This window comes from Macrosteles quadrilineatus, unplaced genomic scaffold (genome assembly GCF_028750875.1).
Source record: "Macrosteles quadrilineatus isolate MER2022 unplaced genomic scaffold, UCM_ALF_1.0 Scaffold_9__3_contigs__length_116548681, whole genome shotgun sequence".
NCBI classification, from domain to species: Eukaryota; Metazoa; Arthropoda; class Insecta; order Hemiptera; family Cicadellidae; genus Macrosteles; species Macrosteles quadrilineatus.
Genome location: NW_026542602.1, coordinates 28,621,254 through 28,684,636, shown reverse-complemented (window position 1 = coordinate 28,684,636; position 63,383 = coordinate 28,621,254). Strand labels below are relative to the sequence as shown.

Sequence of the window (63,383 nt, the reverse complement as noted above, 5' to 3'; positions counted from 1 at the left end):
TTATTTCAGGATTAGTTTTGCCAACAGTGTCATTTGGAGGCTTGATTGACTATAATGAATGTTTACTAATCGAAAAATAGTTTTGTTCATAAAATAAAATTATAAATGCCTCAAATTCAATTTTATAATGTTTTAATTATAAAATAAACTGGCATAACCTAACCAAACTTGCTGATGAAAATCGAATGAAGGTTGAATCGAAAAAAATAGTTCTGTTCATTAAATAAAACTATAAATGGCTTAGATTTAATTTTATAATGTTTTAATTATAAAATTAAACTGTCATGTTACCTAACAAAATCAACTAAACTTGCTGATAAAGAAAAAATTTTGACAAACAGTTACCCAGACAGCACACTTTCTCCTCAGGACATCCCACGGATATTGCGACAGGATATGCAAGATATCCCATAGTGGTCCTATGGTCAACTTGGGATATCACAGGATATCCACAGGAATGCGTAATGTCCCCGCCCGGGGATGTCCTACGGATAAGCTCACACGCATATCCGTGGGACATCCGAGGTCATCCCAGGGTAGTCCTCAGGACATTCTCAGGACATATGGGACTACTATGGGATGTCCCTGGGATAAAGTGTGGTCTGGGCCTGAACATAAAAAACACAAAATAATATAGATTTAGTATGAAAAGCTTAATTATAAGTTTAGTAAATTGATTAAATAGTTAATAAACACCAATTTTGAAGAAAAAAACGAGAAAAAAGTTTTTGGCCCAGACGGGTTTCGAACCTGTTACCTTCGCCTTGTGAGCCTCTTACCTTACCTCCTGAGCTATCTGCGCTTGATGATTATGGGTGTTTTCAAGTGGTTAAAGAGTAGCCGACAGTTGCAATGGTCGCAATACTTAAAATATTTTTGATACTACAGTATAGGTATTTATTTTTATAAATAAATTCTTTTCTCTTCTCTATACTGTATATGATTCTGTTAATCTGTTTAGGCCTCAAGTAGTTGAATTGTTTTTCTGGTAGTTGGAGAGGATACTGGTATTTGAATATAGATTATTTAATCACCATTAGATTAGCACAGTAATAATTGATTGTTATATGATTAAAATTAGTTTTTTGTTGTTTTATTAATTTAAAGTTAGAATTAAATTCACATTTCACACAACTATGATAGAACTCTAGTTTTCCTTAACTCAGTGGTAGTAATATGTCAGTAAAGTAAAGTCAACCCTTGCTAGCCATAGTATTAACAAGACATATTTTCAATCTGGGAAACCTTAAACTTTTAAAATAAATTATAAAACCTCAACATCTTAATGCGTGGGAATCTTATTTTTAGAAAAAAAAACAGACCAAAATTATTTGTTAAATAATGAAGACGGCCCAATTATAAATTCGGAATTACTGAAAATAATTACATTAAGAACAACACTGTAACATATCCAAAATTCAAAAGATTAATTTTTCTAATATTATTTTTTATTTTTCCAATATCCTTTAAATCATCTGTTTTAACTTTGTTTAAAATTAATTTATTAAGTAAATATTTACTTTCTGTACTAGTGTAAACACAGCCTGAAGATGGAAACCAAGTTTCTGAAAGCACTAGTGAAAAAAAAAACAAATTATTATATATTGGCCTTGTTGAACATTTAAATTTAGATATACTGTACATTTCATCAGTGGTAGTATTTTTTTCTTCAGTTTGTTACCGGGACATTACGGGACATTACAGGATATCCAGTGGATTTTTTACATGTCCCGGGATGTCATGGGACATTCTGGGATATCCTATGGCATTCGTACATATCCCGGGACTTTACAGGATATCCTGAGGTTAACTTACAAATCCCGGGACATTACGGTATATTGTAGGATATCCTGTGGATTTCGTACTCGTCCCGGGATTTTGCGGGATATCCTGAGGATAGCGCACATATCCCGAGACATTCTCAGGACATATGGGACTACTATGGGATGTCCCTGGGATAAAGTGTGCTGTCTGGGTAGTGCTACCAGTAACAGCGGGATTCGAACACTTCACCTTCAGATTATCAGCCAATCACGCTATCCACTTTATCACCGAGGCCGATGTCGTCCCATCGTATCGTTTACTTACTTGATACTTGATGATGTCCCACTAGCATCGCTCCTGCGACGTGGTCGTCAAATGGGTAGAAAAACAATAATAGGCCTAATTGAACAAATCTTGTACTTTAAAATAGGCCGCTTCACATAAATATTCTTTTAACATCTTCTTAAATTTATTGAAATTTTGCTCTTGGATAATGTTCCTTGGTAGTGAGTTGTAGATCTTGACACTACTAAAATATGGGCTCTTGCTGGCCAAAGTTGAGTTAACTTGGGGTACATGTACTTGATTAGCTCTTCTCGTGTTGTACTGATGGACCAGATTGTTTGTGAAAAAGATGTCCGGATTATTTCTCACCAAGATGGCAGATTCTAAAATAAATAGTGATGGGAGGGTTAAAATTCCAAGGTCCTTGAATAGGGGCCTACTGTGAGCAAGACGTTGAGCACCACACACTCTCCTAATAATTCGTTTCTGGAGGAGAAAGATCCTATTGGCCATGGTACTACCTCCCCAAAATACTATTCCATAAGATATTATACTGTGAAAACATCCATAATAAACTTTTAACAAAATGTCAGTCTGGACCAATTTCTGGAGCCTAGTAATTAAATTGATTACAGATCTTAATCTTGAAGCTATTGAATTAATATGTACATCCCACTTTAGATTTTCAGTTATGTGGAGGCCAAGATATTTTACTTTTTCACGGGAAGTGAGTGCAACCCCATCTAGCACTAGTTGAGGAGCTGGTTCAGGTTTTTTCCTATTGTAAAATTCTATAAGGTTTGTCTTATCAGAGTTCAAGATCAAGCAGTTTTCGTTACACCAATTTTGCATTTCAATTAGACTACATTGAGTATCTTCAATAAGACTGACACGATCAGAGTTACAGATTAGGTAACATACATCGTCAGCAAAAAGCCACACATTTCCAGATGTAATGGAGCCAGTTTCGGTAATGGTGTTCCCGCAGCCAATCAGAAGTCTCCAAATGACACTGTTGGTAAAACTAATCCTAACTGTTGGCAAAACCATAGATCAAACATAGTCCCTTAGGGACTCTGTTTTATCTATGGCAAAACTAATAAGATAAAATAAAAATACAGCGTTCTGCTCCGTAGGGTTCTAAATTTAAAACAAGAATTTCACAGTAAAGATAAAACATCTGATTACAGATTATGGTGGATTCCTTCCACCATGATTACAGATAATAAGGTTTTGGTTATGTGTTAACAGGCCATATAAAATAGATTTAACATATTTACACATCTTACCTATATATTTACAAAAATTGGTTTTTCTTTTCCGAGTTCGTTTGGCTCTTCTACCCGACCGATTGAGGTCTCAAATTGAAGGCATGCATGCGAAGATTTCACATCAAGCATCGGCGTATATTTACTTACTGTATTACTCGACCAAAAAACATAATTTGATTAATTTTCGAATTCTTACTTCAATTTAAGATGTATTTCACCAGTTGGTTATAATTATACAATCCTACATATTTTGGTACCTTCAGTGAATACCAGATTTCATTTAAGCTGTTAGTTATTCAAATCGGGCGAGATTCAAGCAAACGCAAGGTGAATAACCAACATGAAAAGTATTTTTCATAAGTGTTTCTGTGATTTAAAATCAATAACTCCAGTATTGTTCATGTTTTTTATATGTTTTAGACTCAAAATAATCATTAAGTTATAGGCTTTAATTTGTATTGATCGTTTGAATCAGTTAAGCTCAAGATACTGTATTGGTCAATCAAAAATCATAAATTTGATTGTTTCTCGGATATTATATTTATTTTATTTATTTACTAGCAGAGTACCCGTCCTTCGTACGGGGTTTGTATATAAGTATAAAATGATTATTGCAGTTATACTCAAGCTTTTCGTTTGCAATGGGGGAGAACACAGTTTGATATTTTTTTTTCTTTTGCTTCTAGCAACATTGCGGAACAGCATGGTCCACTAGTAAGAACAAATAGTTTCAGCGACTAAAAACTTCAGTAATAAGAGGCAAACTCCTGAACACTTCCCGGTAGTTGTAACGGGGTAGAGGATTTTTACCCCCTGGAATTTTACCCTCTGGGTGAACGTGAAGTCACAAACCAGGGGGTAAAATTCTGGCCGCGAACTTTTGAGTTTCGCGACATCAGTTCGATGGATTAAACGCGGATTTAAACGTGTATTTTCACGGTTGTGAATTTAATCAGAACACATCGAATTATAAAAACCTAGAGTGTACGGGCCGGAATTTTACCCCCAGACTTTTACCCCCTTCATGAGGTCAGCTAAAAATGTACGGCCCGGATTTTTACCCCCGGAAGTTTACCGCCCGGATTTAACCCCCCGGATTTATACCCCCGGAATTTTACCCCCTGGCCAGGATATACAAATGAGTGAGAATGGTTAATTATCTTCTTTCAGTTTTAATTTAATAGTAAACATTTTATTATTAAGTAGCCTATCTTAATTTATTTGTAACATCAACTAATCGAACAGGTTTTTGATTTTAATTTTGAGATTCGAGTATCAGGATTCGATCTTTGAAGCCAACTGTTGATTAATATGACGTATAAACATCAGAATGGTAATTGATTCGAAGATTTCTTTAACGATTTATTATACAACCGTGGTAAAACAATGTTTTTCGTTTGTATTGTAAATAACAAAATATGCATTACCTATTGTTTCTTTACGAAGAAATGTTCACCCAATTATCATTTAAATAAGATACTCAGTTTATTTCACATAATTATTAACCAACAGTTGGCCCCAAATGCAAATCCCGAACATCCAAATTAAACAGCGAATTCTGTTAACTTAGAAGGGATTGTAAAATAAATAAATAAATATGGGCTACTTAATAATAAAATGTTTACAATTAAATAAAACAGAAATAGGAAAATCAATCATTCTTAATAACATCTATTTTCGGCTAGGGGGTAAAATTCCGGGGGGTAAAAATCCTGGGGTAAAATTCCCAGGGGTAAAAATCCAGGGGTAAAATTCCGGGGGCAAAAATCCGGCCCGTACATCTTCAGTTGTCTAAACGCTAGTTATATGGACAAGGGGTACAATTCCGGATTTTATTGCTAATCTAATTAATCACGCTCCTTCTATTTTCATTAGACTTCCAAATCAGCTGGGGCTAATTTTTTTTAACTTTTGAGCGCTCAGGTTACTACGTCATAGTGACGTCAGCTTTGCCCAGGGGATAACATTACGGCGACCCGTTGTAACCGCGGCCTGTAGTTAAAGGTGGCCGTGGCTTTTCCCGTCATATTCTGACGTCACTCAGATTGAAAACAAAAGATCACCTGATTGTAACTGTCAAATTAGTATGTATTTGTTTTGATTTGGCTGTTATTGTTTTTATAATGTTTTCAAAATAGTTGAATGTGAACCCCATTGCCTCAAAGGTTTTTTAAAAACTTCTTTTAAAGCACCTTCGTTTTGTGATTGATAAGTTGAACTTAATTCCTTATAACCAGTTTGGATTTCGGTAAAACATTGCCATTGAACAGGTTCATCGGTTGGGGGATATTATTATCAAAGAGGATATCGAGACCAAGAAGTTTTGTTCTGCTGTATTCATTGACGTGAGTCAAGCGTTTGACAAAGTCTGGCATACTGGTTTACTCTACAAACTAAAACTTAATCTTCCCCACACATTTTTCAATCTCATAATGTCTTACCTTTTCGATCGACACTTCAGAGTAAAATTTGGTGATACTGTTACCCCACTTCAAGAAATTCAAGCAGGAGTTCCCCAAAGAAGTGTATTGGGCCCCGTTCTCTACACATTGTTCATGGCGGACCTCCCTGAAAATCCGAATGTCGAAATTGCAACCTTCGCTGATGATACTGCTAGCCTCTCATGAAAACCCTGTGATAGCTTCACAAATGTTGCAGACTGGACCCGATGATATCTCAATTGGCTAAAAAATTGGGCGATCAAAGTAAATGAGAGTAAATCTGTCCATACAACCTTTACAACAAAATTAGACACGTGTCCTCCAGTTACCCCAAACAACGTTCAAATCCCACAGTGCAATGAGGTTAAATACTTGGGCTTGACCCTTGATAGAAGACTCACTTGGAAAAGCCACATATGGAACAAGAGAATTTCGTTAAATTTAAAATTTAGAAATCTTTTTTGGCTATTAAAACAAAACTCTAAATTAACAACAGAAAATAAATTACTTTTATATAAAACTATTCTAAAACGAGTATGGACGTATGGTATCCAACTGTGGGGGACATCCAGTGAATCAAATCTGAACGTCATCCAAAGATTCCAATCCAAGGTTCTAAGGCACATTCTCCAGGCACCATGGTTCGTTAATAGCGAAGTGCTTCATAGGGACATTCGAACCCCAACGGTCAAAGAAGAAATTTCAAGGTTAAGAAGTGCCAAATACTTAGAGTACCATACTAACTACCTTGCTTTAAATTTGTTGTACAACAGCAACTGTGTATATAGATTGAAAAGATACGGAAAGTAATTAAAGATACGTCTTATAACACTTAAACATATATTTACGCTTATACTGTTACCATTGACTACTCACAAGACGGTAAATATACAAAAGATGGTAAGTGGTGATCGATTTCGATTGGACACTCCAATCATCATCAGACCCAATAGGCGAAAATCATTGCCGGGAGGGCGCGGTGGCGGGGCAGGATTAAATTGTAGTCTTGAGGGGGGGGGGGTCTGGGTCCTCCATGGACGGCCTCGTGAAAAGAAGAAGAAGAACAGAAGGAGACCCCCCAGTCGGAGTCGAGTAAGTTTACTATCTGTCACTTCTTACAAGAAGTTTTCTCGTTTTCTCTGTAGCTTTTCTGTAGTCTGTTTTTGTTTTGACTTTTGGAGAGGCGACTGGCGAGTGGCGACTACAGCAGACAGGCGAGGGGACAGTGGATGGAATGGAAGTGAGTGGACACTCGGACAGTGACAGTGGTAAACTTCTTATCTACTGATTGTAAGTTTTGTCTTTCATCATATCGTAATGTAATGATACTGTTGAGGCTAGTAGTTGGACTAGTCCCTCAAATACACCAAAAGATTGAGCTTACATTTACGAAGTAAACTTATAAAATAATGTTAACTTAGGCCTAGGCCTATTGTTACTTTTTCAAACGTCAAATATTATTTTTTGTGAAAAACCACCAATACGGTAGCTTATTGCTGTGTAATAATGGCACACTAAGTTAGGCCTATTACAATAATTAATTTATGTCTATGGCTAACACCCTGATCAAATTTAACTCATGTATAATTAATTGAGCTTTTTGACAGTTCAAGTTATAGGCTAGGCCAAAGTTATTGGTAGGTGTGGGTTGGGGAGTGGGCGTTTTTGACAGGAGGATTAATTGGCTGCACTTTTGATTACGTTCTACCCTCATTCCAATGAATAATATCGATTAAGATATAGATATAGATTAATATCTTAATCTAATATCTTAATAATCTTAAGATTAATATCTTATAGATTAATATCGATATAGATTAACTTATTCGATATATCGGTTATTTCATTGGTTGTAACCTAACAATCCAAACTTGATATCTCGAATGAAATAATCGATATATCGATTGATATATTCATTAGAATGAGTGTAGCGCGTAAACTAAAGTGCAGCCAATTAAGTTTCTCCCTAATCCCCGTATTTCACCTAGTTTTGGGGTAAGACATTCCAAACATCGTACTTCAGCCTACCCTGTTTTTGGGGGGGGGGGAATTCAATGGAAACTTCGCCATCCCCCTTTTGTACGAATACAAGCGGGACCACATGGCTCATATGCAGTTTTAGTATGTCCTCTGTTATCAAATCCTCAGTTTCATCAAAACATGCTATGGTCAAACTAAAATAAATACTTATAACTTAGACCTTTTGTCTTTTTTTTCTATCCGGCCTAAGGGTATGGTACTCGCCAAGTAAATTTCTAGTTTGATAAATTTCATGAACCCAAACAGACCACTAGAGAGTTGCAAGAGTGCAACTTCATCTGCATCCTTAGCTATTGCTAGCAAGAGGAAAGCTTCTTTTCCTCACGGGTGTCGCCGCCATAGGGGACATAGGGGACACGTCCCCCCCAATATTTGAAAAGTCAGTTTTGTCTCATCTCAAATTTAGCTGTAGACATGCTAGGGCAAAGGCGAGTGCCAAGTGCGCGAGCGAGGACGGGATTTCCTTATGTTCCATACTCATAGTTATATAGTTGTGAAACTGTCTACTAGCCACTGACTTTACATAGGCATCAATCAGCAATCAGCGGTAGCACCAGTAGCCTATTACCATTAACTATAGGCCTATAAAAAAACACTAGTGTTAAAGTTTATATTGGCAATGCCATTACTGAATTCAATACTATAGGCTACATATTGTGACAGATCTATGAAATGGAGAAAAACGTAAGGTTAAAAAACGTGTCTACTTGCTTGCATAGCATATTGAAATGGAAGGTTTTATGACAATTGGGCAAAGTTCTAAGGCTTTTAGGAGATATGGCTTCGTAGTCTACAGTACCGGTAGGCCTATGTTTTGAAATTCATGAATGCAAGTTCAACATAGGCCTAGTTTGATTTTTTAAATGTCTACTTACTCATGACAAAGACAAGAGGTTTTGCACACAGTTCTAGTCGTTAAAAATGGCTTTAGAAAGTCACCCAACAGCTTTTAGGAGGATATGGCCGTAGTCTATACAGTGTGTTTTGAAATTCATTAAATGCGATCGTCATAGTTTAATTTTTAAGGTGTCTATTTGCTCATGACAAACAACAGGTGAAATGGGAGTTTATGGACAGTTGGGCATGGTTTTAGGTGTTAAAAATAGCTTTAGAAAGTCGCCAAACGGCTTTGAAAATTCCGAATGTTCCCGGGGGAGGACCCCCCTGCCTTGAGGGGGTGCTCCACACCCCCCAAGCCCCCCGGAGGACCCCCCGTTTGTCTCCCCTAAAGTGTTGACGCTGACGACGCCAATGCTTTTCCTTGTGCCCTCAGATTCACAACTTGAACTCTTAAAACACAATAATATAAACACAGTGTTAAGGAAGCTACGTTTAAAATATAGCTAGCTAAAACTAATGTAGCCTACTACATTTCCAAACAAAGTAGCTTAGCTAAAGCTACAGTTCCGAAAAAGTAGCCAGCTACAACCACGGCTACAATGAAATGTACCGTAGCTATAGCTACAGTTTTAGCTATTTTCTAAAGACGTTAGGTACGGTACTTTTAGCCCACACATATGAGGTAAATGTAAAATTAATTGCAACAACATTTTTATTGAACAAACACTCAAACAACATTACCTGGAAAACAACTTATTCCTAGATTGTATTTAATTTGTTGGCATCATAAACCTAACATTACAGCAACACAACCAAAATATAGTTGGTTGTTCCATCATTTTTAGTACACTTATTTTTAAATATTGCATTATTTTTAAGCATCTTTTATATAAATTTCATTAAATTCAAAGGATATACAACTAAACTATACTAGTGGCTTGTAGGGACATAAGTCCCTAAAAATCACAAATGTAAAACAAATTATTGTAATATTTAAACAAACTCAGAATCAAATTTATTCATGTGTCAGGATGGATATCCCAGTACAACATATCTTTTTTGTAAAAAATAGTTTGTTGTTTGTCTTTGTTTGCTTTTGTTGATGTTATTTTCAATAAATAATTTGAATCACTTCAGAGGTTTAACCTTTGACTATTAATACTCTATTAATACTTCTGTATCCAATAGTCAATGGTTTAACTCTGCTAAAGACAGCAAACATGTTTGAGAATAAATATTGGCTTATTATGGTAGGTTTGATCTTTTGGTTAATGATGATAAAAAGGCTTCCTAGGTAGAAATATTTGAAATTGTCTTCGTAAAATATGAAGGGCAAATAAAGGTGTTGAGATAAGCTAATTTCTTGGTCAAAACCGATAAATTAGCACCCCAACCCAGTTATTATTTTTAATTTCATGCTCCTATTGTAAAGGTTTAACAAAATTAGTGTAAAGTATAGGCCTAGGCATCCCATTGGCAAAACCTAACGCTAAATTTGTTTCTGATGAACATAAAAAACTACCATTAACCTAGTGTAAGATTATGTGGTGGCCATTCCTTATGAAGGTGTGATTGACTTCACATATTCTATCAAAATATGGCCTAATCAACGCTGATTCCTAACTATTTTGCAACTGGTTAGGGTTCCATTGCCCAGTTATCGAAACCAATCACGAAATAACTTTTTCATCAGCATCTTCGACATGTATATTTTTGGTAAGTTTTAAGAAACGGAAACTACTTAGAGGTTTTACTGTTATATATGGATAGTCCCTTTACTACCGTGCATGCTAGGCTATTATTATAACATTTTTTCCTTGGAGCAACAGTCAGTACCTCATTAAAATGTCCTCTAAAACATATGTTTTCCGCCCATTGGAACTTTTAGAATGAACTAACTTACAAGAACAACTTAATGAACAAAAATATTGCCTGTACGAACGTAGTTCATCTTTATTTCCAGGTTGTTTTCTAAGAGTTGGCCGTTGAGGTTATTCCATTTCATACAAAATATTGATAAAACACTACAATAATCTCAAATTAAAAATGTTAGTTAATATAAAAAAATTGGTACTTTCCTGTTAAAGGGAACATTCATTATTATCGATGATTTCTTTTCGATATATCGATATTTTTGTTTTCCATCTGATATATTGATAGTAACAAATTGAAACATATCAGCTGACAAGTACGATATAGGATACAGTAAATAAATATTGTTCAGTATCAACAAACAATTTAAAAAAATATTATATTGAAATGAAACTGTTCTAAACTAACCTAACCAACCAAACTTGCTGTAACATTTCAAAATTTCGTTTGATAGCCTACATCTTACATCTTACATACCGGTACATCTTACATAGTCCTCTTCATCGCAGTCGTAGAGACTGGAGAATCGTCATTTACTACTTTCTCACTTCTTCTTATAGTAGCCCTGTGTAATAGCTGAATTTTCTTGACTTTTGTCTATTGCATTTGTTGTAAATGTTGAAGGACAATAAAACGTTTCTGATTTCTGATTTATGTAGTAGTTGTGGTCTTCATAGAACTCTTTGATGGTGTAGTATGGTCTTTGAAGGAGGTAGTTTTTTAGTGCAGCAGTGAATTTTTTTGTGTTATTTATTGTTTTGAGATGTTGTGGAAGTAGGCTGTAGAGTTTTGCTCCCATTGCAGTGGGAGTTTTGTTGGTTTTATTTAGTCTGTTTTGTTGGGTGTTATAGTTTGATTTTGATCTGGTGTTGTGGTTGTGGCATGTTTGTCTGGTTTCAGGCGGATTTTGTTTTATGAAATTGATGGTGTCAAATATGTATTGGGAGGTTAGGGTTAGGATTTGGTGTTTTATGAAAAGGGGCTTGCAGTGTTCAAGGTAGTGGGATTGGTCTATGATTCTGGCTGCTTTCTTTTGAATAATTTGTATTTCTTTTAATAGGCTTTCGCTGGCACTTCCCCATGCAATTAAGCCGAATTTCAGGTGTGAAGCGAAGATTCCATGGTAAGCCATCTTGGTGGTTTCTTCGTTAGTGATTTCCCTGAGTCTTCTAAGGGCATAGATAGCTGATGAGAGTCTTCGCTGGAGCCTTTCCAAGTGGGGGTGCCAGTTTAGTTGCTGGTCAAGAATGATGCCGAGGAATTTGGTTGTGGGGTTGGCATTTGTTGTGTCTTCTTGGGTTGAAGGATTGTTTGTTGGTGTGAATTTCAGGCAGACAGTTTTAGATTCGTTGATTCGGAGATTTAGGCTATTGCAGATTTTTTTGCTGTGTCTATTGTTTTTTCTGTTAGGTTGGGTGTTGGTGTGCCCGGGACTATGATGGTCGTGTCATCGGCAAACATTATACATGTATTAATTGTCTGCTGGTAGGAGGGTGGGGAAGGTGTCTATGTAGATCAGAAAGAGTAGGGGTCCTAGTACTTAGCCTTGGGGTATGCCTTGAGTGATGGTTTGCAGTTTTGATCTGGATTTGGTAATGAAGTTCCCACTTTGGTGTTCAATTTCAATGAGTTGTTGTCTGTTGTGGAGGTAGCTTTTTATCCAGTCTAGAGCTTTGTTGTTGATGTTTAGGGTTGATATTTTATGGAGAAGTAGGTTATGGTCTAGGCTGTCAAACGCTTTTTGGAGATCTAGAAATATGCCGTTTGCTGTTTTTTTATCCTCCCAGATATTGGTTATGGTGTTGCAGAGTTGAGCCAAAGCGGTATTTATGGATTTCTTTTCTTTGAAGCCGTGCTGGTTGTCGTTTAATAGGTGGTTGTTTTCCAAAAAAGTTATTATTTGGGAGTTGATTATTTTTTCCAGATATTTGGATAGGGCCGGTAATATTGAAATTGGTCTATAGTTTTCGGTTAGGGTGGCATCTCCTTTCTTGAATTTGGGGTAGACTAGAGCTTGTTGCATGGCTTGTGGAACTGTGGCTTGTATTATGGAAGTATTGATAATATTTGTCAAGGGAGGGATCAGTTCATTCTTGCAGTACTTTAGGATTTTGTTTGGGATTTCGTCCAGTCCGCACAAGGATTTTGGAGGAAGGATTTTGAAAAGCTTATCGAGTTCATATTGGGTGATTGTTTGAAGGCAGATAGGTGTGGTTTCTGTGTCACGTCCGGTTGAGTGGGATCAGATGCTTTGTTGAGGTTTGGGTTTTGTAGTGCGTGGTTACCGATGTTGATAAAATAGTTGTTGAAGGTGTTGCAGATCGATGTTGGGTTGGTTATTTGGTGTCCATCTGAGTTGAGGGTGATATTGTTCACTTTGTTGTCTGTATTTTTCCTTTCTTTATTTATGATGTTCCATACCGTCTTATTTCTGTTGGGGGCATTGTTTATTATGCTCATTGTATGTTCAGACTTCTTCTTTTTTACATCTAGGTCGTATGCTCTTTTGAAGTTACTGTAGATTTTTTTGTCTTCCTATCTGCCACTGAGCAGATATTTGTCATGGGCGGTGTCAAGTAGTTTTTTAAGTTTGGCTGTGGATTATAGTTTCATCCCAGAAAGTATAATTTGGTTTTTTCCTTAAATTTATGTTAATCTTCGGCATAGTATTATTTATTTCATATGTTAGGATATTTACAAGGGCATTATATTTATCGTCGACTGATTGAGCTGTGTAGATTTCACTCCAGTCACATTGGTTGAGATTTATTTTGAGCTGGTCTAGTTTGGTTTTTGTAATAGGCCTGACTTGTTTCTTAATGGGTTGGTTTCTTAGGTTGTGGCGGTTTGTTATGGTGCAACTGATTCCCAGATGGTCTGAGAAGGATATTTTGTGGGTTTTTAGGACAGTGTTGTGGAGTCCTAGATTTGTAAGGTAGATGTCAATACTGCTGACCGAGGTGGGGGTTATTCTAGTAAATAACTTCTTGATCAGCATTGTACGTGTTATTAAATTTACGGAAAGTAAATAAAAGAAACGTCTTATAACACTTAAAACATATATTTACGCTTATACTGTTACTCACAAGACGGTAAATATACAAAAACGATGGTAAGTGGTGATCAATTTCGATTGGACACTCCAATCATCATCAGACCCAATAGGCGAATGACAAGAATCTTGAATGGCGTCCCTACTTTTCGTTTTTGTATATTTACCGTCTTGTGAGTAACAGTATAAGCGTAAATATATGTTTTAAGTGTTATAAGACGTTTCTTTTATTTACTTTCCGTTATTCTAGTGGCCAAGATGTTTCCGATCTCTAGGTTGTGTTGGTCTGCAAAAGCTATTAGTTTCAGCGTGTCTGGTTCGTGCGGGCGTAGGATATTTACATTTATGTCTCCCAAAAATATAATATCTTTATTTCTTTTGGAGTACATTTCCAGGAAGGGATCTAGGTGTTTGGTAAGTTCTTTGATGGGTTTAGAGGGGGATCTATAGGCTCCAATCACTGTTAGTTGTTGTTCAGGCAGGTGTATGGCAACCAGTTCTGAGGCAAGTTCCTCGCAGTGTGGCTTGGTGTCGATTTCTGAGTAGGAGTTGTTATTTGATTTTTTTGAGAAGATGGCTATCCCTCCCCATTTATGTAGGTAATATCCTTGAGAAACTCGTAGTCAGGGAGTAGTCAGGTAGATTAATTTGGTTGATGTGTTCTTCTGTTAGGCCGTGTTCGGATATAATGATAATGTCTGGGTCTATTAAGCTGATTTCTGATTGTAATTTACTTAGTTTACCGTGGAGCCCTCGTTGAATGTTGAGGTGAAAGATTTTTATTTTTTTGGAGTGATTTTTTTTGTGGATGTTGTTTCTTGGGGTTTTTGGTGTGGTGGGTTTGGTGTGGTACATTTTAGGTTTAGCTTGGGGCAGGAGGGGGGGGGGGAGTTTGTATGTTTTTTGAGGACAGGGCCGGTTTTAGGTTGCTGGTATTTATTGTGGTTGATTGGGAGTTGATGGGTATTTGTTGGTCGGTGGAGTCTTCCTGGGTTTCTTCAGTTGGCTGAGGGACGTTGTTCTGGTGTTGACTGGGTGTGTAAGGGCATGGGTGTTCACTGGTTGGTTTGTGGCTGGGATGGGTGGTAGGATCGGCTTCCATGCTAGGCTGAGGTGGGTTGGTGAAGAGAAGTTTGGCTTTTTCGATGATAATGTTAGAAAGAATAGTGGCACCTTTACGGTTGGGGTGAATGTTGTCGGGTCCATAGCAGTCTTCTTGGCAGGCTAGGCTGGTGTCAATGAAATTCAATTTGAGCTCATTACACATATAGTTTAGTGCTGCATTTGTTTCCTCTATGTGTTTGTCTCTTATGTCCCTTCGATACATTATGCCATTTGCAAACCATTTAGTGTGTGGTGATTTCTTTTTGGCGGCCTCTATTGTCAGCCATAACGGCCTCATAACATGGTTGGGCGTTTTTGAGTGTGCCATATTATTGGATCCAATATTTATAACTATTTGGTCAGGCAGTTTATCTTCTTCGCTTAGGTACTGACTCAGGTCTCTTATGATGGCTCCAGATCGGACTTTGGTTAAGACATCAATCTTGTGGTTCTATTTTATAATGCTTGCTGCAGCTCTTAGTGTTGAGTCTCCGATCAGTAGTGTACTTTTTTTGGGCTTCTGGCTGTTTAGGTTTCTAGCATCTGGGTTGGGCGCATTTAGTTTAAGGCCTATAGTTATACTTGTTTGCGGTTGGGTTGAGTTTATTTTGTTTTTGCTGGCTGGTCTCCTGATTCGGGTTTGGGTGTCGGGCGCTCTCGGAGGGTTTGTCAGTAATCGGGTTTGTAGATGTTTGGTTATTTTCAGGGCTTGAGGGAAGTTTAGAGGTATCTTTTACTAGGTCGTGGATGGTTTCCTCAAGTCTCGATATGACTTCCATTTTGCGGACTATTATGTCAGATAGTTTTAGGTTTTCTTCATTTTTTGTCTCTAATTGGGTTTTTAGGGTGTCTATGTCTTCTAACAGAAGTTCCACAATCTTGTTTGTTTGGTCAGTTTTTTTATATGTTTGGCTTTGGGAGACTTCCAGTTGTGGCAGTAGGCCTATTGGGTCTGGGCTTGGGTTATTGTCAGGTGAATCTTTTTTTGTGGGTTTAGTCCTACTTGAGCAGGTCTTACACATCCAGTCAAAGAAATGATTGTTTAGGGAAAGCGCCCTATATTGCTTGTCTGTCGGTGACATTTACACACTTTATATGGTACCATATTTGGCAATCACATTAAATTGCTTTGTCGTTTTCTCGTACTTCTATGTTACATATAGCACAGGGGTAGATAGGGCCCTGATTGTTGGTTTGGGATGACCTTGTCATGGTTATTAATTCGTTGTTTCAGAGGTTTGTCAGGTTAGGTTAGGTTTGGAGGAGGATGGATGGATGCTATGGTAGGTGATGGGTGAGCGTGGTGGATGCAAGGTAAGGTGCGATTTAATACTTGTGGTTGGTAGGTAATGATATGTAGGCTAGTATGTGTGGGGTGGGGTGAATGACATAGGATGTAAGATTTGGCAGGCAGATGAGAGGGTATGGGTTTACAAGATATGAAGTAGGATGATGTACAAGATGAGCAAGATGATACTGAATACAAAATAAGTTGTAATTGGTTGTAGTTGGAATAGGGAGGCCTATTCCCCATATGCCTTTTCTGTTATCAAATGGAATTTTGAAACGGTAACTTAGCCTATACAGCAGGTTTGGTTAGTTATGTTAGGTTAGTTTAGAATAGTTTCATGTCCTAATCCAATATATAGGCTATTATTTTTGCCTAAATAAGGTTAGTTATTAATTTGTAATTTAAATGCGTTTGAAGATATTAAAACAGAAGGAATACCAATCGTGAAGTAAAACAAAAATATCGATATATCGAAAATAAATCATCGATAATAATGAATGTTCCCTTTAACAGGAAAGTACCAAAAAATGTGTAGCATAAATCTTTAACATATGTTTTGAAATCAAAACAAAGCAGAAGATTTCCATTTTATCTTGAATAGTTTTTTACTTAGTCAATGTGGTTATTTCATGTTAAACATTCCTTCAACACAGCAATAACCTTCCAATTAGAAGAAAAAATTTCCCATGGTTTTATATAGTATACAGTACATTGCAGAATTGACTGGCAAATGAATAATCCAGAAATTTCATATTGCTTACTGGCTTGATGATAAATCACGATCAGCTGTATTGAAGTAAACAGAAATCAGCAGTAAATGACTTCTAATGCTATTCTTATGGAGAACATTTTACGTTATATCTAATTTTGTATTAACATTTGGGGAATTTCACAATTTTTCCCGCCGTCACGGGGTCGAGACCTTTAATTTGAGCCCTCTCCCGTCGTTCTACGACTTCCCAGTTGCCCACAATTTTGACGCAAAGAATCGGCTTACGTAATTAATATATAGATAGATTTTAAAAGCTCATTCATTTATAGATGTCTTAATATCAACTACAGTAGAACCTCGATAACAAGTGTCTCTAGGGGATTATTAAATAATACTTGTTATCGAGGTCGACTTCTTGTTGAGGTTTACAATAACATGTTCTGATTATGGGTAAGATAAAATTCAAGGGGATTAGAAAATGACACTTGTTATAAAGGTTGACTTGTTATCAAGGTTCCACTGTAGACCTATTAAAAACAATAAAACTGTAAAACGATTATTTAAAAATATTCTTTTGTGCGACAGAGCCTAGCCTACTGAAATTGGAGTTTATTGCCTTTCTTTATTTTTAATGATAAAAACTACATTGCTATAACGTTTAGGGTAACCATTTGATAAGTTACTTGTTCTATGAATAACACTATTCAATTTCAAGGAATTGTCATGCCCTTTGCCATTATGCACAGGGCAAATTGTACTTCAACAAACGTTGGTGCACAAAACAGTATTCAGCAACTTATTCTGAAATCGGCTTTTCAATTTAAACTTGTTGAAAATTGTAAAGTGAAAATACAATTTAGGCTTAGGCCTACTTGGCTTGGTAACAAGTTGGCTAGTAGGCTTGTTCTTACAAGGACTAAATAGATATATTCCTATTAATTGAACTTGGTATTCGTATATTAATCCAATAGGAATAGTCCTTGACAAGAGCTGTTAGCAGGAGCAAACTATGCTATTTTTTCAATGTAAGCTTCATGTTATATGTAGATTTTTTTTCGTTACAATTATCATGTACCTAGTCTAGACATATCTTAAATTTCATCAGGTAATGTCCTCTTCGTTAATTTAGTAAACTTTTGAAAAATCTTGGTAATCCAACCAAGGAAGGGCTTGTGATGATGAACCACAATCAACAGCTGAAGCAAGGCCGCACTAGATATAGGTACGGATACATAGGCCTATGGTATAGATATATGGTATATCTAGTGCGGCCTTGGCTGAAGCAAAGGTTGATAGACCAGCTTTCTCATTATTTTAAGGGTTAGTGTTTGGTTTCCATTAAAACCTAAGTTGAAAATATCAATAAAAAATAAAGAAACTAAATTGATCACTAATTTCTCTGTCAATCACTTGCAAGCATTCAATAGCTTCTCTTGTCACCGGTAACGTTTAAACGCCGTCTGCATCTAGCGATTTTATTTTATCAGACAGTAAAGGTGATCATAGAGTAGCAAATGAAGGAAATGAGAGCCAAAAATATGGATAACACTCAGATCCACCCTCTATGTCCACGCAACGTTGCAATAGGTAATGAAACGGCTGCGACCATATGAAGCTAAGAAGGTAGTTAGGCCTAATTTTCTTGAAAATTTCAGTTTGAAAGAGGTTGTTTAACATAAGGTTGTGATAAAAATCACTACCTCAATCAATGTTAATGTAGCGAGAAAAGTAGCTAAAATTCCGCTACAATTACTTAAAAAATGTAGCTAGCCACAGCTAAAGCTAAAAACCCTGAAAAGTAGCGTAGCTAGAGCTAACGCCACACAAAAAAAGTAGCGTGCTACTGTAGTGTCGCTACTTGTAGCGCTCTATTTTCCAACACTGTATAAACATTCACTAAACTAAGCTGAAAATTAACTGAGGAGACATCCCGCTTTCCGCTGCCTGCCCCTTCAGTGTGGGCTACCCCTTTTCCACCACGTAGTGCTGCTGCTGGTTATCGTCAGTCACTCCCCCTCTTTCCGCTCCCGCCGCTGTCCCGCTCCGGTGTGTACGAGTCTGTAATCCCTTCTCTTATTACAAAAGTTTTGGTTCCTTTGACTGTAGGTACCGTAGGCCTATAATAATGGACCTCAAATTATTCTCCAACAGACTCAAGCTCAGTTATGGTGATCTCCATCGAAGTTTATGTTGACTTATTTTAAGGCCATCAATACCTTATTGTCAAGCTTATAGCGTGTGGCATTCTGGTTTTATTTGCCTTTACTGTATCTGGAAGTGAAACCTAGTAATTTTTATCCACTCCAAAATATAATTTGTCTTCATGCTATAACAGTCAATTAAAAGGAAAAAAATTGTCCAGGTCAACATAAGTAAACAACTTAAACAATGTCACTATTAAACTCTTGCTTATTGGGCAACTGTACATTTTTTTTACATAAGTCTATTAGAAATGCGAGACCTTACTCTAATATGATTTTTCATTCATTTTAGAGGTAGCCTAAACTTTGTAAACATTGTATCAATAATTTGTTTTGTCGATGCTGTATAACTTTTGTTTCAGATACAATACCTTAGTTTCCTTTAGATAGTTCAGTGAATCTTCACTAGAAATGATGGAAGCTAAAACTGAGGATATTGAAAATGGATATGAAAATAATGGAGAAGAAGTTGTCTTCAAAAACTTGGATTTCACTGAAAAATCAATCCGTCGAGGATTTATCAGGTAGGCTAAATTCTCAGTTAGATATCTCTTTAACAGGTTTTGTTATTAAGATTCCGCTCTACTACCAAAGCACAAATCGAGTAGGCCTATGTTTGAAACTTCCTTAATTTATCACTGGGATAATTATGAAATCACAATTCCATCTAACATTTTATCATGATACTAGCCGCTATATAGCTGTGCCTTGCAACAGGGCCAGTATGCAAAAGAGAAAAGTTGGTTTTTTGAAAATGCCTTAAAAATTATTTAACACCAATCATTTAATTTAGAAACGAAATTGAACTGTATTACTTAACTTGATAATAGTACGTAACTTGAACGAAAAGCACATTCCAATAGTTCCAAACCTGTCAATGGATGCTTTTCGTTTAGCCTACAGTACAAACTACTCTTAATGTTATTTGATTTTTTCTTAAAATCTATCACTGATTTTGGATTCGTACAGTAGCCCAAATAAGTGTTCACAGTCTGAGTTAGCAAAAATATACTATTTAAAAATATAAAAATGTACTATTTAAAAATGTAAAAATGTACTATTATAAATTTAAGTAATACAGTTCAATTTTGTTTCTAAATTAAATGATTGGTGTGAAACAATTTTTAAGGCATTTTCAAATAACCAACTTGTCTCTTTGGCATACTGACCCTGTTGTAAGGCACGGCTATAGCGGCTAGTATCATGATAAAATGTTAGATGGAATTGTGATTGCATAATTACCCCTGTAATAAATTAAGGAAGTTTTAAACATACAGTTGATAAATCTTTTATGGTCCTAACCAACTAATCAGCTAAAATCTACCCAAAATATTAGCTATTTTAAAAATTCCCCCAAAACATCTGGCAATGTTGCAAGTTGCAACGGTTGTTGGTTGTTGGTGGGTCCAACCAAGGCCCCACTAGAAAAACAGGCCATGCTGCAGGTTCCATGACATCACACTAGTGGATAGATTCACTGCCACATCTCATATGTTTTAGGTAAATAAGCTGACTGTTTGTCAGATTTTAGTACAACTACTAGCTGTGTACCCGTTCTACGCATGGGGATCTTATAGTAATCAGTTGAAACCTTCTTATTGGATAATAAGAACAGATAATAAGAACAGCAGTTGGTTTGCATATTTTCAGATATGCTGGCCAAACTATTTATTATACATAACTTCATTTTATGTCGTTTGTTGTTGTTCCGGATCGGTATGACAATCAATAAAAGGCTAAATTACCTGTGTCCGCTGGTCGATCCTAATGTATCCTATTAAAGGAGATGCATTTCGGCGAAATTAAATCGCCATCATCAGTCCTAAAGGTCTTGAGCTTCCCCATTAGGTGCGTCTTGGAGTTTTTGAAACACATACACGAACTGTACACTTATACACATGACGAATAAAACATAAATACACGGTAGGCCTACTTTTATTTTTACTATGGACAAGTAGACGCGCGTCGGTCGTGTGCCGAGTCTCGACTGAAAAAGCTCATTTAAAAAATGTAAGTTTCCCAGCAATATACAACACTGATTCAAGGTCTATTTCCCGGTTATCAAAACTCAAAAACAATTTTATACACAAAGAATATCTATTTTCATTTACTGTTACCCTACATATTATTGCACTTGCGATTAATTAAATCCGTTATGTAAGGAAAAACGTTTTTAATCTTAATTGGTTTGGATTTGCTTTCAGAACGTGATCGGAAATGGTTGCGGTATTTGTAAACAACATTCAATGTAAACATATGAGTGACAGTTACAAGAAATAATCTTGATTTGAACAGCTGTTCGTTATTTCATAGAAGAATATGTGCTAAACATTGGGAGAAAACTTTACAAAAAATCACACAAAATTGGGTTTTTAAACATCCGTTATTTTATTTACAAAGTGGTGACGCCATATTTTAATGGCTAAAGACAATTTCGCCAATCCAGTGAATACATTAAAATGATTTGGAACTTGATAGGTACTCTCGTTTTTCAGGAGTAGGCCGCGTAAAATGGCTCTTGGGTCGTAACAGACATGAAGACAGACAGAAATTTAGATGAGACTTGTTTCGGTTTCTCTAATGTATAAAACGTAAAAATAACCTAAAAGTTTATGATTCTGAGCAATGTACAGACAAAACTCTAATTTTATTTATATAGATAAACCACTATGGCATAGTGGTGTGCTGCCCACGCTGCAGCATGGCCTGTTTTTCTCCTGGGTCCTCGGTCAAGCCCCCTTGCGGCCACCCCTGGCTTGTAAAAATTTATTGTAGTATAATATCAACCTATTTTTGATCAATTATGTAAAATCGGTGTGTTTGCAACTAGCTACAGATGGTAAATTTTTGATAGTGAAAATAAAAGAAGTAATACCACAATCATGATTTACAGGAAAGTGTATGGGATCCTAATGGTGCAGCTTATGATATCCCTTGGTTTTGTTTCAATCTTCATGTACGTTGAACCAGTGAAGCAGTTTGTTCATGAAAATGGAGCACCTTTGTAAGTTGATATTTTATGAATAGAATGTAGTTACAGGCTTAACTTTGTTTCAATAATTCACCCGAATTTAAGTTGCAGAGTACAACAGTTTAGCGAACAGAGGTTTTAGTATTTTTATTTGCCTCTTATACATTTACTGTGTTGTATGTGAGTAAAGTGTACTCTACTGTTATGCATTTTAGGTGTCAATATTATATTTAATTACAAGATGTTTTTCTATCCTAGATATTGTAAATGTATTGCAACTTCAGTCTTATGTATATGCATTTTAAGATGGTTTTTAGTAACATAAATATTCATTGTAAGTAGGCCTGGTAAACATTTGGATCTATTTATTTTAAGAAACCATTTTTAACTATAAAATGAACTATTTTTACTGACTTTGTTTGGGTTTTCTTGCTTGGTCACTGTGACTAAATGGCATATAGCGTACAAGAATGAAAACGAATATAAGATTACTAGCTGAACCCGGCAGACGTTGTCTTGCCTTTGACTATTTATAATCCCGCGGGCTTTGCCCCGTTTAACTTCTTAATTTTCAAGATGATCTCGTTCGCATGGCTCAATCACGTCCTGGTTGAAGTTTTTTCGGTACGCTCACTCACCTTTAGGTTGGAGCTCGTTCGCCGCGCTCACTTGCCTTCAGGTTAGCTCGTTCGCTACGCTCACTTGCCTTCAGGTTAGCTCGTTCACTACGCTAACTCGCCTCCAGGTTGAAGTTCGTTCGTTACGCTCACTCACCTTTTGGTTGCAAATTAGCTGTTGTCATAAATGTAAAAAAAATAATAGTTATAAAGGTTACTTACAGTCTTCGTAATCCTGTTAATTGAGCACTACGGCCGTTTCGGAGATAACTCCATCGTCGGGTGCGTAGTCATTATACACTAATCTGAGCTATTTACATATTTACTTTTTTTACGTGGTTTCTTCATTTTCATTGCGTCAAAGTTTAATAAATAGTACATACAACACAAAACACGAACACGACACGAAAACATTAAGGCACGTGCACGGCTAAAAACTGACGACCGACTGATCGAACTTTATCACTGCAATGGTCTCAAAAATTGGATTGGCTGCTGAATTAGTCTGGGAATTAATTATTAAGTTCGGTTCTTTAGCTGTACTGGTGTAAATGTGGAAATTTTCAATACAATTAAGTTTGTGACCTTTGCTACCAATGTGGAGTATTTCTAAACTATTAATTTCAGAGTAGTCGTGGCAATACTGTTGGATGTGTTCTGCATAATTTGAGACAGGATTTGGTTTCTTGATAGCACTTATATGTTCTTTATATCTGGTCTTAAAACATCTACCAGTCTGTCCGATATAGTAGGAATCACAATCAAAATAATAGTGCTGCACCCTGTTGGTAATCCTTGTAACTTTAATGCTATTGAACATCATAGAACAGAACCAACTTGTTTAATTGAAACAGCTGTTAAGATTCATTAATTCCATTTCTCATAAGGTTAACATGGGAATCTCCAGAGCAACTGGGGCGGAGCCGATTGGACGGATCACGAAATTGATGGTGTATAAACCTATTCCATGACATTCTACATGTATGTACCAAGTTTCGTGGCAATCGGTTCAGCGGTGTCTGAGTTTATCACTGCCAAACAAACAAACAAACAAACAAACAAATATATATACAAACATCCTCTTTTATACTTATAGATATGATCTAGATGCATTTCAAATTGTTTCATAAAATCTAAAACTAACCCTTTAACAAGCTGGCACAATTTGACCAGGGTTGTCACTTATTAGTCAGGCGAAAATCGGGGGGGCCCCTCCCCCAGGGTAAGCACATACATAAACGTTGGCAAAAGGGGTCCGAACTCGGGACTGCCTAGACCAAATCGGGATGGGTGGCAACCCTGGTCTCGACACACATAAAGTATATTCTTGAGTGTAGCAGATTACATGAAAATATAATAATAATATCTGTGGTTCTTACCGTCAACACAATCAGGGGTAATATTCCACTACGGCCGTTTCGGAGATGACTCCATCGTCAGGAGCGTAGTGGTACACTAAACTATAGTCTTGTCACATTTAACACGAACTTTCTTCATTTGCATTGCGTCAGGGGTTGAATAAATAATACACATATAAGCACAGGACGGACACACGAAAACACAAAAACATTTAGAGCGTGTGCACGACTTGAAAACTAACGACCGACTCGATGGAGTCATCTCCGAAACGGCCGTAGTGGAATATTACCCCTGATTGCGTTCTTTGGTAAGAACCAGAGATATTATTATTACACATAAATTGTCAAAACTTTGAACCACATGCCAAATTTACAAATATTTATATACATTAGCCACCTATCAGTGACTGACTGGGGATCAAACTTTTATGTGGATTAACATGATAATAGAAAGAATAGACCACTTTTGATGCCTTCACATTAAATTTATGTACCATACAATGATTTGGAGTTCCTAACTAGATATGTCTAGCTTGGTTTTACAAAGGTTTATCTTGAATTTATATAGCCAAGCCACGTGACTTTAATGGTCCTAATGCAATTGTAATACAATTGTTTCGTCCTTTAAAAGTTTATGATTACTAATGTAATTATGTTTTACCCTTCTCTGTTACATTGTCTAGTATTTTAAAACCGACCAACAAAGTGATTGTGTTTCAGTGTTTTGGCCGGAGCTATTATCGCCATCGTCACTATTATCATATTGTTATGCTCCACCAACGCTCGGCGACGTGCTCCTGCCAACATCATCTTCCTTGGAGTTTTCACATTGTCCTTTAGTTTTCTTCTTGGAGTTGTGTGTGCTGCTTCCCAGAAAGAGGAGGTTGGTTTCATGGTTTCCAAACCAACTGATTTGGCTATACATATTATAAGGCCACTTAGAAGAAGTAAATAGACTAGCCTATTAGTCTTAGCTCTGTTACTGTTTCATAACATTTTTACTGGTAGGCTAATCCTTGTGATTCATTCCTCACAGTGCAAAACTTCCTAAAACAGGTCTGTTTATAGGCTACTGCGATCGGCAGAAAATCATTATTCTTGAAACCTCATCTAACAGGTTAATCTTGAAAATATAGCTATTATTTTGATGAAACCAACAGTCTTAAAATATTTTGTTAACAAAATGCTGAATTTTACTTGCATAGAGTCTCAATCATATGAACTTTAGTTGCCCGACCCTACCATAAACCACCAACCATGATGATGTGGGATTGAGTACCATGAAATGGCATGCTGTGTCCGTGTGGTATGACTGTACAGAGTACACCATATTGGGAGAGCCCTCAGTACTTGGAGACCATCCCATTCCCTACCTACAAAAGACACTTGACACTCTTTCAGCACCTACTCTTTCTTATTTAGTGTGCTGCATAACTCACCGTTCATCAACTACTCATTCCTGCATTCTTCTCTTCTACCCCTTACATCTTAGTATGAATTACAGATGGCTGTTATTTAACGTAATAGGATACGAAATATTACCATTACTGAAATGTCACCTTGCTAATAAATTACTCAGCTGCACTACTATTTTTTTAACGTATTCTGTTCTGATCTTTTTAAACGATCAAATTATATAACTATTATTCCAATATATGTTCTTATTAACAGCGAGCATTATGAAATAATAGTATCTTGGTAATATATTATTTATATTAGATTTATATTGGATTTTTATAGATTTTTATGTTATTTGCCCTTTATGCTTCAACTAACCTACCTTTAGATCATCAAAATCCTAATGTACAATTATGAAACTACGATTCGCATTCATTCAAAACTGTGCAAATCGGGATCACATATAATGAGGACTATCTATAAAAAGGTTTAGTTAATTAGTTAGTTATCAAATGTTTTAAGTTATGTTCTTCTCGGCAGGTGTACTGGGCACTGGGTATTTGCACTATTGTGACTATCAGCCTCACGATCTTCGCTTGGCAGACCAAGATTGACTTCACCATGTGCCACGGAACTATGTTTGTCCTGTTGATGATTCTGGTCACTGTCGGCATTGGTTCGCTGTTCGTTCCATATGATCGCACGACTCAACTCATCATCGCCGGGTTCGGAGCGTTTGTCTACTCTCTGTTGTTGATCCACGACACTCAACTTATTGTGGGAGGTAAACACAAGCTTGTTATTTCCCCCGAGGAGTACGTGTTTGCTGCTCTCAGTCTCTACTTGGATATCATCTCTCTGTTCCTCAGAATCTTGCGTATTATGCGGTTGGCGTAGATGTCGCAACTTATCTATCAATTCAACTATATTTATTCTTTGTGTGCGTTTCAGCAAGTTCCTGGAGGATCAGTTTTTGCTTTGATGTATCATTGTGTAATGCAACAGTTTATTATATTGTGTAGCTATAATTTCTAGAGTAAGTATTGTGTGAATGACTATCTTTCAGTCAAAATAATCGGATCTCAACTTTAAAAATTGTACAGGTACAATATTTTTCAACCCAGCAGGTCTGCTGCAATTCGTTAAGATATTAAAAAAGTTTTCTCGCAATATAATCAATTGTATGTTTTTCAAGACTTTTTGAAAATCTACTTTTTTATAAATTAGGCTCTAGTTCTAAAATTATTTTAATAATAAATACCCTGGTCAAATTTATTAAGAAATGTTACAGTATAACTGTATTTGGCAGATTTAAAGTAAAATACATCTAGTCCATTCTTAAGCTAATTTCTTGTAGATTGTAGATGCAGGAGGAGTTTCTCAGTAATAAGATAGCTAGCACTGTTAAGTACTACTGCAGGAAATGAATAATGGACTAAAATAATCACTGCAGGAAATGAATCATAACCCTACTATATTGCCTCTTGAGAATGAATCATTTAAAAACAAACATTTGTCATGTTGTAACAGTCATTAGATTGGCATTTAACTAATCTTTCTTCATTAGAAAAGTATTTAGTGTTTAGGTATCTTATCTTTATTTTTAAAGTGGTTATTCATGACAAAGGCTAGAGCTTTACTTTTTAGGCCTTTTGCATTTATATTGTAACTACTGCTCAATTTTCTAATTTTCAACATGATTTCTTTTTAAAATCAAGTGTTACTAAATGGCCAAGTTGACCTAATAAACTATTCCTTGAAACAATTAAAACTGTATGTATAGTTTTATTACTGACTGATAGAATTTATAAGATATTATAGATTAAGAAAACCTTTATATTTTGTATACATACTAATACTCTAGAGACTTAATTTTTCAAAACACTTTGTGCTTTGTGTTGTGATATAAAATAGTGTTTGAAATTGTGATGACTCCTTATCATCTCAACATATTATTAGTCCAGTCTGTTGCTGTATGAAAAAGGTCTGCAATTCACAAATTCTTAAAATAGAAAAATATATTTCTATAAAACATACTTTGTGCATTGTTTGATATAAATATATTTTTCGAGCTACGGTATACTTTTTTGTGAGAATTTGTGTTGTTCATGTTCTTTTACTTCAAACTAAGTGGATATATTTTCAGGTTAGATTTGCCCTACTAATTTGATAAGCTGATGGTTCATGTAATTTAAAATAATAAATATTTTATATAGGGTTATTATTTGAGCTTTTAATCCTCATCTCCTGTTTTTCATACTGAGTGAACTTGGGCTACCTGGTGGCTGGATATGGAGCTTTGACAGGGAACAATTCTAACTAGATCTGATTCTAGCTATCTGATTTTCCTACGAATTTAATTGTGTTGATCAAATTCATTGGTGCAGAAATTATAGGCCATAGCGTTTTCCCGGAATTTACTAAGATAGGCTGCATGTATAGAGTTTTGCATTCAAAGTGTGCCTCAAAGATAAATCCGTGATCATCTGTCCTTCATGCTGATAGCCAATGACATAAAGGAAGTACCAGAATTATCAATGAAGATGTAGGCAATAAGCTTCTCTAAAGTTTTTTTAGTTGGTGTTCTTCTTGGCTGGCATTTCACATAAAAGGTGAAAAATAAGCAAAAGCATTACTATAAAAAATATGTATTAGAGACTCCTCAAGAGTTAACAAATTTGTTTACACAATACACATCAAAACATCTCCACATTAAACTTAACTAACACAACTATGGTACAATGTACCCTGAATGGCACTGGTCATGTCAGAAAACAAAACTAATTACTACATAAAGATAAAATCACATTCTTATTAACATTGAACCACTGAGAAACTAAATGTGTGTTAATTGTCTTCACTGGAAATAAAAGTTTGACTAAAAAACATTTTAACCTAACAAGTAAATTATATATATTTTTTTGTAGTATGGTCCCTAGTAATTGTCCCAGTCTTAAAATCCCAAAATACCTAAGTATTGGTTACACAACTGAGTGCAATTACAAATTAAACTAATCTAATCTTCTTTGGTATATTTCCAGCATCTGAAAAGATAAATATTCATTAAATAATTGAATTGCAAACAGCAAAATTTGGTAAACACAGCACATTATAACTGTCTCAAATTCTTAGTTAATAATATATTACAATATATATTCTTTATATATTCTTACATATATATATATATATTCGTTACAAATAAAAACAGGCAATAATCAAGAAGAAAAAGAGGATAACTAATGGATTGGGAATAAGTTTTCAACATTATTCAACACTTTCAGTTTATCTTTCGTATCAGTTAGTTCTGTTATCGCTAGACAATCTTGTAATGTGTGTAACCAGTGTGTCCATTCTTATTTGCAGTTGGAGATTCAGGACAACCTCAAAATTTTCTGGTTCAACACTTTCACTATCTTTCAAAGTTTTTAGATACCGGTACATAAAAGATGCAAAGACATATGAAGGTGCTATTAAAACATTAAATTAAATTTATTTGAAAAAGAAAAATGAAATATTTTCACGATATTTGCTAATGACAAGAAGACAACAGCAAGGAGAGAGCATCGATCACTATGTAACTGAACTCAAACTTTTAAGCCAAGATTGCGTGTTTGATGCAGGGAACGCAGCTCAGTACAGGGAACACTATGTACGACGCCTTTATTTATAAATGGCTTATCTTCATCATGTACGACAGTGATTATTTTAAAACAAAACATTAGACTTAACTGACGCATTATCTAACGATTATCTAACTTACCTTAACTTGAGTCAATAGTAATCTTTTTTGTGTTTGGTTTAAAGTCCAGACTAGGTTTTACTAATTCCACCTCGTTAAAGTATGGCATCTGGAGAGCTTCCATGGCAGAAATCCTTTTTAGTGGATCATAGATGACCATTTTCTGAAAAAGATTAAAATAGATCTAATGTAGAACATTTAAAAGTGAAGAGTGTACAGTTGGCACTTAGTCTGACTATAGATAAAGAATAAATATAGACTGTTAAAGGAAGGTTCTGCAATGTGCAGGCGTCGTCGGCTCCTTGCTGTATGCTACCAGCAGACACTGCAGCCGTGTCATTCCTCATCTCCACACTCTTAGCGGTGGACGCCAGAAAATATGCTAACCGCAGCACTGCTGTCAGTCTATATTTATTATATTTGTCTATGGTCAATACTTGGTAAACCGATGCAATACTAAATGAGTCATTGGTCTGTCCCTATAGAACTGATATTCAGTTTGTCTTGTCACTAGAGTCTTCCATATTCTCGGTTATAGTTTCCAGTCTGATTCCACAGTCTAAACAAAGAGCTCACTTCTTATGTTGAAAAAAATATAATCAAGGAGGTCCTGGAAACTAGACATATACAGTCAGCTGTGATGAAGCCACGTCTACGGCAAATAAACTAATTCAAGATTTCTACGATCAGGAGCATGACTGCAATAGCACACCGTGATGTACAGTGTGAGGAAGGAAAAAACACAAAATAGATCACAGACTTTCCCTACAGTTATGCTTAATTAAATTTAGAATACATCAGGATTTACAGCAGACTTTGAGTTAATAAACTAGATCAAACTGTGTTTTGTCTTCAACAAATATTTCTCTGATAAAAAAAAATTAACAAAACTGATAATGAAGTACAATGGTCCTGAACACTTCCACCAACTGCCGGCAGATACCAGATATTGTTGTTTCCTTAACTTCTTTCCTTTTAGAGGAAGATGATCATTTCATAAAGAAATCATGTGTCACCATTACCTCAAACAGATCGTGGGCCTCGGGCTCCAAGCCAGGTGCAATGTCTGAGAAGTCCTGACGCTCCCAACGCGGGAACACCGGCTTGTAGTCCGGCAGCTTGGTCACTCCCGGCCATATCTGCTCATCTGGCGTGCCAAGAGTGCGGAATATCCTGAACAGCTGATCAATCTCGGAGTCCCCAGGGAATAGTGCCTTCCTTGATGCCTGCAACATTATTTTATTTACAATTTCTGTACATACTTACATCATTTACACAGTTTAGTTTTTCATTCCATGTAAATAACCTTCCCCAATTCTACTCTACTATTGGAGGATTTCATAATCATCATTGATTTAGTAGCTCTAGGGTCCTAGAAGCTGATAAGCATTCTCCATATTCGTCTCTAAATAAAGCCACTCCTCTAAGTTTAGCATTAATGACTTGTGAGGTAAAATAAGAAATAGGCTAACACACAAAGTCAGTAGAGTAGCAAAATATTGTATTTAACCAAACACAATTAATATTACTAGAGGAACCATGCTGCTCCGCAGCGTTAGAATAAAAATAATATCCGATAAATAATAAAATTTATAATATTTGATTAAGTAATCCAGTATCTTGAGCTTAACTGATTCAAACGATCAATAGCTCAAATTAAAGCCTATAATTACCGATTATTTTGAGTTTAAACATATAAAAAACATCAAACAATACTGGAGGGATTGATTTTAAATCATAGAAAAACCTTTTTAAAAATAATGTTTACAGTAGAATCCCTCTTATCCGGACTCCTCAGGACCAAGGCCAGTCCGGATAACGGTTTTTCTGGTTAAACCGACATCACTAAAAACTCGTTAAAACGGACCGTTTACTGTGATATTCAACTTAAATTTAGGAGAGCATTGTATTTAGACCGTTTATCACTGGTCTCAAATCTTTCCCACGAGAACAGTCGTTTCAGCACCACCCACTTCCTGCCGATCTAGTCCGGTTATACCAATGTGCTGATAAAAATTTTCCGGTTAAAGAGATGTCATTTTCACCGAGTGTAGTCTGGTTAAACCGATGTCCGGTTAAAAGGGGTCCGGATAAGAGGGAGTCTACTGTATTTTGGTTGTTCACCTTGCGTTTGCTTAAAACTCGTCCGATTTGAATAACTAATAACTTTGATGAAAGCCTGTATTTCACTGAAGGTTCTTAGACCAAAATATATAGGATTATATAATTATAACTGGTGAAATACATCTTAAATTGAAGTAAGAATAAAAAAATTATTCAAATTATGTTTTTTGGTCGAGTAATACATTAAGTAAATATATGCCGAAATTTGATGGCAAATATGTGCGTGCATACCTTCAATTTGAGACCTCAATCATGAAAATCGGTCAGGTAGAAGAGCCAAACGAACTATTTAATTAAGATGCATGACATAAAATAACCGGGTATTTATAACCGGATGAATGCCTATTTTGCATAAATGCCCGATAATTTAGGATGGTGAATTTGGATGGGATAATTTTAACTAAACTTATTTAAATGGTACAATTATTGAAACTAAAATGTATTTAGAGGTAATGATTATTAGATATACAAATCGTATGTGTGTGCTGGATTTAATCGTGTCTGTAACCTAAGAATATTCTTTCCGTTATTCTTACACTCTTTAATAATCTAACTGTAAAATGTTGAAAAAAATATTCTGCAGTTAGCTCGTAATATTATTTATGTTAACAGCTATAGTTTTTAATTTACATTTTTTGTTGTTGCGATTTTTAAAATCAGTTTCATTACAATGCGTTTATATTTAGGAAAACATTGTTTTTTTTTCTTTGGGCATAGTTTTGAACTGGAAATTTGATTTGCTCTGCTTTCATTACCAAACAAATAGCTACCATCCAAGCTTTACTAACATCCAATAAATCACCAGTTTCTCAATGAAAAGTGCCATCAGCCAAAAATATTAGTGCAACTAACATTTTTTCCAATTTAGAATACTGTAATGGATATTGCTGTCGGAAAATCCGTGCCTTGGAGTTGACGGCATCTTCGGAACATTTGAATCTATCTTTAAATTCATCAAGTCATAAAAGGGTTTTAGTCATGATAACGAGCTGGTCCTATGCGAGGTAGTGGAGTGATGGTACATAATTGTTAACATAATACAGTATAGATATTTCATAGTCATATTCAATACACACGGCGACCAGTGAGTACAACACAAGACGGTGATACCACCGAGAACCGTACTAAACGACTGACGGTTTCCTTGATGTTTCCCACGGCAAAAAACTATTTCTGATAATTATGTTAGATAACTATGGTTTAACTGTGGCTGATTAGTTATATTTATATTCTACGCATAATTTTGTCGTTAAAATTGTAATAACATGGGGCTTATCAGTAAAATATCTTTGTTAAGATACTACTTTGTTACGTGCATAATTTATCTGTCGTTTTAAGTTGTTTGATGATTTTTTTCATGTTTTATGAGCCTTTTTACCATTTTTCATATTTTTTTAATATGGTGTTGTGGGTAACGAAATTGTTCGGAATTTAAAGAGGAACCATATTAAAACATTACTTTTTAACAAATAATAAAAATAAAGGAGCTAATTAGATAAAACCGGCATCATGTCACCTTAAACCTGCCTCCTACCAGGTCTGAGTTGGAGACCAAACACCATTGTTCTTTTGGGCCCGAACCATCTCATTTAGGCTCGGACTTGACTCGTGAACCCACCGGGACTATCTGTAATTGGACTCGTGAACCCAACTTTTAAAACCGGGTTTTATCCCTGCACTAATTGTGTGCCGCCTATCAGTTTGGTCCGCGGCTTATATAGTCTCGAGCTCGTGAACCCGATTTTTTAAGTCACGGCCCAAATACCGGTTATTTCCGGATTCTGGGCTCGGACTACGATAGTCCCGAGCTCGTGAACCGCCCCTAAGCATTTCTTGAGACATGGCACTTCAGATATAGTGTTTACTGTTTAATCAACTTTAACCTCGAAAACGACCTTTCAGCTGATGCAGCAGTTACAGGCAATGTTAAAAACAAAATGTATGCTGTACGTACATAGTCCTACCATCTGGGAAGCTGCAAGCAACAGAATAGTATTTAATTAATAAAAGTTCACAAATTTCTTTGTTAACATTTCTGCTTTTAAAGTCCTTCGAAAAGTGAGTGTTTAATCATAAATGTTAAATTTGTTACCTTAGGTCATTATCACTGAATAGCCCTAACAAAATTAAACAATGACAACATATTAATAACATTAATGTTATTACTTGTTTAATACAATTATCAAATGATTAATAATTAATTTCATTAAGAATGAACTCCAATTTTTCGGCTCCACTCGTCTCGCAGGCCTCTCTGCTCGCCGTTTCCCGCTCACCCGTTCGTGGGCCCCCTCGGCTTCCGGGCCCCCCCGCATTGCGGGCCCTTCTGTTACACCACTGTTGCTGTTTCTTATCTTATCTAGTCTTCTAACTCTTTTTTTCCTCAATATCTCTCTCTTTAAGTTTTGCTACCCTTCCTGGGAAGGTTTCCAAACCAATTAAAAAGATAGTGGGGAAAGTAGTACATATGTAAACAACTTTTTATTAATATCTTGAAACCATTCCTGTATAAATCGTTCCAGTAATGTTTATATTGAGAAGAATAAAAGATAAGGCTACGAGTCTGCAGGAGCTTTAGAGCATAGATCAATGTTGTATAGTCTGCGCTTTGTAATTTGAACAAGGCTGTTAATTTTGATTCAGTCATAAACATCATGAGTAAAATATTTTTAACTACAAAAATATAGAAAATTCAGTCTTACCATCTCAGCAAAAATGCACCCAAGACTCCAAATGTCGACTGTCGTGGTGTAGAGTTTAGCGCCGAGTAGTATCTCGGGGGCTCGGTACCACAAAGTGATCACTTCATGAGTGTACGTTCTGATGGGGAGAGCAACTGCACGTGCCAGGCCAAAGTCTGCCAGCTTGATTTTGCCTGTGAAAATTGGAGACATGTTTGGGACGGAAAAATTAATAGGTTGGTGACTCTAAGTTTATATGCTTCTGAATTAGATTTTAAACTAATTCACTAATTAAACTAATTCAGCTCAGTTTGCCAACTGCACTTAGTAGCTTAACAGAACTTAGAAAAGTTGTTGTTCAGTTAATTTGTTTTTTAAATTGTTTGAATATGGTCAACATTTTTTTAGTCCTAACTGTACTGTACTCTAATAGTAGGTGCATTTTAAAACAAATCTTAGCTTACCTTTTAAGTCCAGCAGTAGGTTTTGCGGCTTAAGATCTCTATGAGCAACTCGACGGGTGTGACAAAAATGAAGCCCACTTAAAAGTTGATACATGTAACTCTAAACATAAACGATGAAAGAGAATGGTAGAGTAGAGTAATGCCAAAAGAAACACACAAGAGAACAGTAAAGAAAAATAGAAGAGTCTCACAGTAATGCACATATTCAGAAAGTAATCCACAACATCACAATTAGGTAGGTATAGTAATTGTATCAAAAACTAGTATTTTGGTTGAACAAGTTTAAAACAGTGTTTCTTAGGAAATTAATAAACATCGATGAAGTTGTTGTAGTACCTACTACAAATGAATGGTAATTTGTTGTTACACTCTTGATAATCTAAATTTCTTGTTAATAACAGGAGTTGCCTTCGTTATCTATGATTGATCAACATAAGACAATGATATTAATCTAGAAGCTTTGTGGAAGCTTGTAATTTAGGGACTTACTTTGATTAGTGCAGGACTTAAATCAAACATAACTTGTTCTAAGTATCTCTTGAGATCCATGAAGAGGAATTCAAATACAAGGAACAGCTTCTTTTCTTGAGCGATGACGTCGTGCAGTTCTACAATGTTGGAGTGGCGCAGCTCTTTCAACAATGAAACCTCTCTTATAGCTGTTGAAGGTATTCCCTCTCCATCACTGGGTGAAACAGCATTTATTTACAGGTATGAAAAAAGCTTGTTGTTAAGGTTAACAAGAGTACAACAGTAGACTCCCTCTTACTGGAGCAAGGCCAGTCTGGATAATGGTTTTTCCGGTTAAACCAACGTCCGCAAAAGCTTGTTAAAACAGACTGTTTAAACGCATACTGTATACAGTATTTGACTTAAATGTAGGAGAGCATTGTATTTAGACAAGTGATCACTGGTCTCAAATCTTTCCCAAGAGAACACTCGTTTCAGTACCGCCCACTTCCTACCGATCTAGTCCGATTAAACCAATGAGCTGATAAAAATTGTCCGTTTAAAAAGATGTAATTTCTGCCGTGTGTGGTCCGGTTAAACAGATGTCCGGTTAAAAGGTGTCCGGATAAGAGGTAGTCTACTGTACTCACCTGACCTTTTTTTATCGTGTAGTTAGTTGTCAGCTAATGTGTTTTAATTCGATAATATCACGTCAACACTTTCCCATCATGAAAGTGAGTGTATTGCTAGTCTATGGTCAGTGTCTCAGACTTTGGTGCGAGAGAGACGGGTTAAATTCCTGGCACATCCACAAAACTTTGATGGGTTTGGACCTCTTTCCCTTGAGAGCATTAGAATTGACTTCATTATAAAATAGCCACTGGCACAAACTTAAGACACAAAAAAAATATGGGCTAGGGAAGGCTTCAGCCCCCCCCCCCCCCCCAAAGATACCCCAAGTGAACCACATTTTTCTCAGAATATGTAGCCTAGTCAAAACGTAAAAGTACAAATTCTAAAAGCTTTTTAAGAAAAAGTGGTATAAAGGCAACATAAATGTAGGCCTAAGTAAAAAATCAACCATTTTGTACCTTGATTTTTTGCGGGAGGACCCCTAGATCATACTAGGCTATTTTTTGTGTTTCTGTGGGTTATCCTATTCCTTTCAGGCTACCCATAGGTAAAAAAGAAAAAAAAATAATTTTAATTAGTAGGAATCAGCTTTAGGCTAATTAATTCAAATTAGTTTAATGCCTTGGAGGACCTTTAAAAGTTTTTTTATGTATAGGCCTAAGTAGGTTGTACGGTTATGATTTTAATAGCCTAAGTTAGTTTACTCTTTCAACGCCTAAAATGTACGTCTATGTCATAGTAGGCCCACCAATGTACAAATATAATTTGAAATAGGCTATGTAACTTCCTATTGCTGATTTAGTGGGAATGAATAACATAAAAATTGTGGGCAACAAGGCTACCAAAGTTGAGGGAATCCGTCTCCCTACTCCACTTGGTGGGAGGTTTGGTTGGCAAGTTCAAGCAACGTCTCTCCCCACTCCGACTACTTAGGTGCGGCGGCTGTGACGTCAACATTTTGCAAGAAGTTGTTGGGAGGACAAGAGCCGTCGGCTGTACTAAGCATGTTAAATGTTCCCCCAAATAGCTGTGTGAGGCAGGAAAAAATCACTCTTGAAATTGTCATTTGAACTGATGTATGAAATGTTTCAAGTTCTTTCACTACACAATGCAAGTTAAAGACTTAATGTAGGCCTAAACTTAACTAAGTTTAAGCTGTTTTGTATTGTAAGTTACAGTACGTTGGGCAAGTGAAATACCTTACAAAAAGCTATACTTAGCCTAAGTTACACAGTAACAAAAGAGGCTAGTGTGGATACGTGGACAGAAGGCAGAACGACTGTCAGACTCAATTTGATTAGTAAATTGTTGCTGTAACCTAGCTCACCCAACTAACTTAACACTTAGGCTAGGCATCTTATGAAAATTAACGGAAAGTTTAGGTACAGTCCTAATCACACCATTTCTTTATATTTTTTGGGTCGCTGAACACGAATATGAGGTTTGCTGACAGATATTATGCCCGAAACATTGTTTTTTTTATGAAAAAAGTCTAAATTCGGGTATTTAACTTTATATAAATCTTTTTTTATTCAAAGATTTATATCTCGGATTGTTAATACGTCACTAAGTTATTTGTGGTCTCAAATTACTCATTTAATGATTGGCTTTAATTTGATTAATCATTTAATAAAATCTGACAACTTTAAAATTTGTCTTTAGTTAAATACATATATCCCCAATTATAAATAACTTCCAAAAGTCTTTATGATCTTAAATAATTCGTCAAAGTATTGAGTTTTATTTTAGCTAAAGATTACTTATTGATTGTTATTTATAATTGGGTATATATGTCTTAAACTAAAGACAAATTTATAAATAAAAATAATTTAATGTTAAATGAAAGTCCACGACTCATTTTAGATTTGTAAGATTATATAGTGATTTATATAGCGATTAATAAAATTAAAGCCAAACATTTACTAGGTAATTCAAAATCAACTCAAGATATAAATCTTTTAATAAAAAAAGTTAAATTTAATATTGTTTTGAGGATTGTAGCTCGTCTCTAACTCGTTCAATTTGAATGATCAATAGGTCAAATGAAAGCCCTTACATCACAGAATATTTAAAGGCTAGACTGAACTGCAAGCGTTGATGAGAACTGCAGATGTAAGAAAAATTATCTTAAAAAATCAACGGAAGTACGAAACGTCCATAAGAAATGTATGGGGAAGAGTTTTTGTTTGAATATATCTTCAAAACGTAAAAAGATATTTAAAAACGGATTTCGGCATTGACATCAGCGTGAAAATCTCGTTTGTAATGATGTGTCACAACGTTATCATTACTTTTACATATTTTTATTTATATCCAATATGGCGGATCCAAGATGGCGGCCAAAAATGAGTTTGCTATTGAAATGAAGTACTAACCACCCAATAAACATCGGTGGCCGTCCCAATTCAATATCTCAAAGAATTTTAAACAAAGAATGCATGTGGTATCTTTTTTTCAAACTTGACCAATGTTGGGAAAATCCGCCATTTTTTATCGTGATTTTAGGTGGTTTCCTGTGGACCGATTTTTGGCGACTTTTAGTATGTCACTCTGCAGACCCAACACTACAAAAGAAAACCATAAAACGTTTTCTTGCAATTTTTTTAAGGTCATATCCTATATTTCTCTGACTAAATGTAAAACGGCACGTTTTAGCGTTTATTTACATTTTTGGTATTTTTACCTATTTTTAGTGTGCTCTAGTGACGTAACGGTTTGTCGTAGAAACAAGTGTTATGTATGAAACTTGTAGTAAATTTTATGCTCTTTAATTTTACAAACCCGGGTATTTTCAGAAAACCCATTTCAAGATTTAGCCCAAAAACCTAAATAAATACCTGAATTTTGACTTTTTTCATCAAAAAAACAATGTTCCGGGCATAATATCTGTCAGCAAACCTCATATTCGTGTTCAGCGACCCAAAAAACATTAAGAACAATGGTGATCAGGACTGTACCTAAACTTTCCGCTAACTGCCACTTATATTCCTAATATGCTTAGCCTAACTGTGTTTGTTGTTTTATTAGCAAGGAAAAAGCGCTCACAATTAAGTTTATGAAAAGTTTGTAAAACTAGGTAGGCCTACTTCTGTTAACATGCACATGCTACGGTAGTCTTTTACTCACGCAACAAGCTGTTAACTGGTTTTGATCTAGTTAAAAACTTAACTTTCTGATCCTAGCTTATCGGTTAGACTTAAGGGGAGTCGCTACTGAAACTAGTGATTTTTAATAAAATCCTTTTAAAAATTATCATATATACTTTTTTAAGTTCATTTAGTCTTAGAAAAAGATTTACTGCCGTTAAAGTAAAAAAAAAAAAAAATTTTTACATACTTTTTTGAGTTTTTTAAGTTTTTTTGGCGGGAAAAAATGGGGTTTTTTAAATCTCTTATAACTATTTAACTACTGAACCAATTTTATTGTTCGATATCTTATTTTAAAGAGCAAGGAAAGCACATACTTTCTGTGCATACTCATGTTATTTTCTCAATTAGTTTATAAGTTATGGCTTCAAAAATAAGTTTTTAAAAAATTTATAGGTTATAAATTTTTATAAATTTTTTTTCATGTACTTTTATTTACCCAATTACAATATCCATGCACAGAAAGTTGATTTATAGTATAAACAATGTGTGGTAAAAATTTCATTCATATAGCTGCAATAGTTAAAAAGTTATAAGAACTTATATATAAAAAAAAAAAAATTTTAAAGTCGCGGAAAACAGCGGTTGAAGTTTATACGTTGGTTTATACTAGGCCTAGTTGATGCCCCAAAAGAGGTGTGCGCGCTTCACTTCAAATATTTTTTTCACAGTGAAAAAAATATATATTATACCAAATGTTATGTTTTTCTGAAACCTTACAATCCATAGAACAAGATAAAAAAATAAAAAAAAAAATCAAGTTTTTTACAAAATTGGTAGTTTTTCAGTAGCGACTCCCCTTAAGTAGGCCACTACAGTAGGCCTAGACCTAACTAAGTTAAGTCTAGGAAACCAATATGTAAACTATGATTGATATAAAACTTGGGCTATCAGAAGTTTTACAGTTAACTTAATGCGTGATATTAACTTAGGCTAACTTAAGTATTTAAAGAATGGTTTTAGTAAAAACCACCATAGGCCTATATTGAGAAACATTGCCATTCATAGCTAAAGTGGTTGGGTTTCTTGCCATTTTGACACAGTGGCGGATCCAGACTGCCCCCCCCCCTCGGGCATACATATACATATATTTTTTACTACATGTAATACAGTAGGCCTAGTGTATACGAATTGCGTAAAATAATTTGTCACACTAACTTTGGACAAAGAAATGGTATAAAACTGCCATTTTGGATACTTAGTTTACACAAATTTTTTGGGGGGTACACCCGAACCCCCCAGACCCCCTGGTTCGCTTCCCCCTTGTGGCTGTTCTAGATCCGCCACTGTTTTGACAATGAATGTCTCTCTTTGATGAGCCAAGTAGCTACAATTCCAAAAGCTTAGGCCTACGGTCTAACTCGACTATAAAATTTGATTTTACTTTGTCATGCCGTGTTAAAATCAACCTAAGACTACAAAAATTAAGTAGGTACCACTCTGCCCAGGTAGGTTATAAGAAAATGAAGCCTTGCTTACAACAAACTGTTGCCATTGATAACAAGGTTAGCTTTGTTATCTTGACCTCTGGGCCAGTAATAAAGTTGACTGAAAATTAAGGTTGGCAAGTAATCATTAACATACGTACCTATCTATTCGTATTTTCTTTACAGCAAACTGTCTTCCTTGTTTATCCTTGGCTTTGTAAACAACCCCATAAGTCCCTTCTCCTATTTTTTCACACTGTATGTACTCTCCAATTTGTTTCTCGCTGACGCTCATTTTAAAAGTACTTTAGGCGACACAAAACTAATGATTTATACACGAAAAACTTTATAAAACTATTTTTGTTTTCATTTCACTTTTAATTTTTCTGCATTACTCTAGCCTATTAGTAGTAGTAGTAGTGTTACCTTACCTTACCTTCACGTAAAGTCAACAAAACAAATAACAAATCAACAACTCAACCTCAACTCAACACATAGCGGACCAAGCAAAGACTTCCAAAATGCATGTAGTTTCCCGCTCAAAGTTTTTATATTAAAAAAAGGCAAAGGCTTCAAAGATCTCATCCTTAACCATAGATTACAAAGCTTAAGCTACTTTCTCACACAAATTCAGCATTCCTTGAGATTGATTTTAGTCAATTTTAGCGAATTTCCCTGTGTAGGCAAGTAGCTATTACCATAGATTAAACATACTCCCTTAAGCTATGGTAATTATCTATGCTATTACCGTAGGTAGCACGGTAATAGCATCTTAAATTGCCATCTCATTCAACTACATTTTTCAAGAGACACTTTCATTACAATGACAATGGCATTAAACTTTTTAATCTCCTCCCTCCCTCTCTTCAGCTGGAGTCGGACTTGAACAGCTAAAAAAAATACTCTTGGCCAAGGGTTACTACAGTGTTCGAGATTGTGTCACTGATGGGTTTAGATAGTTAGTTTTTTGTTGTTGTAAGAAGTAATTGGTATTGTTGTATTGAAGCAACATTGTCTATTGTTTATTTTAATTTTAGTTCTATTAAGTGACATGACCAATGCAAATTTTGTATTTGTTATTTTGGTTTAATAAATGAGTTATGAGTTAAGACCTAGACGATATAATATACTGTAATTTTTTCATTATGATGTTTAATTTTGAATGCCTTTGCTTGGTCCGCTGTGTGTTAAGCCCCCCACACACTACCAGACCAGACCGTCTGGCTGCAACCAGACCGTCTTGGACGGCTCTACACACTCCCAGACCAGACGGTCTAACATTCGTAATTGAGAGACCGTGGTGAGAACTCCAACAAATGGATGAAGATTGTCACGATGGTCGGCCGTCTGACAGACAGCGCTACACACTCACAGACCAGACAAAAATGTGGTGGGGGAACCTCAGACCGTCTGTGGTCTGAGGGTTCAACCATCAGACACGCAGACAGTCTGGTCCGAGAAAATCGGTCTGCAGACAGCCCCACACACGATAAGACAAGTGCCAGACGCCAGACCAGACGGTCTGGTCTGTAGGTCTGGTCTGGTAGTGTGTGGGGGGCTTTAGTGTTATTTTGTTGACTTGACGTGAATTTAACTTACTATACTACTCTACTACTACCATTGACTATGTTAAATAGTGAATGCTACTACAATGATATCTATATAGCAAAGGTAGCCTACTAGGACTAGGTAGAGAGAATTGAATAATGCAAATTGTTTGTTCAAAAGATTTTATCTAATTTTCACTTTGTGTTGTATACTACTTCACTAACATTTTTACTATAACAAAATAATTAAGGGCGTGAGACCCTCTCAAAGGTCGGGTTTGCCCCATAAGAAATACATGGAACAAATTTAAAAACAAAAAAACAGCTGTTTATAAAAAAGAAACTCATTAGCTTTTTGGGAGTAAATATTAATGTTTGTAATATTCAGTAGGTTTAAACCAAGTTGTTATACAATTAATCAGTTTTTTTAGAAAAAAAAATGCCTCAAGTTCAAAGAAGAAATATTGAAAAAGGGGAGGAGGAGAGTGAGGAGGAGACAATTAATAATAAGATATCTTTATGCTATGAGGAGAGTAGAAAAAGAAAGGCCTGGTCAGGGTCTAACAGAAGATACCCATTCACTTGGTGAGATTAATAATAACTAGTGTACGTGTTGCTCGAAATCGAGCAATTGCTAAGTATTACAGAGGAGTTGCTTGAAAAAAATTGACGGTAATATTATCGACGAGTTTAAAATTGTCAACTTAAACTACTCAATATCTTACCATTTTTCAAAAGCTGATCTCGTTTTTAGTGTTTTAAAAAAATGTTTCCCACTAACAGCCACATTAAATTTAAACATTGTTTGTTTACAATTAACATGTTCTTCTCACTTTTAATTTCTGACAACAGCTGGAGTTTTATAATAATGTTTGTTTCCCATGTTAATCTTATGGAAAAATACAGAACTTTAAAGGGCCCCAGGGCCTCACTCTCTAATTATTTACCTAAAAAGAGTTTAAGAGTTAAAAAAAGTTTCCTGCACACCTTTACGTTACGCTCTTTCCAATGACACCAAAAACATGTCAATCGGTTCAGTAGTTTCGGAGGAGTAATTGCCACAAAAAACCTGCTTGCGTATTAAATAAGTAATATAGATATTTGCCAGTTCTGTTATGCAACTTACTTTAGAAGTGAAAAAATATACGAAGCACATAGTATTGTTACGGTGGTAAACTTGCCAAATGTTAGATCAAATGAATGCATGCAAGAAGTTGTTACTTCTGAAACTGACAGATCGACATATTTCAAAATCAAAATATTTAGTAGGAACTATAATGTCTTGGCTATGATAAGTTCAAGCAATAAGATTATACCAAATCTTAGCCAGACCTTATGTTGTTATTGTAAACGTTTGTATTGTATTACTCGCTCTACTTCAATAATACAATAATATATAGTTATAATTGATTGTTATGTGATTAATTAATCTTTCCCCTTAAACTATAACAAATTTGCTCAAAAAGTTAAAGAATTTGTTTTAATATTAATAAAATATAAAAAAATTTGCATTACTGTATTACAATTATTATGTTAAGCAGGTGTTCCCCACTGTATCTAGTATCACATCATCTGACTACATTATTTATTATAGATCAACTACATTATTTATTATAGATCCAATTTCTCCAATATTGTCTTATATTCTGCTGCCATCACATTTATGTTCTTTTAAATAAATAAATAAATTTGTTAAAATGTGTTTTAGAATGTTTTATACTTAAACCCAACGATTCTTTCCTTTGTAGGGCCAACAAATACAAGTTTCTGTTGGGCCAACGTTGGCAAATCGTTAAAATTTCTGCCAAGCATTTCCCAACCGTGCCGACTATTTCCCGACGTTGGGCCAACGATGTGTGCTACTTGGATAGTCGCGGGCCGTACGGCTCTAAACGCGCGGCTCTTCAGTCGCCACATAGGAATTGGACCTTAACAAGCTAAAATAAACTGTATCAGCAAACTGACACATACTTTCTCCCACAAGCTTGAAACAACCTTTATCATGGGTAAGCGGTGGGAATAAATATGATATTCTATAAGGATAAATCAGAAAAGTTGCAATATCTTTTGAACCGTAATTGTTACAGCAATCACAATTGCACAGTTGCACTACTTTTGTTTAAACTATTAAGGACCATAACACAATAATTTTAATCAAAACGGCTTTTATCCTAAAATCTGATATTTTGTTATTTTATGGGAAATAACATATGTTACAATAACTTTTGAAACGTACTTTTAGCGAATTTCCCATAGCCTATAGGGAATAAGCTATTTTTACGGAAATGGGATCTGTACCAGTTTGTTCAACATTTTAAGGACCATAACATCTATATATCTAATTCCTTAAGACCAAAATTTTACTATGAAATTGTGAGCAAACAGGAGGCCGTAGAAAGCTGGGAGAGGTCTAATTTTAAAGGTCTGGGCATGAAATTTAGGGGGAAATTATTCATTTTTCTTAATAGTTGTTTTACGGTTTTGCAAATAATTATCTGTAGTGGCTTCGCCAATGATCACAAAAGTTACCATCCTTTATTGCACAGATTAAAAACCATACAGCGATTAAACTACAATTAATACCCCCGCTGCAGCAAACCTACAGACTAAGCAAATTTCCATTTGCCTGATTGGATTTACACTAAAATATATCCTTTAAAATATCACATTTATTCCCTATTTAAAAAGCATTAGTTTAATAAGTACTTAGGTTTGCTGCAACAGGGAAGGTAAAAAAGTGTTTTTGTAAAATTTTAATAGTTTAGTGAAAGTTAACAGTTTAGAGTTAACTTACCTATTCTTCCATGTTTTTTCAACCTTCGCTTATTTTGTGAAACTTGTGCTCAGGTCTAAAAGAGTTACTTTACACCCTAGTGATGAAATATTATATACTATTTCCCTTTCCTGTAGCAGGAAATCTTAGTAACCTTACTAGCAGTACTTATTAAATATAATGTTACCGTATTTTAAAAGGGAATAAATATAACTAGTTAATGGAAATATTTTAGTAAAAAACAAACAGGACAAATTGAAATTCGCATAGTCGGTTTTAAGTATAGTTAATAATATGCAAAATAAAACATTCAAACAGTTATGGTTTTATTAAAATTATGCATATTTAGCGTGGATGGAATTAAGTTAACTCTAAATGTGTGTAGAATTAAGTTTTTGCAGGGAAGGAACAATCAGAGCACTCTTACAATGGGTACATGGTTTTAATAGTTTTTATTGTTGGGTATGGTACTTGTTAACACACTCACTCCCGCTTGTCTGGAGACTCTACATACAGAGGAGTGTGACGGCCGGTACTGAACCTGTTGAGACAGCAGAACTATTGCTGGCCCCTCCACCAATCATAAAACCTGTACCAATACTACTGTGACAAAACCTGTAATTGAAGATGCTGAATAGAATAGTTTATGTTCAAAAAGATAATACCCCTTATAAACCCTCTGATTGTTCCTTTCTTAAACTATTTGTATGACAACTACTATAAAACTTACTAAAAAATCATTTATTTAAATATTAAGTAATTTTCAACATGATGGTTGAATGTTGAAACAAAACAAATGTACACAAAATACTTTTCACACACTCAAGTTTCATTGGAATGGAAAGTCAGAGACTTCAGTCTGTTTGCTAATGCACACTGTTTATTCTCTCATCTCTCCTTCCTCATCGTCCTCCTCAGCACCTCGAATGTATAATACATTGTTGCATCGGATCAGTATTTCTCCCAGCTCGCCTGTCTGTTTGCCATCCACCCACTCTTCTGTGCTGGCCATTTGGAGATTCATATAGCTGTCTACCGACACCAAGAACCCTCGGTATTCCTGGCCCCACTTCAACTTCACAATTACAGATTTCCCTGTTAGGCTGTTGAGGAACGGCTTTGGGTTTATGGGCATAGTAGTCGCCATCTTGATGTTTTGTAAGACACAGTGTTCAAATACTGAAACAAAAGTATTTGTAAGTTTGATTACCAGCAGTACTGGTACATATATCCAAATTGATTTTGATGAAGAAGCTCCTTTATTAAATATAGGTTTGTTCAGTTTAATAGACCTAAATTCAATAAATACCCTAGCCTTTATCCAGTGCTTGATTTAAAAAAATGACAGTAACCTACAGGCAATTATGACCCCCCCCCCTCAAAAATTGTTTACCTGTGTTGAGTATTAGGAAAAAAGAAACATTTCAATTAAGTCAAACTTGTAACTTGTTTATGAACGTAATAAAAAGCATTAGGTTTTAAACAAAATACAGTATTACTAGGTTAATTCAAGTATTTCTCAGAATATGTTCCAGAACTTCAACATATTTTTGTCACATTCCTTTTCTCTCGATCTCTCTTTACTGTCGACAGCTAGCGCTGAGCCGTGTCCAGAAACCAGTCAGGAGTCCGCTTACTTTTCTGGGTCAAACCAGAGGAGATCCATTAAGTTTAAATACAATAGGCCAGCGACTGTTAGTTTCTGTTGAACACAACATGTCCATGATCAAAATCATATTTATTTGGCTCACGGACAAAAAAAAAATAGTAATTGTTTTTATGTTTTCTAATGCCAATATTTTTATCTTTCCAAAAGAGAGGTAGCCTACCGCCGCACATCAAGCACTGCCTATAACTAATTTTTTTAGAATGACACAGAGTAAAATTTATTGTTTACACATTTGATTTGGATGGCAGTATGTAACACGGTATTACACTGTCAGTATAATACTTTCCTCAGCAGGGGATATAGTAGTTTTGTCTTAGAGAAGTCTTTCAAATTCATTAAATGCCCAATTTTGTTGGATGGTTCTAAAATCTTTTGAGTATGCTTCTTGAGTTATATATATATTAGAGTGGAGTTTTGTTAGCCTATTGAAATAAATAAGTGTGAGAAGTAAAATAAGGACTGTGGTAAGGTTAGGCAACACATAATCCTACAAGTCACAGACATTTCTACAGCCTAAAGGCCTGTTTTGCCAGAAGCGGCTGGTAAATCTGACGTTTAGCAATGATCGCTCTACTAAGCGTCTATCGCTCGGGGCTATTTTGCCAGAAGCGTCCGGTACTTGCGATTATTTGTTCAGCGAGTGGTTTTCTTAGGTGGCGAGAGTAGTGCTGTATATGATATGAGCTGTAAGAAGCAAATAGTGAAGTATTTCTTAGCTGAGAAATTCGACGATGAAGAGATTTTAGAAATGTACGAAGCCAAGGAAGAAGTACATTCTATGTTTTTAAAGAGACCTGAAGAGCAATATTATATTATTAATAGAAAATCACTTCCTTTATCTAGAAAAGTGGGGTATGCTAAAATGGCTTCAATAAATTTATCATCTTCTTCACTTAAATCCCCACTTTGATTGTAACATGTCACTAAACTTAGAAACTGGGTCAAAAACACTAGGCCTAGGCCTACTTAAAAAAAATAGAACAGTCAACAACAAAACACATGTTCTTCTTCTAATGACGCTAGTGGCTCAGTTACATACGCTGGCGGCTGTAGTGATAGACACTTCTGGCAAAATAGACTAACCTGAAACAATGCTAAGCAGTGGGCAGCGATTGACACGGAGTGATCATCGCTGAGCGTTAAGACGTACCAGCCGCTTTTGGCAAAACAGGCCTTAACTATGACTAACCTTAAAATAACAGTACAGAACGTGTTGTCGAAGATAAAAGTCCAAGCAATCAATTTGTAACAAGACAGGATGGGATGATTTATTGATACAGTAACATCTTGTAAAATTTGGCGTGTTGTTCCTATCGTCCAGTGTGGGAGCGGAAATGCCCAAACTGCTAAAAAAACTTTGGTTAAGCCAAACTGCTCTCAAAACAAGGTTGCTTAAAACAAAGAGTAATTTTGACGAGCGAGGGCGGAAAATCCAATTCACTGTGAAAAAATACTACTGTGTTAAAAAATATTATTTATCATTTGGCATTATGCCTTGGACATTGAATTTTGTAAAATAATACACCTACCGGTACCGTATGTAAATTAGATCAACTAAATCGTTTTGAGAACCAAGCTTCATTTTCATATTTTGAATCAATAATGTATACTTCACTTTGAAATTGCTGGATTCGGAAAAGCTCAAAGGTCTAGGAGTTCTTTGCAAACTTGACTCGACTCGAATAGTAAATTCATTATTGGCACACCCTTAAATATTGATTATTACAGTATTTTTGTAAACACTTATTATCTCTAGTACATCCAACGACTGTTCTAACTCCTAAAACCCACAAACAGGGCCTGATTAAGGGTCTAGTCGCCAGTAGGCTGACGTTTTTCGCACCCCCTCCTCCCTTCCATTTCCCCTCCTCTCCGCTACCACTTTCAAAACTTCAAAGAACGAATAATAATACTGAATTCAAAATTAAAAATGGCCAAAGGCATTATACTAGTATTCAGTTTATTTAAAAACAAAAGAAAACTGACTTGTAGTTTTCTCAAAAGTTCATGGGTACTTTTGGCACCCAGCACACTCATTTGTGTAGGTAATTTTTTAAGTCCAGACCACCTAACCAACACGATTGTGTAGGTTAGATGTTTATTTGTTTTTTTGAAGTTTCTGGATCTTTCTGTTGCTCAGACCTGTACGCATCGATTGTGTAGGTTATGGAGATCAGCTGGGAATTTTTGTTTAGCAGTCTGCCTTCATGTCTTATGGTAACACTGGTTGTTTTGTTGCAATGTCACGGTAAGATAGGAGAAAGAGGCAACTGTTACGGTTAATGACTGTTTTACTGTTTTATTTATGTTTTTAAACGTATATAGCCTAATACTAATTATTGCTGAAACTGAAATGGTTAATATGGTATTATGAAGGTTTTGTATTCAAACAAACCTAATCAATAATTTTAGTATTTGAAATCTAGGTTAAAAACCCACATTTATTCAAAATTTGCTCAGGACTTTAAGCGGTCGAGATGACTAAGATTCCCGGGTCTGAAAGGGTTATTTATATATGGATATAATGATTATGAAAATCTGCCGAACGCACCCTTTCCCACCTCCTTCCCTATCTGCGCGAATCCTTTTTTGGAATAAAACATGTTTTACGCCCCCGGTCCCAACTTTAAGTCTTAGCTGTCTGGCGCCCCCCTAAAACACTTGGCTGACTGGCGCTCTAGGCTCCAGCCTAATTAGCCTAATGGGTAATCAGGCCCTGCCCACAAACAGCTTCATCATGTTTAATAACTGGTAGGTACTGGTATCTGAACCATTTTATTGCTTGTGGATTCGTAAACTTTGGTCACTTGAGGTTGTTTCTGAAAGATTTGGTTGAGATTCACAGATTAAGTGGGCATAAGTTAAAGACTGTAATAAAAAGCATTAAATAAAATAACTTAATTTACATACAGGCCTACTGTACTGATTTTGTTGACACTATTGTGAAGAGACATAAAAAAATGTGGGAAATTGTGTCGGAGAAGGTGATCAAGAGAACCATAATAATTTATATATCACTAGCTGTCCATAAAAGTATTGGGTGATGAATTTAGGATCTTTTTTGAAATTATCTGTGTTAGTATTTTCTTTTTATTTGACTGTTTTATTAGATTTTTAGGTGTCTATTAAAAATTAGTAATTTAAATATTTAAATCACTCAATACTTTCCTGGCCTTTACAAAGTTAATAAGGTTTTAAGAGTGGAACATAATATTCTTTCAAATTCACCTCTGACCCATAATTTGTTTTCCAAACCCCCAAGACTAAAAAATATACAAAAAAAAGCTCCAAACTTAAAAGACATTCTTTCAAAACCCTTAACTACCTCCCACTTCCCAACCATCAGCAAAACCTTCGGGCTGTAATCAATGCAACAAACCACGATGAGCCACTTGCAAATTAATCATCCCATCAAAAACTTTCACAAGCAGCCAAACCAAAATATCTTACAACATAAATAGTAACATCACTTGTGACTCTACTAATGTAGGTAATTGACCAAATTTCCTGCAAAAATTGTCCTAAAGACTACATTTTGGCAAAACCACAAATGCTCTTAGAGTTCGTATGAATGGCCACAGATATGATGTACCGTAAACCATCCTGATAAACAAAAACCTGTGGCTATTCATGCGAGAGAGCATTCTCAAAATTTTCAACAATGTTCATTAAAAAGAATAAGAAAATTGGCAAAAGACGCATCAGACTTAAAATTAAGACAGCTTGAGCTGCTCATCAATTAATACTTAAATCTAAAACACCTTCCGGTCTAAATATGATATAGTATATAAAACATATTTTCTTTCTTTCTTTCTATCAACATTTTCTTTTTTACTTCTTTATAAATTATATGTATTTTGGATTTTTACTAAAACCATCTAATTCAGAGTGTAAACACTTCTATTTGTTATTGTTTGTTTGTTCCTGAAGAAGGCTAAATGCCGAAATATAGAACTTTTTTTAAAAAGTGTGTGATAAGTTTATTTTGGAAAATGATTTAGCCGTTTGGCAATACTAATCAGTTCTTATAAATAAATTTTAAGCCGTTTGAGTTTGGTTGGGTTATGTTAGATTAGCTTATTAGTGTTAATTTGTTGTTTATTCATTTCATTAAAACTGCCACTACACTATTATCATAATTGGACCTAATGGTTACATGGTCAAAACCTAAGCTAAGCCACTCGGGGAAGTAAAATGCGAAGAACAAAATGAATTCATTCTTCATTTTTCATAATCCAATCCAGTCCAGATTAAATGTGTCCGACCTAGAGGTGTTTATTAATCTTAATTACATTTAAATCAAATATTTCATTTAGCCTTCTTAAATTAACGTATTTACCTTTCTAATTGTGGGTTGTGAGGGTAATATTTACTTCAAACATAATTACCAAAAAGTGCAGCAAAAGAGTGTAACCAACAAGAATAGATCAACCACTATCCAAGCAGTGGGCCTTAGTTTAAAAAAATTAAAATTTTTCCACATAAATAGTACAGGCCTTACTTACTAAGTGCCAAATTCTAATTTAGCCTACTTCTAGAGGTAAGAAGCCTAGATCCTCCTAAGGCTAAAGCCAGGCGCACACAAGGGACTTTAAGTCTAGCAACAGTTGCGCAGGAGTGCGCACACAGGCAACTGTTTGAGACGGACATTACAGTAAGTTATGGATTTCAATGATACAACAATAGCATATACTCTGTTATTGAAAATTTGTGTGCAAAAAAAGAAGAGAATTAGATTGTTCTAATCTTTTGTAACTTCTAAGGATATCTCCTCACACAACTTCTTCTGAAAATTAACAACAGAATAAGCCTAGTCTGTCAATGCCTTTAAATGTAAAGGCGGCCTATTTTCAACTTCATCAATTGAGTACCTACGGTAATTGTTCAATGTCCTCAACATGCACACTCATACTAAAAAAGTACTTTTTTTAACAAACTTTACACAACAATTAATTAAGAGAGCAAACACAAGTGACAGTTCCCACGAATAGCCGACTGAGACTGAGGGACACTATAAACTTAGCTGTATGTGTAGGCCTAAGCATCTAGACTTATATCAATGGATACCAAGCCTGGAACCACAGTCCCACGACATTGTGAGTCGCGGAGCTGTCTCTGGAAAATTGGGTCCCCTCAACATTTGGGTCCAGGAACAACAGTTGCAATAGTTGCGCGGCTGTCCCTCGACTGTTTCCTTGGTGTGCGCACTCCAATTTAAAACAATGTTAAACATTTTGGTCTTCTAACTGCTGCTAGACAAGTCGCCTGTGTGCGCCTAGCACATAAAAGTCTTTTTAAAAGAAAATTTCAATGCCCGCTAACTTAAACCTAGGCCTACCAAAGAAAACACATAAGTTAGGCCTAATGAAATAGCAGATTGAGACAAATTAAACGGCATACAATTTTATGTCAACATAACAAAGGTAGGCTCTGGCTAGAATATTGAAAATTAATAAGTCAAGTTTTGAGGACCTAACGAATCAAAGAGAACCTCTCCTAAGATGTTAAAGAGAAGACTTTTCGAATGGCTTCTTCAGCATCCATTTTATAATATGAGTGAGTTCAAGGCTTCAAGAATTTTGAATTGTAAAGCAAGATCATCATTTCTTACATATTTGTTTAAATCCAACCTTAAATATTGTACAATAAAGACTCTTCTCTCTCAAGGGTACTGTATTAGGATCCAGTGTTTAATTAACTCTTAATTTAGTCTCAAGCAAAGGTTAGCCTGTGTGGGAATAAATTTACTGGACTTAATTTGTTGAGTACAGCGCCTCTTTCAAATATTTTAAGTAGCCTAGTATTCATGAAATGAAATATAATCAACAAATCAACCAAACACCTATAAACAAACCAATAATGTAAGCTATATGCAAAATATGATAGACAAGTCTGACTTCGGTCTTAAAGGTTATGTCTCTCACTACCAAAGAATAGGACACAATTACAGACAAAATCTTACCAAAATAGTTTTCTGTGGTAGGTTTGGTATCCAAAAAGCTGTTACTAGTGAATTATTATTTGACCAAAAAAACGAATGGGTTAAGACTAAATGAGCGAAACACAAACAGTAATTAAAAATAATGCTGCCGGCTTTGCAAACTTCTATCTTCTATCACGAAGAAGAAGAATGAACCACCGGCACCGCGAAACGAAACAACAACAAAACGTGCTTTGAACGTACAGGGAAGGAGAAGAAGACTAGTGTTTAGCTGGCACGACAAAAATAGATATTTTTGGTAAGATGTCATGCCTTAAGCCATGGTGGAAGGAAAAAACATAGGTGTGCTATTCCCACATATTCTGACGTCACTCGGATTGCAAACAAAAGATCACCTGATTGTAACTGTCAAATTAGTATATTATGTATTTGTTTTGATTTGGTTGTTATTGTTTTTATTATTATAAAAACAATAACAACCAAATAAAAACAAATACATACTAATTTGACAGTTACAATCAGATGATCTTTTGTTTGCAATCCGAGTGACGTCAGAATATGTGGGAATAGCACACCTATGTTTTTTCCTTCCACCATGGCCTTAAGCACGGGTCACACTAGGCTGGCATCAGCGGCGAATTGAAAGAAGCCGCGACTGTCAGCTTAATGTGACCACAAAATTCGCAGCTGACACTGAGCTGACACAGCCTGGATTGGTGAGCCGGTGATGCTGGTGCCAGCTGCTGGTCACCAGCGGCTGGCGAACAGCCTAGTGTGACCCGTGCTTTAGCTTATAATAATTGCGAATATGTTCCATAACTTATAATCGTGAAAATGTGGCATAGCTTATAATGGGAAATTTAAATTTTTGCATAACTTATAAGGAGCGGGAATAACGTCATCGCGGATGGAACAGCTACCTGACAAAACCAAACGTAATTCACACTCCTGACGGCCAAAGAATTTATATTTTATTATTAGCTATTTAACTTTATGTCTATCTCAGGTAAATTCGTACATTAAGTACCTAGGCTAAATTCAAATTAAGCTAACATTTAAGTAAGTATTACTGCATATTGTGAATTTGAATAACAAGGTCTATGAGTAGGATTACTGTAATCCTACTCCTAGACCTTGTTATTCGATTACTACATAACTTAAAATACCCCCGCCGCAGCAAACCTGCAGACTAAGCGAATTTCCATTTGACTGATTGGATTTACACTGAAATGTCTACTTAAAAATATAACAATTTATTCTCTATTTAAATAGAATTAGTTTAACTAGTACTTAGGTTTGCTGCATCAGGGAGGGTAAAACTGTTTTTTTGGTAAAATGTTAATAGTTAGTAAGAAATAAAAAAAAATTTCCAAATTTGATCAAAATATGTTCATAAACAAGCAAACTAGGCCTACCAATTTACTTATTCTCCATAAGAATTACATGGGAATTTTAAATTTACAATTTTTTGGAATTTTCTCCTTAACCATTAGGCGCATAATAACGCTTCAATGTACTAAATTATTTGTTTTTTTAAGCTCTACAAAATGGTTTGGAAAGAAATTGCTAAATTTTATGTTTTTTGGGTCAAAAATGGGAAAAACCTATTTTTACCCCATAAAACCCCCCATAAACCCCCGTTCCCATGGCCCGATCATGCTGGATCGCGAACTCGTTCGAATAAACGTAGGTTTACACGTTTGTACCAAATTTCATCAAAATCGGATCATTTTTGCTCGAGTTATCGTGCTAACGGACATATATAACGAAGAATATATATATATGAATATATATATATATTCATATATATATATGAATTTGAACGGATGGTGTTTTTGGCCTCTAGGGACCTCAAAATGAAAAAAAATCTGTCCCGGGTCCAGGTCTTACCATGAGTACTACGGTAATAGCTTATTCCCCATATGGGAAATTCGCTAAAAGTAACTTACATAAAGACATACAGAAGAAAATAACTCCAATGATTCAACAGCATGAAGTAATTAACTTAGATAATAAAAATCAACATTTTACCTATTTTATTCAACCCCATTTCAATGTTTATTTTATAATACCATGTCATAGTTCAGAACAATACCATTATCCTATCCAATCGTATATCTGGTATACCTGACTGAAGATAGTGGCAGTTGCCATTCCCACAATCACAATGCAGCATTCTCCTCAATTATAAGCTATGCCACAAAATCAGAATTATAAACTATGACTAAAAATAGGATTATAAGCTATAGAAAAAAATCTGAATTATAAGCTGCGCCACTATTTGATCATTATAAGTTGTGAAACTTAAAATGTTTCACACCTTTTAATGTTTTCGTGAAAGTGTGACATATAGGCTAGCTTATAACTGATTATAAGCTATGCTACATTTTCAGGATTATAAGCTGTGGAACAAATTCCTGATTAAAAGCTATGCCATTATAAGGTATGAGACCACACGATAATTTTATATATTGTATGCACTGTGGATGCGATACTCTTGGTGTGGATTAACGTCCGCACTAGTGAGTACTACGACTATATCCGCAGAACTATCCTGATAATTAGACCAATTCGTATATACCAAGGCAAAGTGTGGTTCGGATTCCACTATAAATTGTAGGTCCATTAGTTGCCATTAGCTGTATGGGCTATTAATTAACAGAGCTGTGTCTAAGGAATATGTCAACCTTATAGTCACTAACAAGACTACAATATCGCGCCACTCATCCTACACTCATCTCCACTCCATTTCGTACTTGGCTTAAAATAGGTACCATCTTTGTATGGTCACCATTATAATGAAATGTATTAAAGTATTAAAAGTATCGGACGAAACTTCCTTTTACATTAAATTGAATCATATAGGATTTTTCACATTATTAGTGTGGACTGGGGACTAACCTAATTTCCAATGAGAGCCCGGAATGGATAGCTATAATACCAAAACATACTCCCTTAGTAGATTTCTCATCCTTCTGGATCACCTTATGGCTGAATACATTTCTATTGTAAGTTCCATCCGGTGCACTGTAGAGGACAGAGGTCGTGTTTTGTTTACAATAATTCGTTTACTGTTATTTTGGTGATTTAAAATCGTGTTTACAAACAAAACGATCTAATCATAGCCAATAACTCGTCCTCTAGTTATTTAACCAAACAGTAAAGCAAAAACTAACCCTAAAATAATAGAAACACAATTTCGTCTCCAATTCTTTATTTTTACCAAACAAAGCCTATAAACATTTTTTGTATGAGAGAATACTCAGCCCCTGTATCAGACACAGTCAGGCAAAACTACTGATTTACTCCAAGGCCCCCACTAGTGCAATAAAGGCCTATTGCAAGGCCTTCACTAGGCCCCCACTAGTGGGGCCTTGTTGCACCCGGGTGATAAGCACGGGACGCAAGTGTGAAAGCAAAGAGCCAATGTTATATCATAGATTAGTGTTGGTTGGTCTAATTGTTCTATACTAGCATTGTTTATTGTTTATTTTTAGTTTTTGTTCTAAGATATTAATTGACACGATCAATGCACATTTTGGCTTGGTTTGAAGGTCAGTGGTAGATCAATATCCCTGCCACAGCAAACAACCATTTTCCATTTGTCTGAGTAAATTGTTACAAAAATATTTCATTGGACATTTAAGATTTATATACCATTTAAATAACATTAGGCAAAACGAGTCCTTAGGTTAGCCTATATAGTGAAGGCAATGAAGAGTTGTTTTACTGTAGCTAAAACCATTAAAACCTCATAAGTTTTATACATGCATAAGTAATAAGTCAAAATTTGAACTACAGTATCACTTTTTTTCTCCTGGGGCCAAACAATAGCCCCAGATAGTAATACCATCGTGCTACCTATGAAAAAATCGTTATTCCTATAGAGATGAATTCGAAAAGTTGTGAAAGCATGCCATAGTTAGGTTGTAGTGACGAAAGAACGGCGAAAGGTATGCTTAGGGTTAACATCAGATTGCCATGGACATTATACACAAGTGTACGCTCTCCTGTCGTCACCGTACAAAGATATGCATAACACTCAATCGGCACTTTTACACACATCTTCGACCCAAAAATAACATATTTATCGTGGGAGTAATGTACTTTCATTTCGGGCACAACAAGTAAAGCATAACCACTTCTCTTTTAGTCATTTCAATCACAAACACACCCATAAGTCACAAGATTCCAGCCTGGAAACGGGTCCCGGGTCCGGGCGGCTAATGTGAACTTGCTTTTTGGGCCAGCCCGGATCGACGGTCCGGTAAGCGGCGTTTTCCTAGCGACGCGATCAAGCCTTTACGCTGCGTGCTTCGTGCTCCGCGGTTGCCGGAACGACCGATCCCTTTTAAACTAATGAGACTGTTTTCCTAGCGGCGCGGTGCGCGACCATCGAGGTAGACTTCTTTGAAGTCTACCTCGATGTGCGCGCCTAACCGCCAGCTGCGCAGTGCGCAGCGCGCAGCGTGATTGGGACCACTGCCTCGAGAGCAGTCAGTTGCGAACCACGCTGCCGAACTGGGCCATTGTTTACATTGGAAATATGGAGAAAACGATAAGTTTTAGTGATGTTACCAAGTTCACTGTTGATGATGACAGTTTATTAATTGACTGTGTGATCATTTGGTGTGACCATTCGAAAGCGATAAACTTTTACCAATTTCATGTATATTTTTATTTTTTTATTTTTAGTGTAAATATATATTTTTAAAGTGTTGTACCTAGGACGTTTCTTTAATTTAATACATTAAATACTTAAACTAAACATCATATCAAAAAATTTCAATTTAACGTAGGCCCTAATTTAATAATTTTTTATTTTTATTTGATTTTTTTTAGTTAACATGTTACACTATGTAACCGGCACAATCCACGTGTGTGGCCTTGGGGTGGGCTAACTTTACGCTAGCATATCCATGCCCTAAATTGGATTTCAAACAGTGTCAATAGTTAGTTACAAGTTAGTTCCCAATAATTCCGTCTAACGAACGAACTAACTAACAAATGCAAATTTTAACGGAACTATGAAGAACTAACACGGAACTAACAAATGGAATTAATAATTGTGGGTAGGTTTTTTTGGATAGGCCAACTTCACATACCCCAATGTATGAGTCACCACATTTATTTATCATTTATTTATGTATGAGACTCTTCTTTCTCCGATCCATAGCAGAACGCTACTGTGGAAACCGCGAATCTGCTTGTTACGCAAACAAGCCGGATTTCTAGGAAAACACTTTTGCGCAGCGTAAAATTTTAATCACGCTGTTCCTGGCCACGCTGCGTTCTTTAGATTAATCGCGTAGCACGCAGCGCGGTTACTGAAGTTGGAGGAAAACGCACCTTACCGGTCTGTATTGCACTGATGTGAAAGAAGGCTAACAGGCCTGTACCTACTTACAGTACTTATGTTTAGTTTCAGATTCAATGGTTTTTTTAACTTTGCCCTGTACTTATTTGTGTTTTTGTGAAAAATCTTATTCTAAAAGCTTTCATTTTCTACGACCATCGATTTCGAATAGTGTTAGGAAGAATAATATATTGATTTTCTAAATAGGCTAAAATACACTATATCCAAATAGGATGTCATCCTATTGTAAAATTTAAAACTTGGAAGAGATTAAATCGATTCCTGAATTTGGTCTGAAGCCTGTTTTGACTTTTTTTGTTACATACTGGATACTTTTAAGAAGAGCTGATGCTGATAATGTTTTCTTATTTCTCGAGGAAATCAATCATATTATGTACTACAATCTTCGATTTTGCATGTACCTTATCTGATCTATAAAAATTATAAATCCAGAAGAAAGTATATATTTTATATTAAAAAACCTACCCTAGTTGTCCATTTGGTGAGGTTGTTCATCTTCTTCTATATAAATAAAATTAGAGTTTTGTCTGTACATTGCTCAGAATTATATACTTTTAGGTTATTTTTACGTTTTATACATTAAAGAAGCAGAAACGAGTCTTATCTCAATTTCTGTCTGTCTGTCTGTCCCTTTGTCTGTAACACTCAAGATGGCATTTTACGCAATCTTCTCCGTGAAACCCAGAGTACATATCAAGATCCAAGCCATTTTAATGTATTCATTGGATTGGCGAGAGTGTCTTTAGTGATTTAAATATAGCCTCACTACTTTGTAAATAAAATTATGGACGTTCAAAAATGCAGTTTTGTGCGATTTTTGTCAAATTTTCGTTCAATTTTTATCACAGAATCGTCTATGAAATAACGAACAGCTGTTCGGATCAAGATTATTTTTTATAGCTGTCAATGACATGTTTACAAATGCTGTTTACAAATACCGCAACTATTTCGAATCACGTTTTGAAAGCAAATCCCAACCAAGTGAGATTAAAAACGTTTTTCTTACATAACGGATTTAATTAATCGCAAGTGCAATAATATAGTCTAATAGTGTAACCGTAAATGAAATTAAATAACTAGACATCGTCCAAATCGGAACCAGAAATTCTTTGAGTATAAAATGTTTCTTGAGTTTTGACAACCAGAAAGAAGAAGACCTTGAATCAGTGTTGTATAGGGCTGTGACACTGAAATGATCGTCGCCAATAGCTTACAAAAAAGGTTTCCACTCATTGACGGCGCTTCAATGGCGATTGTGTAAAGTGTAAAGTAAAAAATCACAACTGCAGTGGGTGATTGTAACAGAGGTTTAACAGAGGAAGTGCTAAACTCGCTTTTCCAATGTGTCACTTTCTGTTTCTACTCACCGTGTGATGCAATCGCTGGACCATACAGCCAATAGGCCCATAGCTCATATCTTGGGTACGTAAGCCTACATATTTATTCATAACAACCTTTTTGACGACGATCCTTGATACCGGTACTTTTCCATAGAATACATGGCCTACCTACTTAAAAAATAAAATTACTTATGACCAAAACCCCAACATTGTGTGATTTTCGTCACATTTCCTTCTAATGTTAATAGATATACTAATCATTGTTTAGAGAATGCGTAATCTATTAAATAACAAAAAGTTGTTTGGGTAAGGTTGCTTTTTTTCAAACTGACACAATAAGTTTACGCTATAACTTTTTACGAGAAAATTCAAAAGCAAGAGATCAATAACCTCGAAGCTAGATATAAATGTATTTAATTGGTCCGATTTACTGTAATTCTTAGGTAGGTTCTTACGTAGGTACTGGTTCTTTTCCTTAGAACCGGTAGTTTACAAATTAGATATCGTTGGTGTTGCACCTTATTTATTAGAGCCGTCCGTATTCAATTTAAGTGATGTCTTAACTCTGTATAAGTTTTGCTTTTTCTGCCTGGATTCCAAATCTTAGCTTACCCGGTATGCTAAGAAAATGATAACCTATTTGAGTAAAACATTTGTTGGGCAAACCATCATGAATTGTTTACGCCTTTATATTGTTTATGTATCAATAGTTCGTGGCCTTTGTTGGATTGTTGTATTGTGTTGTTTTGTTGTATGTTGGTAACGCATTAATGTCCTTATTTCTCAGTGTTTCACGGAATGGACAAGAGCACCTTTGATACTGAAAATGTCAACCGGAATAAAGTGTTAAATGGTGAGGTTGAGGTAGTACTTTAAATACGTTTAAGTTAACCGATGTGGAAAGTAACTTTCAATTATAGGCCTACTTTAGGGCTACGCTTCATGGATCTATAAAACATTTTTAAGTTTAATCATTGGACATATGGACCAACACGATCCGGGCGACATATTTAATTGCGAAGCATTTATTTTGGCTTGAACTGTCAGATACTGTATTTGCGAAGGTTTATATATAATAGTTTTGTCAGCATATCTGCAAATATGCAAACTAATTGCTGCTCTTAATCTTAATATAAGAAGGTTTCAACTGACTACTATAAGATCCCCGTGCGTAGAACGGGCACACAGCTAGTCGTTGATTAAAAGTGCAATACTACAGTACTACAAGTACTCATGGTGGAAGGAAAAAACATAGGTGTGCTATTCCCACATATTCTGACGTCACTCGGATTGCAAACAAAAGATCATCTGATTGTAACTGTCAAATTAGTATGTATTTGTTTTTATTTGGTTGTTATTGTTTTTATAATAATAAAAACAATAACAACCAAATCAAAACAAATACATAATATACTAATTTGACAGTTACAATCAGGTGATCTTTTGTTTGCAATCCGAGTGACGTCAGAATATGTGGGAATAGCACACCTATGTTTTTTCCTTCCACCATGACAAGTACTACTGTTTCTTCAGTATATCGATGATATAATGTATATAACCATAGAATATACACAGAATGTATATAGTGTATACAATGTGTATAGTGAACTATTATATAACCAACCAATGGTTGTACGTAGAACTAAGCAAAGATTTCATACAACAAATCATTTCTAGTCACTCTATTTAATGTTTTTATTGTTTTTGTTCCATATAGCCTCCTCTTATACAATTATTATAAGCCCGTGACAAGACAAAATTGGAAACACTGCAGTACCAGCGTATTGAAACAGCTGCTCTAATTCAAAATGGAGCGTCTGCGAATTGTTAGTCTCCTCTAAAGCAATGCCGTAGTCTACTCTAAATGTCCTATTGCCATTACCAGGGCATTTAACAGACGTGTAAAGTAAAGATGTTCCCAGAACGCGCTCTATGATTTCATGCGTCATCCACAATCCATTTAGACAATCATTCAATTTGGTTGCATTATGCGTCAGTTACTGGGTGGAATAAACATAGAATAATTCATGTTAATAGCAACCTGCCTCACTTAGTGGCTTCAACATTCGTGATGTATTTTATACATAGCTGATAAGGATGAACACGATTATGTCTCATCATATCCCTATTATTTTCATTGCGATCTCTTCGAGGCATCTTAGACAAATTACAAATACTAACGAAATACTATGAAAACACAAAATCTAACGTAAGCCATTTTCTTCTTTACATTTTATATAACTAACATTACAATATTTTACTGTAATTCCCTAAAACATCAATAAAACTTACTATGAAGACACAAAATCCTCTCACAACACAATATCTGACGTAAGTAGTTTTCTTCTTTACATTTTATACAAATAACATTACAACATTTTAGGCGAATTTAGTACCACATGGTCCTTTCTTCACCATTTTGTCATCAACCGAACAAACGAGTAAAGTGACACACATTTACGGGATAGTGGTCATGATTAAAAATATCCTACATGTATTAAGTTTGGTTCAACAATCAGGGCTTACTTTTGGGATTTGGTGCTTTAAAAGTACTATATCACTCTTCTAGTAGGTCTCTGGTCTACTACTATCATTGACCATAAATACGACTATTATTGAGTAAATTAAAGTCAATCCTACTACAGTGTTAGGTGGGGTATATACGCTGTGATTTCTTGGGTTAAATTAAGCAAAACAGGTTATACACGCATATGTCTGATCTCATTACGTTTAGTGTCTAGACAGACGTCTGTATTGGTTTTACAACCGCCCTACTTAACAGATTTCTAATATTGATGTGTCATTTAAATCTTATGCTTTAGCGGAGGGACGGATGGCAGTTGAAATTTGAAAAGGTAAAAAATTTAACCCTCTAGATTGTTTAGTTGTATCCTAATTGAGGTAAACACTCTTTATAGGAATATATTTACATAAAAACGATAGATTAAATTAATTGAATTTATTAGTTGCATATATCTTGTAATTTTCTTAAACCAAAATGATCTTTTAAAGGTAAAAGGACATTGAATTAATCTGCTTTCCTCAGAAACAAGTTTTGTAATTGATTATTGATTCTAATCGGGTCTTAGAACCTTAACCTGAACCTTAAAACCTAGTCTTAGAACCTTGTCGTCGCTGTCTTATACGTTAAAAACCCACAGGAACGAAAAAAGCAAGACAGAAAAATAATATTATTTCACAATATTTAACCGTATTAAATTTAATGACCGAAACATTTCGACTGAAATCTTGTTTGTGTATGCTTTGAAATGCATCGAGGCGACATAATTCAGACCAGTGATAAGCTGAAAGCCGAGCATTTTGTCAAAGCAGTGTTGGCGGAGTGAATCCTGGGGAGGAAATGATTTTGTTATGGTGATGGGTTGACCTCGATATAGTGTATACTCTTCAGAACTGAGCTTTCATATCTCTACTTGATAGAGGGATTCTTGCAAAAGTAAACCAGCCATTTCATCTCTTTGAGTTCAGATAAGAAGTTATTAATTAAAACAAAATGAATTGCTTTCATAATGTATTTGTTTATCAATCATTTCAGCCTCTGGATTGCTTATATAATCAAATAGATAACGTAAACTCTTACCTTAGCAATCCTTATTATGGTTGTCCGATATTAATTTCGAACCCGTAAATAATTATATAAAATACAGTAACACAAAATATCCTACAAGTATTAAATGTGAAAGTTTGAATGTTTGTGAGTATGTCACATCGTGATTCACGTTCAAATCACTGGACCAGCCGAACATTTTTGAAAAAAACAGCTACCATGGATAAACATAGGCCTATTTTTTTTTTTTATACTCAACTAGGACACCACTCCGCCCCTCTGGCTTCCAAAGTTGACGTGTTTATTTTCATGATTATACGTCTGATCAATATTTGAGTTAGTATATTCTCTTTAACAATAGTACCTGGGGACCGAGCCATGGCTCGTTGTAGTTTATTTCGATTGTAAAAGCAATATAAAGGAAACTCACGTTTTATTAACATTTGTAGGCAAAGATCAGGATTTTTGGAATTGGTGGCTAAAAAATGACCACCATGTTATTCTTATTGGAAAAAAACACCTAAAGTAGGGTCATACCGGTATATTGCCAATACTAACCAGTAATTGACGGGCTGTTTAAATATACAATTTGTTAGGATTTTGATCTTTAAATGAGTACATAATTGTACCTTAACATGTTAACTGTGAATTACATGTAATATATTACAGTTCCAATCAGTAATTAAGGAACCATGATAAATTACAACCACCCATGTTTGTGCGAGACGCCATAGTGGGAAGCTTAATAATGAACTGCTTTGAAACATCTAATTTTGTTTATGTTACAAAAGGACAATTGACACTTTCTTTTTCAATCAGTCACAGAGTGTATTTTAATAAGGCCCCAAAGTTACTTTTAAAACAGTTTGTGATAGACTAGGAAAAACAGAAAGCCTGATATGATGTTTTTTATACAAAACGGTCATTCACTGGGGGGTGGTCTTTCACTGGTGCACTCACCCTACTTGCATAAACATTGTTTTGAAATTTTGTTTGAATTAAAACAGCTGATTACTTTGGGGATTGTTTTGGTAGGAGAGAGCCGAGTTAATTAATCAGTATTTGATCGGAACATGAAACTATTTTCACCTATATCGAATTATCTTCAGTGTAATCTTTGCTCAATAGAAAAACTGATGTTTTCCCTTTTGTACTGTATTTTGTAATTTGCTAATATACTGTGGGTGGATGGCTTATTATGAACACATGTTACAGCTTACAAGTCTTTTGTTTACTTTTTCCTTGTTATTCTGTTCAACCAACATGGTTAAAGCAACCCATAAGCCC

At 35.4% G+C, this 63,383-nt stretch overlaps 3 protein-coding genes across 5 annotated transcripts; 1 reads left to right on the top strand and 2 right to left on the bottom strand.

Annotated features, from left to right (window-relative positions):
• Positions 1 to 6,867: 6,867 nt before the first annotated feature.
• On the top strand, positions 6,868 to 27,438 carry LOC129004102 (protein lifeguard 3-like). Of its 2 annotated transcripts, none has more exons than XM_054432500.1 (5): positions 6,868 to 7,051; positions 19,260 to 19,397; positions 21,767 to 21,877; positions 24,540 to 24,702; positions 25,758 to 27,438. In XM_054432500.1, the coding sequence occupies exons 2-5, from the start codon at positions 19,285 to 19,287 to the stop codon at positions 26,112 to 26,114; spliced, it is 744 nt and encodes a 247-aa protein (XP_054288475.1). In that variant the 5' UTR covers positions 6,868 to 7,051; positions 19,260 to 19,284; the 3' UTR covers positions 26,115 to 27,438. The 2 variants fall into 2 exon arrangements, with proteins under 2 accessions (XP_054288475.1, XP_054288474.1); XM_054432499.1 differs by having other exon boundaries at positions 6,869 to 7,051; positions 19,236 to 19,397.
• Positions 27,439 to 27,849: 411 nt separating this feature from the next.
• Positions 27,850 to 40,313, bottom strand: LOC129002816 (cyclin-dependent kinase 2-like). The gene is made up of 7 exons (XM_054430892.1): positions 40,043 to 40,313; positions 34,715 to 34,910; positions 34,226 to 34,325; positions 33,783 to 33,955; positions 29,979 to 30,182; positions 28,978 to 29,119; positions 27,850 to 28,261 (listed from the first exon to the last, which is right to left on the bottom strand). The coding sequence occupies exons 1-6, from the start codon at positions 40,174 to 40,176 to the stop codon at positions 28,979 to 28,981; spliced, it is 948 nt and encodes a 315-aa protein (XP_054286867.1). The 5' UTR covers positions 40,177 to 40,313; the 3' UTR covers positions 27,850 to 28,261; position 28,978.
• Positions 40,314 to 44,471: 4,158 nt separating this feature from the next.
• LOC129002778 (small nuclear ribonucleoprotein F-like) lies at positions 44,472 to 51,975 on the bottom strand. 2 transcript variants are annotated; one of them, XM_054430827.1, is made up of 2 exons: positions 51,833 to 51,975; positions 44,472 to 45,380 (listed from the first exon to the last, which is right to left on the bottom strand). In XM_054430827.1, the coding sequence occupies exon 2, from the start codon at positions 45,346 to 45,348 to the stop codon at positions 45,082 to 45,084; it is 267 nt and encodes an 88-aa protein (XP_054286802.1). In that variant the 5' UTR covers positions 45,349 to 45,380; positions 51,833 to 51,975; the 3' UTR covers positions 44,472 to 45,081. The 2 variants fall into 2 exon arrangements, with proteins under 2 accessions (XP_054286802.1, XP_054286803.1); XM_054430828.1 differs by lacking the exon at positions 51,833 to 51,975 and adding an exon at positions 47,060 to 47,188.
• Between the last annotated feature and the right edge of the window lie 11,408 nt (positions 51,976 to 63,383).

Bases quoted from the DNA above. Each gene is read 5' to 3' on its own strand.
- LOC129004102 (XM_054432500.1), top strand. From the start codon at position 19,285: ATGATGGAAGCTAAAACTGAGGATATTGAAAATGGATATGAAAATAAT. The intron at 21,878-24,539 runs GTAAGTTGATAT...ATTGTGTTTCAG, and splicing joins CATGAAAATGGAGCACCTTT to TGTTTTGGCCGGAGCTATTA. The intron at 24,703-25,757 runs GTTGGTTTCATG...TCTTCTCGGCAG, and splicing joins CTGCTTCCCAGAAAGAGGAG to GTGTACTGGGCACTGGGTAT.
- LOC129002816 (XM_054430892.1), bottom strand. From the start codon at position 40,176: ATGAGCGTCAGCGAGAAACAAATTGGAGAGTACATACAGTGTGAAAAA. The intron at 34,326-34,714 runs GTAAGTCCCTAA...GTTTATGTTTAG, and splicing joins TAAGTCCTGCACTAATCAAA to AGTTACATGTATCAACTTTT. The intron at 33,956-34,225 runs GTAAGCTAAGAT...CAATTTTCACAG, and splicing joins CCTACTGCTGGACTTAAAAG to GCAAAATCAAGCTGGCAGAC.
- LOC129002778 (XM_054430827.1), bottom strand. From the start codon at position 45,348: ATGGCGACTACTATGCCCATAAACCCAAAGCCGTTCCTCAACAGCCTA.